This window comes from Oncorhynchus keta, unplaced genomic scaffold (assembly GCF_023373465.1).
Source record: "Oncorhynchus keta strain PuntledgeMale-10-30-2019 unplaced genomic scaffold, Oket_V2 Un_scaffold_621_pilon_pilon, whole genome shotgun sequence".
In the NCBI taxonomy this organism is placed as follows: Eukaryota; Metazoa; Chordata; class Actinopteri; order Salmoniformes; family Salmonidae; genus Oncorhynchus; species Oncorhynchus keta.
Window position 1 is genome coordinate 62,537 of NW_026290975.1, and position 72,089 is coordinate 134,625.

General features: G+C 44.4%; 3 protein-coding genes and 1 long non-coding RNA gene across 46 annotated transcripts; all 4 read right to left on the reverse strand.

Annotated features, from left to right (window-relative positions):
• Nucleotides 1–2,879: 2,879 nt before the first annotated feature.
• Nucleotides 2,880–19,669, reverse strand: LOC118381775 (uncharacterized). The gene is made up of 12 exons (XM_052517220.1): nt 19,493–19,669; nt 16,941–17,024; nt 7,063–7,345; nt 6,719–6,928; nt 6,534–6,659; nt 6,425–6,466; nt 6,024–6,107; nt 5,898–5,939; nt 5,646–5,729; nt 5,016–5,057; nt 4,890–4,973; nt 2,880–3,884 (listed from the first exon to the last, which is right to left on the reverse strand). The coding sequence occupies exons 1-12, from the start codon at nt 19,605–19,607 to the stop codon at nt 3,827–3,829; spliced, it is 1,254 nt and encodes a 417-aa protein (XP_052373180.1). The 5' UTR covers nt 19,608–19,669; the 3' UTR covers nt 2,880–3,826.
• Nucleotides 19,670–19,715: 46 nt separating this feature from the next.
• Nucleotides 19,716–32,704, reverse strand: LOC127929249 (thymic stromal cotransporter protein-like). Its single transcript, XM_052517212.1, has 3 exons — nt 32,578–32,704; nt 19,955–20,539; nt 19,716–19,730 (listed from the first exon to the last, which is right to left on the reverse strand). Exons 2-3 carry the CDS (start codon nt 20,447–20,449, stop codon nt 19,716–19,718), a joined length of 510 nt encoding a protein of 169 aa, XP_052373172.1. The 5' UTR covers nt 20,450–20,539; nt 32,578–32,704.
• A 1,639-nt stretch (nt 32,705–34,343) lies between these two features.
• Nucleotides 34,344–36,921, reverse strand: LOC127929250 (collagen alpha-2(IV) chain-like). Its single transcript, XM_052517213.1, has 3 exons — nt 36,871–36,921; nt 35,401–36,404; nt 34,344–34,350 (listed from the first exon to the last, which is right to left on the reverse strand). The coding sequence occupies exons 1-3, from the start codon at nt 36,919–36,921 to the stop codon at nt 34,344–34,346; spliced, it is 1,062 nt and encodes a 353-aa protein (XP_052373173.1).
• An 11,587-nt stretch (nt 36,922–48,508) lies between these two features.
• LOC127929246 (uncharacterized) lies at nt 48,509–57,520 on the reverse strand. 43 transcript variants are annotated; one of them, XR_008134115.1, is made up of 8 exons: nt 56,784–57,520; nt 56,656–56,753; nt 56,490–56,621; nt 55,820–56,359; nt 50,158–55,787; nt 49,468–50,086; nt 49,180–49,371; nt 48,509–48,964 (listed from the first exon to the last, which is right to left on the reverse strand). It is a non-coding gene; the product is annotated as an uncharacterized LOC127929246 (long non-coding RNA). The 43 variants fall into 43 exon arrangements; XR_008134147.1 differs by lacking the exon at nt 56,490–56,621 and having other exon boundaries at nt 55,820–55,987; nt 56,056–56,155; nt 56,784–57,519; XR_008134140.1 differs by lacking the exon at nt 56,490–56,621 and having other exon boundaries at nt 55,820–56,021; nt 56,056–56,155; nt 56,784–57,519.
• Between the last annotated feature and the right edge of the window lie 14,569 nt (nt 57,521–72,089).

Consider the following 72,089-nt stretch of genomic DNA (forward strand, 5'->3'; position numbering starts at 1 on the left):
CTCCTCTCTCTACTGTCCTCCTGTTGTTCTCTGTTGTTCTCTCTCTCTTCTGTCCTCCTCTCTCTCTACTGTCCTCCTGTTGTTCTCTCTCTCTCTCTACTGTCCTCCTGTTGTTCTCTCTCTCTCTCTACTGTCCTCCTGTTGTTCTCTCTCTCTCTCTACTGTCCTCCTGTTGTTCTCTCTCTCTCTACTGTCCTCCTGTTGTTCTCTCTCTCTACTGTCCTCCTGTTGTTCTCTCTCTCTCTCTACTGTCCTCCTGTTGTTCTCTCTCTCTCTACTGTCCTCCTGTTGTTCTCTCTCTCTCTACTGTCCTCCTGTTGTTCTCTCTCTCTCTACTGTCCTCCTGTTGTTCTCTCTCTCTCTACTGTCCTCCTGTTGTGTTCTCTCTCTACTGTCCTCCTGTTCTCTCTCTCTACTGTCCTCCTGTTGTTCTCTCTCTACTGTCCTCCTGTTGTTCTCTCTCTCTCTACTGTCCTCCTCTCTCTCTACTGTCCTCCTGTTGTTCTCTCTCTCTCCTACTGTCCTCCTGTTCTCTCTTGTCCTCCTTCTCTCTCTCTCTACTGTCCTCCTGTTGTTCTCTCTCTCTCTCTACTGTCCTCCTGTTGTTCTCTCTCTCTCTCTACTGTCCTCCTGTTGTTCTCTCTCTCTCTACTGTCCTCCTGTTGTTCTCTCTCTCTCTACTGTCCTCCTGTTGTTCTCTCTCTCTCTACTGTCCTCCTGTTGTTCTCTCTCTCTCTCTACTGTCCTCCTGTTGTTCTTCTCTCTCTCTCTACTGTCCTCCTGTTGTTCTCTCTCTCTCTACTGTCCTCTGTTGTCCTCCTCTACTGTCCTCCTGTTCTCTCTCTCTCTACTGTCCTCCTGTTGTCTCTCTCTCTCTCTACTGTCCTCCTGTTGTTTCTCTCTCTCTCTACTGTCCTCCTGTTGTCTACTGTCCTCCTCTCTCTACTGTCCTCCTGTTGTTCTCTCTCTCTACTGTCCTCCTGTTGTTCTCTTCTCTCTACTGTCCTCTCTCTCTACTGTCCTCCTGTTGTTCTCTCTCTCTCTCTCTCTCTCTACTGTCCTCCTGTTGTTCTCTCTCTCTCTCTACTGTCCTCCTGTTGTCCTCCTGTTCTCTCTCTCTACTGTCCTCCTGTTGTTACTGTCCTCTACTGTCCTGTTCTCTCTCTCTACTGTCCTCCTGTTGTTCTCTCTCTACTGTCCTCCTGTTGTCCTCCTGTTGTTTCTCTCTCTCTCTACTGTCCTCCTGTTGTCCTCCTGTTGTTCTCTCTCTCTCTACTGTCCTCCTGTTGTTCTACTGTCCTCTCTCTCTCTACTGTCCTCCTGTTGTTCTCTCTCTCTCTACTGTCCTCCTGTTGTCTCTCTCTCTACTGTCCTCCTGTCCTCCTGTTGTTGTTCTCTCTCTCTCTACTGTCCTCCTGTTGTTCTCTCTCTCTCTCTACTGTCCTCCTGTTGTTCCTTCTCTCTCTCTCTACTGTCCTCCTGTTGTTCTCTCTCTCTACTGTCCTCTCTCTCTCTCTACTGTCCTCCTGTTGTTCTCTCTCTCTCTACTGTCCTCCTGTTGTTCTCTCTCTCTCTACTGTCCTCCTGTCCTCCTGTTGTTCTCTCTCTCTCTACTTTCCTCCTGTTGTTCTCTCTCTCTCTCTACTGTCCTCCTGTTGTTCTCTCTCTCTCTCTACTGTCCTCCTGTACTGTCCTCTGTTCTCTCTCTCTCTCTACTGTCCTCCTGTTGTCTCTCTCTCTACTGTCTCCTACTGTCCTCCTGTTGTTGTTCTCTCTCTCTCTACTGTCCTCCTGTCCTGTTCTCTCTCTCTCTCTACTGTCCTCCTGTTGTTCTCTCTCTCTCTACTGTCCTCCTGTTGTTCTCTCTCTCTACTGTCCTCCTGTTGTCCTCTACTGTCCTGTTCTCTCTCTCTCTCTACTGTCCTCCTGTTGTTCTCTCTCTCTCTCTACTGTCCTCCTGTTGTTCTCTCTCTCTCTCTACTGTCCTCCTGTTGTTCTCTCTCTCTCTCTCTCTCTCTACTGTCCTCCTGTTGTCTCTCTCTCTCTCTCTACTGTCCTCCTGTTGTCTCTCTCTCTCTCTCTACTGTCCTCCTGTTGTTCTCTCTCTACTGTCCTCCTGTTACTGTCCTCTGTTTCTCTCTCTCTGTCCTCCTGTTGTTCTCTCTCTCCTGTCCTCCTGTTGTTCTCTCTCTCTCTCTACTGTCCTCCTGTTGTTCTCTCTCTCTCTCTACTGTCCTCCTGTTCTTCTCTCTCTCTACTGTCCTCCTGTTGTTCTCTCTCTCTCTCTACTGTCCTCCTGTTGTTCTCTCTCTCTCTCTACTGTCCTCCTGTTGTTCTCTCTCTCTCTCTACTGTCCTCCTGTTGTTCTCTCTCTCTCTCTCTACTGTCCTCCTGTTGTTCTCTCTCTCTCTCTACTGTCCTCCTGTTGTTCTCTCTCTCTACTGTCCTCCTGTTGTTCTCTCTCTCTCTCTACTGTCCTCCTGTTGTTCTCTCTCTCTACTGTCCTCCTGTTGTTCTCTCTCTCTCTCTCTACTGTCCTCCTGTTCTCTCTCTCTCTCTACTGTTCTCTCTCTCTCTACTGTCCTCCTGTTGTTCTCTCTCTCTCTCTCTCTCCTACTGTCCTCCTGTTGTTCTCTCTCTCTCTCTACTGTCCTCCTGTTGTTCTCTCTCTCTCTCTACTGTCCTCCTGTTGTTCTCTCTCTCTCTCTACTGTCCTCCTGTTGTTCTCTCTCTCTCTCTACTGTCCTCCTTTTCAGTGTGCATTGTTTACTATTGAATCATAATATGTACATGTTGTTGTTGGAACAACATATTTAAATAATAGATGTTGTGTTGATGCAACTATCTTTACCTCAAATGATTTTACATATCGGACCAAATAAAGACAAGTATTTAATCTGTTCACTCAAATGCTTTTGATCCACAATAAAGAACACAATAGTTCAAATGCAAAAAAAAATAATGCATTAAAAAGTGACAGTAAAGTATTTCAAGTTAATTCAGCTCTGTTTCACCGCAGTTCTTTCACAGTGACGGGAACATCGAACTGGCTTGGAGGTCCAGAATGTGAGGGCTCTAGAGAATGTCAGTGTTTTCAATAGTGCCCTGTATCAGCCCTGTATCAGCCCTGTATCAGCCCTGTATCAGCCCTGTATCAGCCCTGTATCAGCCCTGTATCAGCCCTGTATCAGCCCTGTTGGACATGTTGATTGTGCTCAGGCCTGGGATTCATTCCGAAAGACGCGTTGTGTAACTACCAACAATGCGTTTTTGCAGCGATTGCATTCATGGTAAGTGCTGCTGACGCCGGCTCCAGTGTCACAGAGACGACGAGGAAGGGCCTGTGATGGCGGTACCAAGGACATTAACGTGGCTCAATCTCAAAGCCGTCACAATCACATCGTCGCCGCCGTCAGTTCCCCAGGATCCTCTCGTAACCGTCAGTTCCCCAGGATCCTCTCGTAACCGTCAGTTCCCCAGGATCCTCTCGTAACCGTCAGTTCCCCAGGATCCTCTCGTAACCGTCAGTTCCCCAGGATCCTCTCGTAACCGTCAGTTCCCCAGGATCCTCTCGTAACCGTCAGTTCCCCAGGATCCTCTCGTCAGTTCCCCAGGATCCTCTCGTAACCGTCAGTTCCCCAGGATCCTCTCGTAACCGTCAGTTCCCCAGGATCCTCTCGTAACCGTCAGTTCCCCAGGATCCTCTCGTAACCGTCAGTTCCCCAGGATCCTCTCGTAACCGTCAGTTCCCCAGGATCCTCTCGTAACCGTCAGTTCTCCAGGATCCTCTCGTAACCGTCAGTTCCCCAGGATCCTCTCGTAACCGTCAGTTCTCCAGGATCCTCTCGTAACTGTCAGCCCGGCCAGATCTGCAGCCCACCATGCTGGAGGAGAGAGAAACATCGTACAAAGGAAATGTGGCGACGCTTTACATGACAGGGTCCTTATTTCTGTCATTATTCCTGTACCGTGTAACAAGTATTGGAAATGTTCTTTGTAACCCCGTGGGTCTGGCCGGGCTGATAAGTCGTGACATCATCAGTCCTAGCCACCATACCTGTCAGGTAAGTGCCGTGTTCAAAACAGCTGGGAACTGGGAACTCTTCAGTGAGTTCAAGGCAAGTGGAAACTCAGGGTAAAAAACGGTGGCTGGGACTGATGATGTCACATCTTACCTGACAGGTATGGTGGCTAGGACTGATGATGTCACATCTTACCTGACAGGTATGGTGGCTAGGACTGATGATGTCACATCTTACCTGACAGGTATGGTGGCTAGGACTGATGATGTCACATCTTACCTGACAGGTATGGTGGCCAGGACTGATGATGTCACATCTTACCTGACAGGTATGGTGGCTAGGACTGATGATGTCACATCTTACCTGACAGGTATGGTGGCTTGGACTGATGATGTCACATCTTACCTGACAGGTATGGTGGCTAGGACTGATGATGTCACATCTTACCTGACAGGTATGGTGGCTCGGACTGATGATGTCACATCTTACCTGACAGGTATGGTGGCTGGGACTGATGATGTCACATCTTACCTGACAGGTATGGTGGCTAGGACTGATGATGTCACATCTTACCTGACAGGTATGGTGGCTCGGACTGATGATGTCACATCTTACCTGACAGGTATGGTGGCTTGGACTGATGATGTCACATCTTACCTGACAGGTATGGTGGCTAGGACTGATGATGTCACATCTTACCTGACAGGTATGGTGGCTCGGACTGATGATGTCACATCTTACCTGACAGGTATGGTGGCTAGGACTGATGATGTCATAACGTACCTGACAGGTATGGTGGCTAGGGCTGATGATGTCACATCTTACCTAACAGGTATGGTGGCTAGGACTGATGATGTCACATCTTACCTGACAGGTATGGTGGCCAGGACTGATGATGTCATAACGTACCTGACAGGTATGGTGGCCAGGACTGATGATGTCATAACGTACCTGACAGGTATGGTGGCTAGGACTGATGATGTCATATCGTACCTGACAGGTATGGTGGCTAGGACTGATGATGTCATATCGTACCTGACAGGTATGGTGGCTAGGACTGATGATGTCATAACGTACCTGACAGGTATGGTGGCTAGGACTGATGATGTCATAACGTACCTGACAGGTATGGTGGCTAGGACTGATGATGTCATATCTTACCTGACAGGTATGGTGGCCAGGACTGATGATGTCATAACGTACCTGACAGGTATGGTGGCCAGGACTGATGATGTCATAACGTACCTGACAGGTATGGTGGCCAGGACTGATGATGTCATATCGTACCTGACAGGTATGGTGGCTAGGACTGATGATGTCATAACGTACCTGACAGGTATGGTGGCTGATGATGGCTGATGATGTCATGATCGTACCTGACAGGTATGGTGGGACTGATGATGTCATAACGTACCTGACAGGTATGGTGGCTAGGACTGATGATGTCATAACGTACCTGACAGGTATGGTGGCCAGGACTGATGATGTCATAACGTACCTGACAGGTATGGTGGCCAGGACTGATGATGTCATAACGTACCTGACAGGTATGGTGGCCAGGACTGATGATGTCATACGTACCTGACAGGTATGGTGGCCAGGACTGATGATGTCATAACGTACCTGACAGGTATGGTGGCCAGGACTGATGATGTCATAACGTACCTGACAGGTATGGTGGCTAGGACTGATGATGTCATATCGTACCTGACAGGTATGGTGGCTAGGACTGATGATGTCACATCTTACCTGACAGGTATGGTGGCTAGGACTGATGATGTCACATCTTACCTGACTGGTATGGTGGCTAGGACTGATGATGTCACATCTTACCTGACTGGTATGGTGGCCAGGACTGATGATGTCATATCGTACCTGACAGGTATGGTGGCCAGGACTGATGATGTCATATCATACCTGACAGGTATGGTGGCTAGGACTGATGATGTCATATCGTACCTGACAGGTATGGTGGCTAGGACTGATGATGTCATATCGTACCTGACAGGTATGGTGGCTAGGACTGATGATGTCATAACGTACCTGACAGGTATGGTGGCTAGGACTGATGATGTCATATCGTACCTGACAGGTATGGTGGATGTCAGGACTGATGATGTCATGATGTCGTACCTGACAGGTATGGTGGCCAGGACTGATGATGTCATATCGTACCTGACCAGGTATGGTGGCCAGGACTGATGATGTCATAACGTACCTGACAGGTATGGTGGCCAGGACTGATGATGTCATACCTGACAGGTATGGTGGCCAGGACTGATGATGTCATACAGGTATGGTGGCCAGGACTGATGATGTCATAACGTACCTGACAGGTATGGTGGCCAGGACTGATGATGTCACCTGACAGGTATGGTGGCTCAGGACTGATGATGTCATACCTGACAGGTATGGTGGCCAGGACTGATGATGTCATAACGTACCTGACAGGTATGGTGGCCAGGACTGATGATGGTACCCAGGACTAGGACTGATGATGTCATATCGTACCTGACAGGTATGGTGGCCAGGACTGATGATGTCATATCGTACCTGACAGGTATGGTGGCCAGGACTGATGATGTCATAACGTACCTGACAGGTATGGTGGCCAGGACTGATGATGTCATATCGTACCTGACAGGTATGGTGGTGGCAGAGATGATGTCTGATGATGTGATGATGTCATATCGTACCTGACAGGTATGGTGGCCAGGACTGATGATGTCATAACGTACCTGACAGGTATGGTGGCTAGGACTGATGATGTCATATCGTACCTGACAGGTATGGTGGCCAGGACTGATGATGTCATAACGTACCTGACAGGTATGGTGGCCAGGACTGATGATGTCATAACGTACCTGACAGGTATGGTGGCCAGGACTGATGATGTCATAACGTACCTGACAGGTATGGTGGCTAGGACTGATGATGTCATATGGTCTGATGACCTGACCCAGGTATGGTGGCCAGGACTGATGATGTCATAACGTACCTGACAGGTATGGTGGCCAGGACTGATGATGTCATATCGTACCTGACAGGTATGGTGGCTAGGACTGATGATGTCATATCGTACCTGACAGGTATGGTGGCCAGGACTGATGATGTCATAACGTACCTGACAGGTATGGTGGCTAGGACTGATGATGTCATAACGTACCTGACAGGTATGGTGGCCAGGACGGTGATGATGCTGGACAGGGTGAAGACGAACCCGGGGAACCAGTCCAGTGTAGCCTGGTACACCTTGGTGTAGATGGGAGTGTAGGCCAGGCTGGCGATCTTAAAGGACAGCTGCAGTGAGATGAGGGTGATCCCTGTGAAGCACAAATGCCTTTCAAAATGTGTTGCATTATGGGATACAAATAGTTTGACTGTTGCCTTCGTGTGATCTAAGGTCATGTCATGCATCACTGCTTCTGCGTTTTGCCGGCTGCACCATGCAGCAGTCGCCTGGCGAGGGGGAGGCGATATTATCAAACTATTTCTTTTTTTGCGGGCGGGTGGTTCAACAGCACGAACGTGACCAAGACAGGAACCAACTTTGCCGCAATTAGAGGCTCAGATGAAACCAAGATTGAAGTCTTTGGCCTGAAAGCCAAGCGTCACGTCTAGCGTCTGTTAACCTAATGTGTAGTCTGCTAACCTAATGTGTAGTCTGCTAACCTAATGTGTAGTCTGCTAACCTAATGTGTAGTCTGCCAACCTAATGTGTAGTCTAACCTAAACCTAATGTGTAGTCTGCAAACCTAATGTGTAGTCTGCAAACCTAATGTGTAGTCTGCAAACCTAATGTGTAGTCTGCAAACCTAATGTGTAGTCTGCAAACCAAACCTAATGTGTAGTCTGCAAACCTAATGTGTAGTCTGCAAACCATGTGTAGTCTGCAAACCTAATGTGTAGTCTGCAATGTGTAGTCTAATGTGTAGTCTGCTAACCTAATGTGTAGTCTGCCAACCTAATGTGTAGTCTGCCCACTCCAACCTAATGTGTAGTCTGCCTGCTCCAACCTAATGTGTAGTCTGCCCGCTCTAACCTAATGTGTAGTCTGCCCGCTCTAACCTAATGTGTAGTCTGCCCGCTCTAACCTAATGTGTAGTCTGCTAACCTAATGTGTAGTCTGCTAACCTAATGTGTAGTCTGCTAACCTAATGTGTAGTCTGCCCACTCCAACCTAATGTGTAGTCTGCCCACTCCAACCTAATGTGTAGTCTGCCCACCAAAAATACTTCTTTAGACATGTCCTGACTGTGTGAAATGTGTTGGCACTATCACAAAGACCTCAATATGACCTCCCTGGAGGTCTTTGGTATTTTATGATCAGAAGTGTTGTCTGTATTTTTGGTGGGGTTGATTTAGTTGATGACGTTACAAAGTCGTTTGGAAATATTTCACCCTATTTTATTCTGACAGGAAATCTATTCAAATGTCCTGGTTGATTGACAGGCTTCCCAGACTGCCTCCAATCGTATCAATGTTCCTTAAAGGGATCTGGTATTAGTGTACCAAGTTTGGTACTTGTATCAAAAAGTGCAACGATCTGGAAGGTATATTTGGTCCTGGTTGATTGACAGGCTTCCCAGACTGCCTCCAATCGTATCAATGTTCCTTAAAGGGATCTGGTATTAGTGTACCAAGTTTGGTACTTGTATCAAAAAGTGCAACGATCTGGAAGGTATATTTGGTTCTTACAAACTAGAATATAGAGGGTGCTACTGTTGGTCTGAGAAGGGAGCAGCTCGGTGCAGGGCTTATGTCAATGGGTAAAATAAATTTCCTATTTTCTCTCGTTTCCAAGTCTATTCAATTCTTAACAAACAGAAAGCCATTCTGTCTGTATAAATATCATGGAGAGGGTTATAATAACAGGCAGTCTCCATCTCAAATGGCACCCTATTCCCTATGGTGTAAACTTAACCCATATGGCTCTGGTCTAAAGTAGTGCACTATATAAGGAATAGTGTTCCATAGGGCTCTGGTCTAAAGTAGTGCACTACATAGGGAATAGGGTTCCATTTGGGATGGTGTGTTATAATTAAACCAGAACTGGATGAACAAGCTCGTCAGGTCAGTTGAGGACGTCTGACTAAAGATGGCGTCAGAGAGAAAGCACATCTCTTCATGTCGGTTCAATAGCTCCCCTTTTAAACCTCGTAACAGCAGAACAGGGAAGAGGACCTGTTCTGGTTCAACCTAACGGCAGCGTTGTTACGACCCCTCGTCAGAAAACAGGGCCCCAAACCTTAACCCCTACAGATATGAAAGGTTTAGTAGTGGACTATATTGGGACCTAATCTCGGTTAAACCAGAACTAAAATGTAGTGTGGTATACGTAGTGGTCCGACATGTACCCTAATCTACCCTACTGGTGACACTAATCTACCCTACTGGTTTCTCCATAACATGACACTAATCTACCCTACTGGTTTCACCCTAACATGACACTAATCTACCCTACTGGTTTAACCCTAACATGGCACTAATCTACCCTACTGGTTTCACCCTAACATGACACTAATCTACCCTACTGGTTTCACCCTAACATGACACTAATCCACCCTACTGGTTTCACCCTAACATGACACTAATCTACCCTACTGGTTTAACCCTAACATGACACTAATCTACCCTACTGGTTTCACCTAACATGACACTAATCTACCCTACTGGTGACACTAATCTACCCTACTGGTTTCACCCTAACATGACACTAATCTACCCTACTGGTTTCTTCCTAACATGACACTAATCTACCCTACTGGTGACACTAATCTACCCTACTGGTGACACTAATCTACCCTACTGGTGACACTAATCTACCCTACTGGTTTCACCCTAACATGACACTAATCTACCCTACTGGTTTCACCCTAACATGACACTAATCTACCCTACTGGTTTCTCCCTAACATGACACTAATCTACCCTACTGGTTTCACCCTAACATGACACTAATCTACCCTACTGGTTTCTTCCTAACATGACACTAATCTACCCTACTGGTTTCACCCTAACATGACACTAATCTACCCTACTGGTTTCTTCCTAACATGACACTAATCTACCCTACTGGTGACACTAATCTACCCTACTGGCTTCACCCTAACATGACACTAATCTACCCTACTGGTTTCTCCCTAACATGACACTAATCTACCCTACTGGTTTCACCCTAACATGACACTAATCTACCCTACTGGTTTCACCCTAACATGACACTAATCTACCCTACTGGTTTCACCCTAACATGACACTAATCTACCCTACTGGTTTCTCCCTAACATGACACTAATCTACCCTACTGGTTTCACCCTAACATGACACTAATCTACCCTACTGGTTTCACCCTAACATGACACTAATCTACCCTACTGGTTTCACCCTAACATGACACTAATCTACCCTACTGGTTTCTCCCTAACATGACACTAATCTACCCTACTGGTTTCACCCTAACATGACACTAATCTACCCTACTGGTTTCTCCCTAACATGACACTAATCTACCCTACTGGTTTCACCCTAACATGACACTAATCTACCCTACTGGTTTAACCCTAACATGACACTAATCTACCCTACTGGTTTCACCCTAACATGACACCAATCTACCCTACTGGTTTCACCCTAACATGACACTAATCTACCCTACTGGTTTCACCCTAACATGACACTAATCTACTCTACTGGTTTCTTCCTAACATGACACTAATCTACCCTACTGGTGACACTAATATACCCTACTGGTTTCTCCCTAACATGACACTAATCCACCCTACTGGCTTCACCCTAACATGACACTAATCTACTCTACTGGTTTCTTCCTAACATGACACTAATCTACCCTACTGGCTTCACCCTAACATGACACTAATATACCCTACTGGTTTCTCCCTAACATGACACTAATCTACCCTACTGGTTTCACCTAACATGACACTAATCTACCCTACTGGTTTCTCCCTAACATGTCACTAATATACCCTACTGGTTTCTCCCTAACATGACACTAATCTACCCTACTGGTGACACTAATCTACCCTACTGGTTTCTCCCTAACATGACACTAATCTACCCTACTGGTTTCTCCCTAACATGACACTAATCTACCCTACTGGTTTCTCCCTAACATGACACTAATCTACCCTACTGGTGACACTAATCCACCCTACTGGTTTCACCCTAACATGACACTAATCTACCCAACTGGTTTCTCCCTAACATGACACTAATCTACCCTACTGGTTTCTCCCTAACATGACACTAATCTACCCTACTGGTTTCTCCCTAACATGTCACTAATATACCCTACTGGTTTCTTCCTAACATGACACTAATCTACCCTACTGGTGACACTAATCTACCCTACTGGTTTCTCCCTAACATGACACTAATCTACCCTACTGGTTTCACCCTAACATGACACTAATCTACCCTACTGGTTTCACCCTAACATGACACTAATCTACCCTACTGGTTTCACCCTAACATGACACTAATCTACCCTACTGGTTTCACCCTAACATGACACTAATCTACCCTACTGGTTTCACCCTAACATGACACTAATCTACCCTACTGGTTTCTCCCTAACATGACACTAATCTACCCTACTGGTTTCACCCTAACATGACACTAATCTACCCTACTGGTTTCTTCCTAACATGACACTAATCTACCCTACTGGTTTCTCCCTAACATGACACTAATCTACCCTACTGGTTTCTCCCTAACATGACACTAATCTACCCTACTGGTGACACTAATCTACCCTACTGGCTTCACCCTAACATGACACTAATCTACCCTACTGGTTTCTCCCTAACATGACACTAATCTACCCTACTGGTTTCACCCTAACATGACACTAATCTACCCTACTGGTTTCACCCTAACATGACACTAATCTACCCTACTGGTTTCACCCTAACATGACACTAATCTACCCTACTGGTTTCTCCCTAACATGACACTAATCTACCCTACTGGTTTCACCCTAACATGACACTAATCTACCCTACTGGTTTCACCCTAACATGACACTAATCTACCCTACTGGTTTCTCCCTAACATGACACTAATCTACCCTACTGGTTTCTCCCTAACATGACACTAATCTACCCTACTGGTTTCACCTAACATGACACTAATCTACCCTACTGGTTTCTTCCTAACATGACACTAATCTACCCTACTGGTTTCACCCTAACATGACACTAATCTACCCTACTGGTTTCACCTAACATGACACTAATCTACCCTACTGGTTTCTCCCTAACATGACACTAATCTACCCTACTGGTTTCACCCTAACATGACACTAATCTACCCTACTGGTTTCACCCTAACATGACACTAATCTACCCTACTGGTTTCTTCCTAACATGACACTAATCTACCCTACTGGTGACACTAATCTACCCTACTGGTTTCACCCTAACATGACACTAATCCACCCTACTGGCTTCACCCTAACATGTCACTAATATACCCTACTGGTTCTCCCTAACATGACACTAATCCACCCTACTGGCTTCACCTAACATGACACTAATCTACCCTACTGGTTTCACCCTAACATGACACTAATCTACTCTACTGGTTTCTCCCTAACATGACACTAATCTACCCTACTGGTTTCTCCCTAACATGACACTAATCTACCCTACTGGTTTCACCCTAACATGACACTAATCTACCCTACTGGTTTCTCCCTAACATGTCACTAATATACCCTACTGGTTTCTCCCTAACATGACACTAATCTACCCTACTGGTGACACTAATCTACCCTACTGGTTTCTCCCTAACATGACACTAATCTACCCTACTGGTTTCTCCCTAACATGACACTAATCTACCCTACTGGTTTCTCCCTAACATGACACTAATCTACCCTACTGGTGACACTAATCCACCCTACTGGTTTCACCCTAACATGTAATCTACCCTACTGGTTTCTCCTAACATGACACTAATCTACCCTACTGGTTTCTCCCTAACATGACACTAATCTACCCTACTGGTTTCTCCCTAACATGTCACTAATATACCCTACTGGTTTCTTCCTAACATGACACTAATCTACCCTACTGGTGACACTAATCTACCCTACTGGTTTCTCCCTAACATGACACTAATCTACCCTACTGGTTTCTTCCTAACATGACACTAATCTACCCTACTGGTGACACTAATCTACCCTACTGGTTTCACCCTAACATGACACTAATCTACCCTACTGGTTTCTCCCTAACATGACACTAATCTACCCTACTGGTTTCTCCCTCTAACATGTCACTAATATACCCTACTGGTTTCTCCCTAACATGACACTAATCTACCCTACTGGTGACACTAATCTACCCTACTGGTTTCTCCCTAACATGACACTAATCTACCCTACTGGTTTCTCTAACATGTCACTAATATACCCTACTGGTTTCTCCTAACATGACACTAATCTACCCTACTGGTGACACTAATCCACCCTACTGGTTTCACCCTAACATGACACTAATCTACCCTACTGGTTTCTCCCTAACATGACACTAATCTACCCTACTGGTGACACTAATCTACCCTACTGTTTTCTCCCTAACATGACACTAATCTACCCTACTGGTGACACTAATCTACCCTACTGGTTTCTCCCTAACATGACACTAATCTACCCTACTGGTTTCTCCCTAACATGACACTAATCTACCCTACTGGATTAACCTAACATGACACTAATCTACCCTACTGGTGACACTAATCTACCCTACTGGTTTCTCCTAACATGACACTAATCTACCCTACTGGTTTAACCCTAACATGACACTAATCTACCCTACTGGTTTAACCCTAACATGACACTAATCTACCCTACTGGTTTCACCCTAACATGACACTAATCTACCCTACTGGTTTAACCCTAACATGACACTAATCTACCCTACTGGTTTAACCCTAACATGACACTAATCTACCCTACTGGTGACACTAATCCACCCTACTGGTGACACTAATCCACCCTACTGGTTTAACCCTAACATGACACTAATCTACCCTACTGGTGACACTAATCTACCCTACTGGTGACACTAATCCACCCTACTGGTTTCTCCCTAACATGACACTAATCCACCCTACCCTTCACCCTAACATGACACTAATCTACCCTACTGGTTTCTCCCTAACATGACACTAATCTACCCTACTGGCTTCACCCTAACATGACACTAATCTACTCTACTGGTTTCTTCCTAACATGACACTAATATACCCTACTGGTTTCTCCCTAACATGACACTAATCTACCCTACTGTTTTCTCCCTAACATGACACTAATCTACCCTACTGGTGACACTAATCTACCCTACTGTTTTCTCCCTAACATGACACTAATCTACCCTACTGGTGACACTAATCTACCCTACTGGTTTCTCCCCTAACATGACACTAATCTACCCTACTGGTTTCTCCCTAACATGACACTAATCTACCCTACTGGTGACACTAATCTACCCTACTGGTGACACTAATCTACCCTACTGGTGACACTAATCTACCCTACTGGTTTAACCCTAACATGACACTAATCTACCCTACTGGTTTCACCCTAACATGACACTAATCTACCCTACTGGTTTCTTCCTAACATGACACTAATCTACCCTACTGGTTTCTCCCTAACATGACACTAATCTACCCTACTGGTTTCTCCCTAACATGACACTAATCTACCCTACTGGTGACACTAATCCACCCTACTGGTTTCACCCTAACATGACACTAATCTACCCTACTGGTAACATGACACTAATCTACCCTACTGGTTTCTCCCTAACATGACACTAATCTACCCTACTGGTTTACCCTAACATGACACTAATCTACCCTACTGGTGACACTAATCTACCCTACTGGTGACACTAATCTACCCTACTGGTTTCTCCCTAACATGACACTAATCTACCCTACTGGTTTCTCCCTAACATGACACTAATCTACCCTACTGGTTTCTCCCTAACATGACACTAATCTACCCTACTGGTTTCACCCTAACATGACACTAATCTACCCTACTGGTTTCACCCTAACATGACACTAATCTACCCTACTGGTTTCACCCTAACATGACACTAATCTACCCTACTGGTTTCCCTAACATGACACTAATCTACCCTACTGGTTTCACCCTAACATGACACTAATCTACCCTACTGGTTTCTTCCTAACATGACACTAATCTACCCTACTGGTTTCACCCTAACATGACACTAATCTACCCTACTGGTTTCTTCCTAACATGACACTAATCTACCCTACTGGTTTCACCCTAACATGACACTAATCTACCCTACTGGTTTCTCCCTAACATGACACTAATCTACCCTACTGGTTTCTCCCTAACATGACACTAATCTACCCTACTGGTTTCACCCTAACATGACACTAATCTACCCTACTGGTTTCACCCTAACATGACACTAATCTACCCTACTGGTTTCTCCCTAACATGACACTAATCTACCCTACTGGTTTCTCCCTAACATGACACTAATCCACCCTACTGGTTTAACCCTAACATGACACTAATCTACCCTACTGGTTTAACCCTAACATGACACTAATCTACCCTACTGGTGACACTAATCCACCCTACTGGTGACACTAATCCACCCTACTGGTTTCACCCTAACATGACACTAATCTACCCTACTGGTTTAACCCTAACATGACACTAATCTACCCTACTGGTTTCTTCCTAACATGACACTAATCTACCCTACTGGTTTCTCCCTAACATGACACTAATCTACCCTACTGGTTTCTCCCTAACATGACACTAATCTACCCTACTGGTGACACTAATCTACCCTACTGGTTTCTCCCTAACATGACACTAATCTACCCTACTGGTTTAACCCTAACATGACACTAATCTACCCTACTGGTTTCACCCTAACATGACACTAATCTACCCTACTGGTTTAACCCTAACATGACACTAATCTACCCTACTGGTTTCACCCTAACATGACACTAATCTACCCTACTGGTTTCACCCTAACATGACACTAATCTACCCTACTGGTTTCTCCCTAACATGACACTAATCTACCCTACTGGTTTCTCCTAACATGACACTAATCTACCCTACTGGTTTCTTCCTAACATGACACTAATCCACCCTACTGGCTTCACCCTAACATGACACTAATCTACTCTACTGGTTTCTTCCTAACATGACACTAATCTACCCTACTGGCTTCACCCTAACATGACACTAATATACCCTACTGGTTTCTCCCTAACATGACACTAATCCACCCTACTGGCTTCACCCTAGCACCCTGTGTTGTAAGGGAATGCGTTGTCATTCATGACTTGCGTCACCCTACGTTGCAGGCTCTAGAAAGTGAGTATAAACAGTGGTTAGCCAACTGCGTTGTGTCACAGCAGATGTGAGTGAATGACACATCGGTGCGTACAGTATGTGATCAATGGAAAGGTCAGGAAGTCTCTTTTGTCTGTTTGTTAAACCTTTATTTAACTTGGAAAGCCAGTTAAAGAACAAATTGTTATTTACAATGACGACCAACCCCGGGACAAACCCGGACGACGCTGGGCCAAACCCGGACGACGCTGGGCCAAACCCGGACGACGCTGGGCCAATTGTACGCCGACCTATGTGATACAACCTTGGAATCGAACCGGGGTCTGTAGTGACGCCTCCTTGTCCTCTATGTCACGGGTCTAAATCTGGATTCTAAACACAAACGGGTCTAGATCCATGTAATCATATTCATTGTGATCTAAAAAGGTAAAACAGATCCTAAATCAGCACCGGTAACTTTGAGACGCTGGACACATACGCCCCGTAGTTATGGTTGAGAGACAGACATGAACCATAGGACTTACCGTACGATGAGCCGTTGACCTGTTTAGACAGCAGAGCTCGGATGGTTGGCATGGGAATCAGGGCGAACAGGGTCAGGGCTCGAGCTGAAACAGAAATGTGAGGATGAATACAAAAACAATTCAGGTGAAGCATTACAGACAAGATCAGGTGACCATTCCAGCAGAATATGTTTAGGGTCTATTGTGTCCTAGTCTATTCAGCCTCCTGGGTACCTCTCCCTGTAGTAACTATTGTGTTCAGCCTCCTGGGTACCTCTCCCTGTAGTAACTATTGTGTTCTAGTCTATTCAGCCTCCTGGGTACCTAACATGACACTGTAGTATGACTACCCTTGTGTTCTAGTCTAATTCAGCCTCCTAACATGACACTACCTCTCCCTGTAGTAACTATTGTGTTCTAGTCATTCATGCCTTGGGTCACCTCTCCCTCTAGTAACTATTGTAAACTAGTGGTTCAGCCTCCTGCGTTGTGTCCAGATGTGAGTGAATGACACATTGTGTCCTATGTGATCAGCCTCCTGGGTCTCTTTGTAGTAACTGTTTGTTAGTCTATTAAGCCTCCTGGGGTACCTCTCCCTGTAGTAACTATTGTGTTCAAGTCTGTTCAGCCTCCTGGGTGATTTTGTAAGAAAGAAGTGAGTCAACCACAATTTGTTGAAACCCGGGGTCTGATAGGGAGCACCACTTATCCTCTAGTGTTTCCAAATCTCCTGTTTAAACACTACGGGTCTAGATCCATGTAATCATATTCATTGTGATCTAAAGGTAACTATCCCTCCCTGTAACTACTCTCCCTGTAGTAACTACGCCTCCCTGTAGTAACGCTGGACTCGCCCCGTGTTATGGTTGAGAGACAGACATTAGGACTCCCTGTGTAACTACCCTCCTGTAGTAAGCAGAGCTCGGATGGTTGGCATGTGGTAAACAGGGTCAGGGCTCGAGCTGAAACAGAAATGTGAGGATGAATACAAAAACCTCAGGTGAACTACAGACAAGATCAGGTGACCATTCCAGTAAATATCCCTTAGGGTCTATTGTGTCCTAGTCTATTCAGCCTCCTACCTCTCCCTGTAGTAACTATTGTGTTCTAGTCTATTCAGCCTCCTGGGTACCTCTCCCTGTAGTAACTATTGTGTCCTAGTCTATTCAGCCTCCTGGGTACCTCTCCCTGTAGTAACTATTGTGTCCTAGTCTATTCAGCCTCCTGGGTACCTCTCCCTGTAGTAACTATTGTGTCCTAGTCTATTCAGCCTCCTGGGTACCTCTCCCTGTAGTAACTATTGTGTTCTAGTCTGTTCAGCCTTGGCTACCTGTTGAAACCCGATGGGGAGCACCACTCCTAGTGTTTCCACTACTCCTGTTTCCACTACCTCTCCTGTAGTAACTACCTCTCCCTGTAGTAACTACCTCTCCCTGTAGTAACTACCTCTCCCTGTAGTAACTACCTCTACCTGTAGTAACTACCTCTCCCTGTAGTAACTACCTCTCCCTGTAGTAACTACCTCTCCCTGTAGTAACTACCTCTCCCTGTAGTAACTACCTCTCCTACAGTAACTACCTCTCCTACAGTAACTACCTCTCCTGTAGTAACTACCTCTCCCTGTAGTAACTACCTCCCTCACACACACTACCCTACCTCCCCTCCACACATGTAACCCTCCCTCCCTCCCTCCCCCACACACACACACTACCCTACCTTCCCCCTTCCACACACACACACTACCCTCCCTCCCCTTCCACACACACACACACACACACACACACACACACACACACACACACACACACACACACACACACACACACACACACACACACACACACACACACACACACACCTCACCACACCTACCTTCCCCCTTCCACACACACACACTACCCTCCCTCCCCTTCCACACACACTACCCTCCCTCCCTCCCCTTCCACAACACTACCCTCCCTACTCCCCTCCACACCATTGATCTACACAACCTGTAAACCCTGTCAGAAAGGAGAAGCTGAAACATAGAGGAGGATGTCTGATTTAGTATATTTAAAGAGACAGCGTCACCTTGTTTAACAGGTCTCATCTTCACACCATGCTACAATGTGGTGGAACTCCATTTAGTTTTTAGTCTCCTTCCTCATTCCAACTCAATGACAGAGTTACTGCAGGCGGAGATCTGCCTGCCTGCCTGCCTGCCTGCCTGCCTGCCTGCCTGCCTGCCTGCCTGCCTGCCTGCCTGCCTGCAGGCATTTGTCCAAGCAGTTAGATTTTCTTGGTCAAAGTACAGTTCTCATAAATCTATCATAAATGATTGCCTACTGTACTAAATGTAATTGGCTACTGTACTAAATGTAATTGGCTACTGTACTAAATGTAATTGGCTACTGTACTAAATGTAATTGGCTACTGTAAATACATGTACTTGGCTACTGTAAATACATGTAATTGGCTACTGTACTAAATGTAATTGGCTACTGTACTAAATGTAATTTGCTACTGTAAATACATGTAATTACACTCTGATATACACTGTAATAATAATATAATAATAAAACATATTATCTTACCCAGATAGAACATGTATGTTGCCGTGACGAAGGCCATGAAGTAGATCCCGGCAGCGAAGGACACCATGCCGATGATGATGAGGGTGACGTCACTCACCCATCTGGACATTACCATGACGCCCAGGAAGCTCGTCAGGAAGACCACGAACCCGGCGGCGTTCCCGTAACCAACCTGTTGATGTGTTATGGTTTAACCAGAGCCCGATATTGCCAGAGTTAATTCTCACAAGTCACAACTCTGAAATAAGGTTTTTGTCCTAGATCTTTGTTTTGTGCTATCATTCCAACTCTTTGTCAAACATGTGTAGCATGACAGGACAATGAGTGGCATGATGGCACAAACAGACCGGTAAAACCAGGCTACAAAATGCACATCTTGTTTGATTTAATCAGGACTAATCATGTAATATATAGAGATATATATATTTTTTTTACCCCCAAATAAAATATATTTGAACTTGCCTGTGTAGCACTCCAGTTCAGGGGCTCCTTCATCTCAAAGGTCACCAGTATCTCCATCCCACCTCCGACGGCCACGTCATATAAAATACCGCTCGCGAAGAGAAGCAGAATGTTCAGTATATTCCTGGAATTTCGCTCAGTGAAGAAGCCATTGTTCTCGTTGCGCTCGTGCGCGCTTGTCGAGAAACTTGGCATTAGAAAGAAGAAGGTTGTGTAGATAAGACACAAAAAGTAGAGGAAAACACTCAGGCTCACTAACAGAGTCCCCTGTTTAAAATCCACACTGTACAACTGGAAGAGGTGCCCGGACACTAGACTACCGATGAGACCGGCTACTCCGTAGACCAGTTCGATATGCATCATGTGGAGAGAGCGGTCCTCCTCGGTGGAGGTGAGCGACACCAGGGCCATGACCCCGGCCCAGTAGGAGCAGAACCCGCCGCTGAGTCCGTGGACCACCACCCCGCCGAACATAGCCTGTATCGGGAGATCCATCACTATGACCAGGAGCAGGACCACTCTGGAGACCAGGTAACCCACCAGAGGGATCACGATGGGGATCTTCCGGTACCCCAGGTCACCTACCTTGGATGGATGAATGAATTGTATTAGACATATTTAATGAAACACACAAAGTTGCCATTTAAGTACGACAATAGGCTATAAAAAAACGATCCAGGAATAAAACAATGTATCGATTTACCTTGGCTAAAAGAATAGCGGGTAGGATCGGTACGAATTTAGCCAGCATATTATATATCATGTAGAAGTTGGACATAGCTTTCTGCCGGCTGTCTTCGGTGGGGGTTGGAGAGAGCGCGTCGGTCATGTTGGCGCATCTCTCCTTCACCACCATCTGCAAACCGGTGTCGAAAAACGCGCTGGCTATTTGGGCACATAAAACCACCGGCTCGATGCGTTTACGCATTTTCCCAAATGACAACATGATTAGTCCCGATAGAAACCGACAAGGCAGACTATAAAAATAAATGGACAGAGTACACTCCCAACGCCTAAACTCACCAAGGACTGTCACCTGTCCATGTCTGGGTGACTGTAGACATTTGCGCTTTACTGATCACGACATACCCTATCCAATACCCATTCATGTCTAGTTCCGTGTTTCAAACCGAACCATGAGCTCACAGAGTAGATTATCTACGTACATGATGACAAAAGACTGGGTGGGACTGGGAGTGGTACGACAGCTTCTTAGGGAAGTTGTCTCAGAACAAATATGAAAACAAGCCTAACTTGCACAGTGTTCATTTTGGCATTCGTTTTATTGATTTAGTCTGGTCTTGGTCATTTTGACAAAAATATAATTAAATCACATGTTTTGTAATTTGAATTAATGACTAGTGGAGGAAAAAGTACCAGACTTGAGTAAAAGTATATATACCTTTAATAGAAAGTTACTGAAGTAAAAGTGAAAGTCACCCAGTAAAATACCACTTGAGTAAAAGTATTTGGTTTTAAATATCCTTAAGTATCAAAAGTAAAAGTTTGAATAGTTTCATATTCCTTATACCATGCAAACAACATTTGGAACATTTGTAACATTTATTCATGTTCTGTTATAATCTCACCCAACACAGCCAACACTCCAACACTGGCCAACCCCAACACTCCAACACCTGGTTCCAACACTCAGGTTTCTTCATAGGTTTACAGATAGCCAGGGACACACTCCAACACTCCAACACTCAGGCATCATTTACAGATAGCCAGGGACACACTCCAACACTCCAACACTCAGGCATCATTTACAGATAGCCAGGGACACTGTACAACACTCCAACACTCAGGCATCATTTACAGATAGCCAGGGACACACTCCAACACTCCAACACTCAGGCATCATTTACAGATAGCCAGGGAACATCCAACACTCAGGCATCATTTACAGATAGCCAGGGACACACTCCAACACTCCAACACTCAGGCATCATTTACAGATAGCCAACACACTCCAACACTCAGGCATCATTTACAGATAGCCAGGGACACACTCCAACACTCAGGCATCATTTACAGATAGCCAGGGACACACTCCAACACTCCAACACTCCAACACTCCAACACTCCAACACTCCAACACTCAGACATCATTTACAGATAGCCAGGGACACACTCCAACACTCCAACACTCCAACACTCCAACACTCCAACACTCAGGCATCATTTACAGATAGCCAGGGACACACTCCAACACTCCAACACTCAGGCATCATTTACAGATAGCCAGGGACACACTCCAACACTCCAACACTCAGGCATCATTTACAGATAGCCAGGGACACACTCAACACTCCAACACTCAGGCATCATTTACAGATAGCCAGGGACACACTCCAACACTCCAACACTCAGGCATCATTTACAGATAGCCAGGGACACACTCCAACACTCAGGCATCATTTACAGATAGCCAGGGACACACAACACTCCAACACTCAGGCATCATTTACAGATAGCCAGGGACACACTCCAACACTCAGGCATCATTTACAGATAGCCAGGGACACACTCCAACACTCAGGCATCATTTACAGATAGCCAGGGACACACTCCAACACTCCAACACTCCAACACTCCAACACTCCAACACTCCAACACTCAGACATCATTTACAGATAGCCAGGGACACACTCCAACACTCCAACACTCCAACACTCCAACACTCCAACACTCCAACACTCCAACACTCCAACACTCCAACACTCAGACATCATTTACAGATAGCCAGGGACACACTCCAACACTCCAACACTCAGGCATCATTTACAGATAGCCAGGGACACACTCCAACACTCAGGCATCATTTACAGATAGCCAGGGACACACTCCAACACTCAGGCATCATTTACAGATAGCCAGGGGCAACACTCCAACACTCAGACATCATTTACAGATAGCCAGGGACACACTCCAACACTCAGGCATCATTTACAGATAGCCAGGGTCACACTCCAACACTTAGGCATCATTTACAGATAGCCAGGGACACACTCCAACACTCAGACATCATTTACAGATAGCCAGGGACACACTCCAACACTCAGGCATCATTTACAGATAGCCAGGGACACACTCCAACACTCCAACACTCAGGCATCATTTACAGATAGCCAGGGACACACTCCAACACTCAGGCATCATTTACAGATAGCCAGGGTCACACTCCAACACTCAGGCATCATTTACAGATAGCCAGGGACACACTCCAACACTCAGGCATCATTTACAGATAGCCAGGGACACACTCCAACACTCAGACATCATTTACAGATAGCCAGGGACACACTCCAACACTCAGGCATCATTTACAGATAGCCAGGGTCACACTCCAACACTCAGACATCATTTACAGATAGCCAGGGACACACTCCAACACTCAGGCATCATTTACAGATAGCCAGGGACACACTCCAACACTCAGGCATCATTTACAGATAGCCAGGGACACACTCCAACACTCCAACACTCAGGCATCATTTACAGATAGCCAGGGACACACTCCAACACTCCAACACTCAGGCATCATTTACAGATAGCCAGGGTCACACTCCAACACTCAGGCATCATTTACAGATAGCCAGGGACACACTCCAACACTCAGGCATCATTTACAGATAGCCAGGGACACACTCCAACACTCAGGCATCATTTACAGATAGCCAGGGACACACTCCAACACTCAGACATCATTTACAGATAGCCAGGGTCACACTCCAACACTCAGACATCATTTACAGATAGCCAGGGACACACTCCAACACTCAGGCATCATTTACAGATAGCCAGGGACACACTCCAACACTCAGGCATCATTTACAGATAGCCAGGGACACACTCCAACACTCAGACATCATTTACAGATAGCCAGGAGCACACTCCAACACTCAGGCATCATTTACAGATAGCCAGGGACACACTCCAACACTCAGGCATCATTTACAGATAGCCAGGGACACACTCCAACACTCAGGCATCATTTACAGATAGCCAGGGACACACTCCAACACTCAGGCATCATTTACAGATAGCCAGGGTCACACTCCAACACTCAGGCATCATTTACAGATAGCCAGGGACACACTCCAACACTCAGACATCATTTACAGATAGCCAGGGACACACTCCAACACTCAGGCATCATTTACAGATAGCCAGGGACACACTCCAACACTCAGGCATCATTTACAGATAGCCAGGGTCACACTCCAACACTCAGGCATCATTTACAGATAGCCAGGGACACACTCCAACACTCAGACATCATTTACAGATAGCCAGGGACACACTCCAACACTCAGGCATCATTTACAGATAGCCAGGGTCACACTCCAACACTCAGGCATCATTTACAGATAGCCAGGGACACACTCCAACACTCAGACATCATTTACAGATAGCCAGGGACACACTCCAACACTCAGACATCATTTACAGATAGCCAGGGACACACTCCAACACTCAGACATCATTTACAGATAGCCAGGGACACACTCCAACACTCAGGCATCATTTACAGATAGCCAGGGACACACTCCAACACTCAGACATCATTTACAGATAGCCAGGGACACACTCCAACACTCAGACATCATTTACAGATAGCCAGGGACACACTCCAACACTCAGACATCATTTACAGATAGCCAGGGACACACTCCAACACTCAGACATCATTTACAGATAGCCAGGGACACACTCCAACACTCAGGCATCATTTACAGATAGCCAGGGACACACTCCAACACTCAGACATCATTTACAGATAGCCAGGGTCACAATCCAACACTCAGACATCATTTACAGATAGCCAGGGACACACTCCAACACTCAGACATCATTTACAGATAGCCAGGGACACACTCCAACACTCAGGCATCATTTACAGATAGCCAGGGTCAAACTCCAACACTCAGGCATCATTTACAGATAGCCAGGGACACACTCCAACACTCAGACATCATTTACAGATAGCCAGGGACACACTTCAACACTCAGGCATCATTTACAGATAGCCAGGGTCACACTCCAACACTCAGACATCATTTACAGATAGCCATGGACACACTCCAACACTCAGGCATCATTTACAGATAGCCAGGGTCACAATCCAACACTCAGACATCATTTACAGATAGCCAGGGACACACTCCAACACTCAGACATCATTTACAGATAGCCAGGGACACACTCCAACACTCAGGCATCATTTACAGATAGCCAGGGACACACTCCAACACTCAGGCATCATTTACAGATAGCCAGGGACACACTCCAACACTCAGGCATCATTTACAGATAGCCAGGGACACACTCCAACACTCAGGCATCATTTACAGATAGCCAGGGACACACTCCAACACTCGGGCATCATTTACAGATAGCCAGGGACACACTCCAACACTCAGGCATCATTTACAGATAGCCAGGGACACACTCCAACACTCAGGCATCATTTACAGATAGCCAGGGACACACTCCAACACTCAGGCATCATTTACAGATAGCCAGGGACACACTCCAACACTCAGGCATCATTTACAGATAGCCAGGGTCACACTCCAACACTCAGACATCATTTACAGATAGCCAGGGTCACACTCCAACACTCAGGCATCATTTACAGATAGCCAGGGACACACTCCAACACTCAGGCATCATTTACAAACGTAGCATTTGTGTTTAGTTAGTCCTCCAGATCAGAGGCAGTAAGGATGACCAGGGATGTTCTCTGTTTAGTGATGACCAGGGATGTTCTCTGTTTAGTGAGTCCTCCAGATCAGAGGCAGTAGGGATGACCAGGGATGTTCTCAGTTTAGTGAGTCCTCCAGATCAGAGGCAGTAGGGATGACCAGGGATGTTCTCTGTTTAGTGAGTCCTCCAGATCAGAGGCAGTAGAGATGACCAGGGATGTTCTCTGTTTAGTGAGTCCTCCAGACCAGAGGCAGTAGGGATGACCAGGGATGTTCTCTGTTTAGTGAGTCCTCCAGATCAGAGGCAGTAGAGATGACCAGGGATGTTCTCTTGATAAGTGTGTGAATCGGACCATGTTCCTGTCCTGCTAACCATTCAAAATATAACGAGTACTCTTGGGTGTAAAAAGTACATAAAAGTACATAATTTTCTTAGGCAATGTAGTAAATGTAAAATTTGTCAAAAAATATAAATAGTAAAGTGAAGTACAGAAAAACTACTTAAGTAGTACTTTAAAGTGTTTGTACTTAAGTAGTACTTTAAAGTGTTTGTACTTAAGTAGTACTTTAAAGTGTTTGTACTTAAGTAGTACTTTAAAGTGTTTGTACTTAAGTACTTTACACCACTGATAATGATTGTCTTGTTATTGTCAAAATGTCGAAAACAGGTTTGGGTTGGTGGCGCAGTGGTTGAGGGCGCTGTACTGCAGCGCCAGCTGTGCCACCAGGGACCCTGGGTTCGCGACCGGGAGGTCCGTGGGGCGACGCACAATTGGCCTAGCGTCGTCCGGGTTAGGGAGGGGTTGGTCGTCCGGGTTAGGGAGGGGTTGGCCGGTAGGGATGGGTTGGCCGGTAGGGATGGGTTGGCCGGTAGGGATGGGTTGGCCGGTAGGGATGTCCTTGTCTCATCGCGCACCAGAGACTCCCATGGCGGGCCGGGTGCAGTGCGCGCTAACCAAGGTTGCACGGTGTTTCCTCCGACACATTGGTGCGGCTGGCTTCCGGGTTGGATGCGCGCTGTGTTAAGAAGCAGTGCAGCTTGGTTGTGCTGTGTATCGGAGGACGCATGACTTTCGACCTTCGTCTCTCCCGAGCCCGTACGGGAGTTGTAGCGATGAGACAAGATAGTAGCTACTAAAACAATTGGACACCATGAAATTGGAGAGAAAACGAGATAAAAAAATCCCCCCCAAAAAGTCCAACTGTGGGTCAACTGAATGCCCTTTAATTTGAGTCCCAGTAACATTTGTCTCATTAACCTATAGTACATTACCGTTCAAATGTTTGGGGTCACTTACAAATGTCCTCCATCAGAAATACAGTGTAGACATTGTTCATGTTGTAAATGACTATTGTAGTAGCTGGAAAGGCGATAACCTATGGGACACCAGAGATAGATTATTTAGTTAGGGACAGAAGCTGTATCTGAGAGAACAGTTCTGAGCAGGCGATAACCAATGGGACACCAGAAAGATAGAAATAAACTGTTGTCTGTCCTTACCTGTTTGGTGTGAGTGAAATGGGCAATGGGTGGGGAGATAAACAAATCGAGAATTGGTTATTTTGTTTGAGGACTGAGAGCCGCTTATAAGTGGATTTTTGATAAGGAGGAGGACGAGGAATGGTGGAATATTAAAGGCATTAAATTGGAATAGAAGAAAAAATAAGGGGGAAAAAAATGATTTTTGGAAGTGAGGACGGCAGGAAGGAGTTCTGTCATTGTATAATTTATTTAACCAGGAAGGCCAGATCACCTTTATTTAACCAGGTAGGACAGATCACCTTTATTTAACCAGGTAGGCCAGATCACCTTTATTTAACCAGGTAGGCCAGATCACATTTATTTAACCAGGTAGGCCAGATCACCTTTATTTAACCAGGTAGGCCAGTTCACCTTTATTTAACCAGGTAGGCCAGATCACCTTTATTTAACCAGGTAGGCCAGATCGCCTTTATTTAACCAGGTAGGCCAGATCGCCTTTATTTAACCAGGTAGGCCAGATCGCCTTTATTTAACCAGGTAGGCCAGATCGCCTTTATTTAACCAGGTAGGCCAGATCACCTTTATTTAACCAGGTAGGCCAGATCACCTTTATTTAACCAGGTAGGCCAGATCACCTTTATTTAACCAGGTAGGCCAGATCACCTTTATTTAACCAGGTAGGCCAGATCACCTTTATTTAACCAGGTAGGCCAGATCACCTTTATTTAACCAGGTAGGCCAGATCACCTTTATTTAACCAGGTGGGCCAGATCACCTTTATTTAACCAGGTAGGCCAGATCACCTTTATTTAACCAGGTAGGCCAGATCACCTTTATTTAACCAGGTAGGCCAGATCACCTTTATTTAACCAGGTGGGCCAGTTCACCTTTATTTAACCAGGTAGGCCAGATCACCTTTATTTAACCAGGTAGGCCAGATCACCTTTATTTAACCAGGTAGGCCAGTTGAGAACAAGTTCTCATTTATTTAACTGCAGACCTTGACAAAGATATATACCTTTATTTAACCTATAATCACCTATATATTACCAGGTAGGCCAGATCCCTGAGGAACTAGTAGCCAGATCAACATATTATTTACACCCTGAGGAACTAGTAGTACCCTCAACATATTACAGGTAGGCCAGATCACCCTGATTTAACCTAGTAGTACTTTATTTAACCTCAACATATTACCCTACACCTTGAGGAACCAGTAGTACCCTCAACATATTAACCCTACACCCTGAGGAACCAGTAGGCCTCAACATATTATCCCTACACCCTGAGGAACTAGTAGTAGGCCAGATCAACATATTAACCAGGTAGGCCTATCACCCTGAGGAACTAGTAGGCCAGATCAACATATTACCCTACACCCTGAGGAACTAGTAGTACCTCAACATATTACCCCTACACCCTAAGGAACCAGTAGGCCAGATCAACATATTACCCTACACCCTGAGGAACTAGTAGGCCTCAACATATTACCAGGTAGGCCACACCCTGAGGAACTAGTAGTACCCTCAACATATTACTTTATTCCTACACCCTGAGGAACTAGTAGCCAGACCCTCAACATATTAGGCCAGACCCTGAGGAACCAGTAGGCCAACATATTACCCTAGGCCAGACACCCTGAGGAACCAGTAGGCCAGATCAACATATTAACCACAGGCCAGAGGAACTAGTAGTACCCTCAACATATTAGGCCTACACCCTGAGGAACTAGTAGTACCCTCAACATATTACCCTACACCCTAAGGAACTAGTAGGCCTCAACATATTACCCTACACCCTGAGGAACTAGTAGTACCCTCAACATAATACCCTACACCCTGAGGAACTAGTAGTACCTCAACATATTACCCTACACCCTGAGGAACTAGTAGTACCTCAACATAATACCCTACACCCTGAGGAACTAGTAGTACCCTCAACATATTACCCTACACCCTAAGGAACTAGTAGTACCTCAACATATTACCCTACACCCCGAGGAACTAGTAGTACCCTCAACATATTACCCTACACCCGAGGAACTAGTAGTACCCTCAACATATTACCCTACACCCTGAGGAACTAGTAGTACCCTCAACATATTACCCTACACCCTAAGGAACTAGTAGTACCCTCAACATATTACCCTACACCCTGAGGAACTAGTAGTACCCTCAACATAATACCCTACACCCTGAGGAACTAGTAGTACCCTCAACATATTACCCTACACCCTGAGGAACTAGTAGTACCCTCAACATATTACCCTACACCCTGAGGAACTAGTAGTACCCTCAACATATTACCCTACACCCTGAGGAACTAGTAGTACCCTCAACATATTACCCTACACCCTGAGGAACTAGTAGTACCCTCAACATATTACCCTACACCCTAAGGGACTAGTAGTACCCTCAACATATTACCCTACACCCTGAGGAACTAGTAGTACCCTCAACATATTACCCTACACCCTGAGGAACTAGTAGTACCCTCAACATATTACCCTACACCCTAAGGAACTAGTAGTACCCTCAACATATTACCCTACACCCTAAGGAACTAGTAGTACCCTCAACATATTACCCTACACCCTGAGGAACTAGTAGTACCCTCAACATATTACCCTACACCCCGAGGAACTAGTAGTACCCTCAACATATTACCCTACACCCTGAGGAACTAGTAGTACCCTCAACATATTACCCTACACGCTGAGGAACTAGTAGTACCCTCAACATATTACCCTACACCCTGAGGAACTAGTAGTACCCTCAACATATTACCCTACACCCTGAGGAACTAGTAGTACATCTTTAATTGATATACGACCTATAATGACTTGTAGAAGGATAGTTAAGGAGCCTTTTAAGGTGAATTGGTGGAGAGGAGGTTGTGTTTTATGGACAGATGAGAAGACGGTGGAGGAAATAGAGATACAACGAATATAAGATCCTCTATTGATATTTATTGCAAGTTAGATAACAGGTAGGATAGGCTAACATAGGGCACCTACACCGTTATCATCACATGGCTGACTGTCAAATTAAACCAAACCGACGCCTGTAAAGTTTTTTTTAAATTATTGGGTAATGGCCCAATAGTGGAATAAAAAGATATGAGTAGGACAGAAGATATTTGAATAAAAGGTTGAACATATGTGTTAGGGACACTTTCCTACCATAGGACAGTATAAGAAATGTACAACCCTTAGTATACCAGCAAAATGATTACAAGGAAGTTGTGTTCTGTAGAGATTTTCATAGAAAATGACTTTGTAATGGTTTTACCAGGGGCACTGGTGAATATAATATTACTGGTACTCTATACCTTTAAGATATAATATTACTGGTACTCTATACCTTTAAGATATACTATTACTGGTACTCTATACCTTTAAGATATAATATTACTGGTACTCTTTACCTTTACGATATAATATTACTGGTACTCTATACCTTTAAGATATAATATTACTGGTACTCTATACCTTTAAGATATAATATTACTGGTACTCTATACCTTTAAGATATACTATTACTGGTACTCTATACCTTTAAGATATAATATTACTGGTACTCTATACCTTTAAGATATACTATTACTGGTACTCTATACCTTTAAGATATAATATTACTGGTACTCTATACCTTTAAGATATAATATTACTGGTACTCTATACCTTTAAGATATAATATTACTGGTACTCTATACCTTTAAGATATAATATTACTGGTACTCTATACCTTTAAGATATAATATTACTGGTACTCTATACCTTTAAGATATAATATTACTGGTACTCTATACCTTTAAGATATAATATTACTGGTACTCTATACCTTTAAGATATAATATTACTGGTACTCTATACCTTTAAGATATAATATTACTGGTACTCTATACCTTTAAGATATAATATTACTGGTACTCTATACCTTTAAGATATAATATTACTGGTACTCTATACCTTTAAGATATAATATTACTGGTACTCTATACCTTTAAGATATAATATTACTGGTACTCTATCCCTTTAAGATATAATATTACTGGTACTCTATACCTTTAAGATATACTATTACTGGTACTCTATCCCTTTAAGATATAATATTACTGGTACTCTATACCTTTAAGATATAATATTACTGGTACTCTATACCTTTAAGATATAATATTAGGAATTGAAGTCTATCATGCGGTTTCCTCTGTGAGGCCCGTGTGTGAAATATCTTTAGTAGAAGTTTAGTAGAACCATTTACTATAACCTGGATTAAGTGAGAGTAGAAATATAATTACAGTATCACCCACTGTTGTTGTCACTGAAAGGAGATGTAGAAATATGCCAATATAAATTATTCTCTATATTACACCCACTTTAGGATGACCCTGTAGAATTTGGGAAACACATTACACGCAGAAACAGTGATAGGAATGATGATGCTGAATGACAGATCTCCATGAACAAGGCTACCGTGACCAAACTAAAGCAGGAGAGAACAATAACAGAGGCAGGACAGAGGCAGGACAGAGGCAGGACAGATCTCCATGAACAAGGCTACCGTGACCAAACTAAAGCAGGAGAGAACAATAACAGAGGCAGGACAGAGGCAGGACAGAGGCAGGACAGATCTCCATGAACAAGGCTACCGTGACCAAACTAAAGCAGGAGAGAACAATAACAGAGGCAGGACAGAGGCAGGACAGAGGCAGGACAGATCTCCATGAACAAGGCTACCGTGACCAAACTAAAGCAGGAGAGAACAATAACAGAGGCAGGACAGAGGCAGGACAGAGGCAGGACAGAGGCAGGACAGATCTTCATGAACAAGGCAGAACAAACTAAAGCAGGGAGAGAACAAGGACAGAGGCAGAACAGAGGCAGAACAGAGGCAGGACAGGGGCAGGACAGAGGCAGGACAGATCTCCATGAACAAGGCTACCGTGACCAAACTAAAGCAGGAGAGAACAATAACAGAGGCAGGACAGAGGCAGGACAGAGGCAGGACAGAGGCAGAACAGAGGCAGGACAGAGGCAGGACAGGGCAGGACAGAGGCAGGACAGGAATACTCCCCACCGCCCCGCTGACTCAACCCAGAGGACCCCAGAGGTGACTATATACACAGATCTACCCTCTCACACCACAATTATATTCAAGGGGACTCTGATGAAGGAGGTGGATGACACAACAGCAGCAGCAAGTGGCATGAGAACAATATAATTGGATGAAAAAAAAAAGAGAGGCACAGTTCCTGGAGGGAGTTTCCCCTCGATATCCCAAACTAACTACTAAAGAAGCAACACAAAGAAAGTACAATGTGTCATCATCCTGACCTATTCAGAGAGCAAGAAATCGGAGGACTAGACACTGCACTGAAGAAGGCCCCGGCTCGCACAGATCGAGACAGGAAGTGGTGATTTTACTCACAAAATGATGGCTGCTCAAAGTTGTTTTCGACAGGCTCACCACAACCACAGTCTGCCGCTCCCCCCAAACAGTCACATCAGTCACACCTGTGAAACCTGGTGCTTGCAGGGTATGTGCTTTTCACCACTCAGCATTTAAGGTGACCCACAGACATGGACAGGAAGAGGAGGTGGCACTTCGTGACTGGAACAACACTCAACGCTGGTCCTGTGGGCAGTTGGGGCACGTGAGTTCACAGTGTGGGGGAAATGAAAGAGGAAGTGGTTTCAATAGGGGCAGAGGAAGAGGAAGCTTTGCTAATGCACATCTCGGTGTGTACTACCCACCATGGCAAACAATATGCTCCTCAGCCACAGTACCACTCACCCAGAGCTGAAAATGCTCCCCAACCACAGTACCACTCACCCAGAGCTGAACATGCTCCTCAACCACAGTACCACTCACCCAGAGCTGAACATGCTCCTCAACCACAGTACCACTCACCCAGAGCTGAAAATGCTCCTCAACCACAGTACCACTCACCCAGAGCTGAAAATGCTCCTCAACCACAGTACCACTCACCCAGAGCTGAAAATGCTCCTCAACCACAGTACCACTCACCCAGAGCTGAAAATGCTCCTCAACCACAGTACCACTCACCCAGAGCTGAAAATGCTCCTCAGCTACAGTACCACTCACCCAGAGCTGAAAATGCTCCTCAGCTACAGTACCACTCACCCAGAGCTGAAAATGCTCCTCAACCACAGTACCACTCACCCAGAGCTGAAAATGCTCCTCAACCACAGTACCACTCACCCAGAGCTGAAAATGCTCCTCAACCACAGTACCACTCACCCAGAGCTGAAAATGCTCCTCAGCCACAGTACCACTCACCCAGAGCTGAAAATGCTCCTCAACCACAGTACCACTCACCCAGAGCTGAAAATGCTCCTCAGCTACAGTACCACTCACCCAGAGCTGAAAATGCTCCTCAACCACAGTACCACTCACCCAGAGCTGAAAATGCTCCTCAACCACAGTACCACTCACCCAGAGCTGAAAATGCTCCTCAGCTACAGTACCACTCACCCAGAGCTGAAAATGCTCCTCAACCACAGTACCACTCACCCAGAGCTGAAAATGATCGTCAACCACAGTGCCACTCACCCAGAGCTGAAAATGCTCCTCAACCACAGTACCACTCACCCAGAGCTGAAAATGCTCCTCAGCTACAGCTCACCCAGAAAATGCTCCTCAACCACAGTACCACTCACCCAGAGCTGAAAATGCTCCTCAGCTACAGTACCACTCACCCAGAGCTGAAAATGCTCCTCAACCACAGTACCACTCACCCAGAGCTGAAAATGCTCGTCAACCACAGTACCACTCACCCAGAGCTGAAAATGCTCCTCAACCACAGTACCACTCACCCAGAGCTGAAAATGCTCCTCAACCACAGTACCACTCACCCAGAGCTGAAAATGCTCCTCAACCACAGTACCACTCACCCAGAGCTGAAAATGCTCCTCAACCACAGTACCACTCACCCAGAGCTGAAAATGCTCCTCAACCACAGTACCACTCACCCAGAGCTGAAAATGCTCCTCAACCACAGTACCACTCACCCAGAGCTGAAAATGCTCCTCAACCACAGTACCACTCACCCAGAGCTGAAAATGCTCCTCAACCACAGTACCACTCACCCGGAGCTGAAAATGCTTATCAGCGCAACAGGCAGATTGATTAGCTCTTGAATACAGCTAGTGAATTGGGGGAAGGGAAGGACCTTACTGTCTACTCAGACTCAGCATGGTGTGGGGTTTGGAGAGCAAGAGGGTTTATTAATAGGTCTGTCTTATGGCTACATCTTCTGTCTGGCATGCCCTGTTTACCATCAACCATGATCTCTACTATTTGCCGATTGGCTCATGGAGTGAGCCATTCATCAAAGGGGGGATATGGAGGAGGTGAAGATTTCGGCCCAATGGTTTTGCCAAAATTTGAATCAGCACGTAAAACAGTTCATTTATCATTGCGCGACATGTTTGTTATATAACATAGACAAGGGAACTGTCTATAACTGTAACCAGGGAAGTTCCCCACTCCACTGTAACCAGGGAAGTTCCCCACTCCACTGTAAGCAGGAAAGTTCCCCACTCCACTGTAACCAGGGAAGTTCCCCACTCCACTGTAACCAGGGAAGTTCCCCACTCCACTGTAACCAGGGAAGTTCCCCACTCCACTGTAAGCAGGGAAGTTCCCCACTGTAACCAGGGAAGTTCCCCACTCCACTGTAAGCAGGAAAGTTCCCCACTCCACTGTAACCAGGGAAGTTCCCCACTCCACTGTAAGCAGGAAAGTTCCCCACTCCACTGTAACCAGGGAAGTTCCCCACTCCACTGTAACCAGGGAAGTTCCCCACTCCACTGTAAGCAGGAAAGTTCCCCACTCCACTGTAACCAGGGAAGTTCCCCACTCCACTGTAACCAGGGAAGTTCCCCACTGTAACCAGGGAAGTTCCCCACTCCACTGTAACCAAGGAAGTTTCCCACTCCACTGTAACCAGGGAAGTTCCCCACTGTAACCAGGGAAGTTCCCCACTCCACTGTAACCAAGGAAGTTTCCCACTCCACTGTAACCAGGGAAGTTCCCCACTCCACTGTAACCAGGGAAGTTCCCCACTCCACTGTAACCAGGAAAGTTCCCCACTCCACTGTAACCAGGGAAGTTCCCCACTCCACTGTAACCAGGAAAGTTCCCCACTCCACTGTAACCAGGGAAGTTCCCCACTCCACTGTAAGCAGGAAAGTTCCCCACTCCACTGTAACCAGGGAAGTTCCCCACTGTAACCAGGGAAGTTCCCCACTGTAACCAGGGAAGTTCCCCACTCCACTGTAACCAGGGAAGTTCCCCACTCCACTGTAACCAGGGAAGTTCCCCACTCCACTGTAACCAAGGAAGTTTCCCACTCCACTGTAACCAGGGAAGTTCCCCACTCCACTGTAACCAGGGAAGTTCCCCACTCCACTGTAACCAGGGAAGTTCCCCACTCCACTGTAACCAGGGAAGTTCCCCACTCCACTGTAACCAGGGAAGTTTCCCACTCCACTGTAACCAGTGAAGTTCCCCACTCCACTGTAACCAGGGAAGTTCCCCACTCCACTGTAACCAGGGAAGTTCCCCACTCCACTGTAACCAGGGAAGTTCCCCACTCCACTGTAACCAGGGAAGTTCCCCACTGTAACCAGGGAAGTTCCCCAGGAAGTTAACCAGGGAAGTTCCCCACTCCACTGTAACCAGGGAAGTTCCCACTGTAACCAGGGAAGTTCCCCACTGTAACCAGGGAAGTTCCCCACTCCACTGTAACCAGGGAAGTTCCCCACTCCACTGTAACCAGGGAAGTTCCCCACTCCACTGTAACCAGGGAAGTTCTCCACTCCACTGTAACCAGGGAAGTTCCCCACTCCACTGTAACCAGGGAAGTTCCCCACTCCACTGTAACCAGGGAAGTTCCCCACTCCACTGTAACCAGGGAAGTTCCCCACTCCACTGTAACCAGGGAAGTTCCCCACTCCACTGTAACCAGGGAAGTTCCCCACTCCACTGTAAGCAGGGAAGTTCCCCACTCCACTGTAACCAGGGAAGTTCCTCACTCCACTGTAACCAGGGAAGTTCCCCACTCCACTGTAACCAGGGAAGTTCCCCACTCCACTGTAACCAGGGAAGTTCTCCACTCCAAAAGGACCCTTGACCTTGTTATGGATTTCATAGGGAGAGCGAAAAGAAAGATACTGCCTGGTGATAATTGACAAGTTCACCAGGTGGGTGGAAGCATTTCCTACCACCAACTGCGATACGCGAAACAGTTGAAAAATTGCTAGTCATGGAAATCATACCCAGGTTCGGAGTGACTGAGGTTTTATCTGTAGACAATGGGACCCATCTCATAGGAGATGTGGTTGCCCAAGTAGCCAAAATGATGGGTGTTGGCTAGAAGTTTGTGTCCATCTATCAACCGTGGAGTGACAGGATAACTGAGAGGGCTAATTAAATGATCAAAGGGGGGCTTGCAAAAGCCTGTTATTCCACAAAAATGAGCTGGGTGGAATGCTGCCCCTTGTCCTCATGACAATGTGCAGCAGCCTTAACAAAGGTATTGGGTGTACACCTTATGAAATGTTAACAAGACGACCCATGAACACTAGGTGTTCGACCTATGACTGACCGACAGATGGACACACTGTGTCTCAGTCTTGTCTATCTTGAGTACATGAAGGAACTAACCTCTGTTGTAAATTTTCTCCACTCTCACACTAGGAAAGCAGCAGAACCAATGCCAGGTGAGGATCCAGATGCTCTGGCCATCTGCGTAGGAGACTGAGTGAAAAAGACAAGTCCATAAAAGAAAATGGAACCAGCCAAGATGAATGGGACCCTTCCAGGTGACCATGGCAACACCGATGGCAATCTGGGTCCAATCCCATCCAACTACTTCATCCCCATACTGTTTTTATTTATTTTGCTCCTTTGCGCCCCAGTATCTCTACTTGCACATTCATCTTCTGCACATCTATCACTCCAGTGTTTAATTGTTATATTGTAATTACTTTGCCACTATGGCCTATTTATTGCCCTTATCTCACCTCATTTGCACACACTGTATAAATACTTTTTCTACTGTATTATTGACTGTATGTTTAGTTTGTTCCATGTGTAACTCTGTGTTGTTTGTGTCGAACTGCTATGCTTTATCTTGGCCAGGTCGCAGTTGCAAACGAGAACTTGTTCTCAACTAGCCTACCTGGTTAAATAAAGTTGAAATCAAATTTAAAAACATGTTTTTTTGTTAATATTTCAAAAAATATTTATTGGCCAGTCTGAGATATGGCTTTTTGTTTGCAACTCTGTATTTATGGCCAATTGCATTGCTTCTTTAATCAGCACTACAGTTTTCAGCTGTGCTAACATAATTGCAAAAGGGTTTTCTAATGATCAATTAGCCTTTTTAAAATGATAAACTTGGATTAGCTAACACAACGTAACGTTGGAACACAGGAGTGATGGTTGCTGATAATGGGCCTCTGTACACCCTATGTAGATGTTCCATTAAAAATCAGCCGTTTCCAGCTACAATAGTCATTTACAACATTAGTTTAGTTTTTTTAGTTTAGTTTATTAATTAGACCATTTTAAAAAACAAGCACACTTAAAACTTGAAAAAGCCATACAGCACATGAATAAAATTATAGAGAATAACACACAATACAGTCTGGGACTTATTTCCATTGTTAAATCATGGAGGATAACACACTATACAGTCTGGGACTTATTTCCACTGTTAAATCATAGAGGATAACACACAATACAGTCTGGGACTTATTTCCATTGTTAAATCATGGAGGATAACACACAATAAAGTCTGGGACTTATTTCCATTGTTAAATCATAGAGGATAACACACTATACAGTCTGGGACTTATTTCCATTGTTAAATCATGGAGGAAAACACACAATACAGTCTGGGACTTATTTCCATTGTTAAATCATAGAGGATAACAGACAATACAGTCTGGGACTTATTTCCACTGTTAAATCATGGAGGATAACACACAATACAGTCTGGGACTTATTTCCATTGTTAAATCATAGAGGATAACACACAATACAGTCAGGGACTTATTTCCATTGTTAAATCATGGAGGATAACACACAATACAGTCTGGGACTTATTTCCACTGTTAAATCATGGAGAACAACACACAATACAGTCTGGGACTTATTTCCATTGTTAAATCATAGAGGATAACACACAATACAGTCTGGGACTTATTTCCATTGTTAAATCATGGAGGATAACACACTATACAGTCTGGGACTTATTTCCATTGTTAAATCATGGAGGATAACACACAATACAGTCTGGGACTTATTTCCACTGTTAAATCATGGAGGATAACACACAATACAGTCTGGGACTTATTTCCATTGTTAAATCATAGAGGATAACACACAATACAGTCAGGGACTTATTTCCATTGTTAAATCATGGAGGAAAACACACAATACAGTCTGGGACTTATTTCCACTGTTAAATCATGGAGGATAACAGACAATACAGTCTGGGACTTATTTCCACTGTTAAATCATGGAGGATAACACACAATACAGTCTGGGACTTATTTCCACTGTTAAATCATAGAGGATAACACACAATACAGTCTGGGACTTATTTCCATTGTTAAATCATAGAGGATAACACACAATACAGTCTGGGACTTATTTCCACTGTTAAATCATAGAGGATAACACACAATACAGTCTGGGACTTATTTCCACTGTTAAATCATAGAGGATAACACACAATACAGTCTGGGACTTATTTCCACTGTTAAATCATGGAGGATAACACACAATACAGTCTGGGACTTATTTCCATTGTTAAATCATAGAGGATAACACACAATACAGTCAGGGACTTATTTCCATTGTTAAATCATGGAGGATAACACACAATACAGTCTGGGACTTATTTCCACTGTTAAATCATGGAGGACAACACACAATACAGTCTGGGACTTATTTCCATTGTGGTCCTCTTGAGACAAGATGGAACACAGTATGGAAGTGAAATACAGTGCCTTGCGAAAGTATTTGTCCCCCTTGAAATTTGCGACCTTTTGCCACATTTCAGGCTTCAAACATAAAGATATAAAACTGTATTTTTTTGTGAAGAATCAACAACAAGTGGGACACAATCATGAAGTGGAACGACATTTATTGGATATTTCAATTTTTTTTAACAAATCAAAAACTGAAATTGGGCGTGCAAAATTATTCAGCCCCCTTAAGTTAATACTTTGTAGCGCTACCTTTTGCTGCGATTACAGCTGTAAGTCGCTTGGGGTATGTCTCTATCAGTTTTGCACATCGAGAGACTGACATTTTTTCCCATTCCTCCTTGCAAAACAGCTCGAGCTCAGTGAGGTTGGATGGAGAGCATTTGTGAACAGCAGTTTTCAGTTCTTTCCACAGATTCTCGATTGGATTCAGGTCTGGACTTTGACTTGGCCATTCTAACACCTGGATATGTTTATTTTTGAACCATTCCATTGTAGATTTTGCTTTATGTTTTGGATCATTGTCTTGTTGGAAGACAAATCTCCGTCCCAGTCTCAGATCTTTTGCAGACTCCATCAGGTTTTCTTCCAGAATGGTCCTGTATTTGGCTCCATCCATCTTCCCATCAATTTGAACCATCTTCCCTGTCCCTGCTGAAGAAAAGCAGGCCCAAACCATGATGCTGCCACCACCATGTTTGACAGTGGGGATGATGTGTTCAGGGTGATGAGCTGTGTTGCTTTTACGCCAAAGATAACGTTTTGCATTGTTGCCAAAAAGTTCAATTTTGGTTTCATCTGACCAGAGCACCTTCTTCCACATGTTTGGTGTGTCTCCCAGGTGGCTTGTGGCAAACTTTAAACAACACTTTTTATGGATATCTTTAAGAAATGTCTTTCTTCTTGCCACCCTTCCATAAAGGCCAGATTTGTGCAATATACGACTGATTGTTGTCCTATGGACAGAGTCTCCCACCTCAGCTGTAGATCTCTGCAGTTCATCCAGAGTGATCATGGGCCTCTTGGCTGCATCTCTGATCAGTCTTCTCCTTGTATGAGCTGAAAGTTTAGAGGGACGGCCAGGTCTTGGTAGATTTGCAGTGGTCTGATACTCCTTCCATTTCAATATTATCGCTTGCACAGTGCTCCTTGGGATGTTTAAAACTTGGGAAATCTTTTTGTATCCAAATCCGGCTTTAAACTTCTTCACAACAGTATCTCGGACCTGCCTGGTGTGTTCCTTGTTCTTCATGATGCTCTCTGCGCTTTTAACGGACCTCTGAGACTATCACAGTGCAGGTGCATTTATACGGAGACTTGATTACACACAGGTGGATTGTAATTTGTCATCATTAGTCATTTAGGTCAACATTGGATCATTCAGAGATCCTCACTGAACTTCTGGAGAGAGTTTGCTGCACTGAAAGTAAAGGGGCTGAATAATTTTGCACTCCCAATTTTTCAGTTTTTGATTTGTTAAAAAAGTTTGAAATATCCAATAGGGGTATTTACAATAGGGCCGAATACTTTCGCAAGGCACTGTAATCCATCAACAACAGAGAAGAAGAACATCTATGTCATCAAAAACAGAGAAGAAGAACATCTATCTCATCAACAACAGAGAAGAAGAACATCTATCTCATCAAAAACAGAGAAGAAGAACATCTATCTCATCAAAAACAGAGAAGAAGAACATCTATCTCATCAAAAACAGAGAAGAAGAACATCTATCTCATCAACAACAGAGAAGAAGAACATCTATCTCATCAAAAACAGAGAAGAAGAACATCTATCTCGTCAAAAACAGAGACGAAGAACATCTATCTCGTCAAAAACAGAGACAAAGAACATCTATCTCTTCAAAAACAGAGAAGAAGAACATCTATCTCGTCAAAAACAGAGAAGAAGAACATCTATCTCGTCAAAAACAGAGACGAAGAACATCTATCTCGTCAACAACAGAGAAGAAGAACATCTATCTCATCAAAAACAGAGAAGAAGAACATCTATCTCATCAACAACAGAGAAGAAGAACATCTATGTCATCAAAAACAGAGAAGAAGAACATCTATGTCATCAAAAACAGAGAAGAAGAACATCTATCTCATCAAAAACAGAGAAGAAGAACATCTATCTCATCAACAACAGAGAAGAAGAACATCTATGTCATCAAAAACAGAGAAGAAGAACATCTATGTCATCAAAAACAGAGAAGAAGAACATCTATCTCATCAAAAACAGAGAAGAAGAACATCTATCTCATCAAAAAGACAGAAGAAGAACATCTATCTCATCAAAAGACAGAAGAAGAACATCTATGTCATCAAAAACAGAGAAGAAGAACATCTATCTCATCAAAAACAGAGAAGAAGAACATCTATGTCATCAAAAACAGAGAAGAAGAACATCTATCTCATCAAAAACAGAGAAGAAGAACATCTATCTCATCAAAAAGACAGAAGAAGAACATCTATGTCATCAAAAACAGAGAAGAAGAACATCTATCTCATCAAAAACAGAGAAGAAGAACATCTATCTCATCAAAAAGACAGAAGAAGAACATCTATCTCATCAAAAAGACAGAAGAAGAACATCTATGTAATCAAAAACAGAGAAGAAGAACATCTATCTCATCAAAAACAGAGAAGAAGAACATCTATCTCATCAAAAACAGAGAAGAAGAACATCTATGTCATCAAAAACAGAGAAGAAGAACATCTATCTCATCAAAAACAGAGAAGAAGAACATCTATCTCATCAACAACAGAGAAGAAGAACATCTATCTCATCAACAATAGAGAAGAAGAACATCTATCTCATCAAAAAGACAGAAGAAGAACATCTATGTCATCAAAAACAGAGAAGAAGAACATCTATCTCATCAAAAACAGAGAAGAAGAACATCTATCTCATCAACAACAGAGAAGAAGAACATCTATCTCATCAACAATAGAGAAGAAGAACATCTATCTCATCAAAAACATAGAAGAAGAACATCTATCTCATCAAAAAACAGAGAAGAAGAACATCTATCTCATCAAAAAACAGAGAAGAAGAACATCTATCTCATCAACAATAGAGAAGAAGAACATCTATCTCATCAAAAACATAGAAGAAGAACATCTATCTCATCAACAACAGAGAAGAAGAACATCTATGTCATCAAAAACATAGAAGAAGAACATCTATCTCATCAAAAACAGAGAAGAAGAACATCTATCTCATCAACAACAGAGAAGAAGAACATCTATGTCATCAAAAACATAGAAGAAGAACATCTATCTCATCAAAAACAGAGAAGAAGAACATCTATCTCATCAACAACAGAGAAGAAGAACATCTATGTCATCAAAAACATAGAAGAAGAACATCTATCTCATCAAAAAACAGAGAAGAAGAACATCGATCTCATCAAAAAGACAGAAGAAGAACATCTATGTCATCAAAAACAGAGAAGAAGAACATCTATCTCATCAAAAAGACAGAAGAAGAACATCTATGTCATCAAAAACATAGAAGAAGAACATCTATCTCATCAAAAAGACAGAAGAAGAACATCTATGTCATCAAAAACAGAGAAGAAGAACATCTATCTCATCAAAAGACAGAAGAAGAACATCTATGTCATCAAAAACATAGAAGAAGAACATCTATCTCATCAAAAAACAGAGAAGAAGAACATCTATCTCATCAAAAAGACAGAAGAAGAACATCTATGTCATCAAAAACATAGAAGAAGAACATCCATCTCATCAAAAACAGAGAAGAAGAACATCTATCTCATCAACAACAGAGAAGAAGAACATCTACCTCATCAAAAACAGAGAAGAAGAACATCTATCTCATCAAAAACAGAGAAGAAGAACATCTACCTCATCAAAAACAGAGAAGAAGAACATCTACCTCATCAAAAACAGAGAAGAAGAACATCTATCTCATCATTCCAGCTACATCATAGGGGTTATTCATAAGGGCACAGAGGACATCAAACATATTTTTACTTTATTTTTAAAGCAGAGGCAACTATAGGCAGAGGCAACTATAGGCAGAGGCAACTCAACTCATTCCATTCTGAGGCTCCCGTATACAAGAAAGTCCTTATCCAGCAGCTTGGACTTTCGAGCCAAAAACGTAGTCCTGGCATTAACCTTCCCTAGCACCTCATTGGCCAAGCTTCCATCAAGGATACATCCCAAGTAGCTAACAGAGGTTTTAGTAGTCAGCACCTCAACCTCTCTCAACTCCACTCTGCTTTCAGAGGACCTTTTAACAATGTCTACACCGTGTTTCTGATCCATTTCATGTTATTTTAATGGACAAAAAAAAAGAAGTGATTTTCTTTCAAAAACAAGGACGTTTCTAAGTGACCTTAAACGTTTGAACGGTAGTTTATATAGAGGAGGAAGACACAAAGCAATTAGTGGGCCCAGGTGTGTACTAATTGGCTGTACACTGAGTCCCCTGAGGAGGGTGCTGTCGTGTCGTCGTCCTCCGGATGGTCACTGAACTCTCCCAATATGATGGTAATAATAATGATTTATTAAACTTCTATAGCACTTTTCATAACAGAAGGGAATCTCAAAGCTAAACAATGTTTTAGCTACTGGTAATGTTAGCAGAGTCCGGTTCAGTCTCCAACGTATAGATAGATAGAAAGGCCATCAACATGTCAGAGAAGTAGGTTTGTTCAACATAGCATATTTCTATCTGAACGTTCCAACACATTGCGTCTTGCTGAACGTGCCCCAAGTTGTTAGCTAGCTACATGACTGAACAAGGTGTAACTTAAACAAATCTTTAACGGTCCGTCCTGCAACTAGCCTAGTTTTAGAACGGCCCTCGATATCCTTTATAAATGTAAAATGTTGCCTGCCAAATGCTGTTGTAGGCCTAGAAGAAAGAAACCAAAAAGTAGTGCTAGTATTATGGATCATATTGGAAGTTAGCCTGAAGCTAGTCTGAAGTTAGCCTGAAGTTAGCCTGAAGTTAGCCTGAAGTTAGCCTGAAGCTAGCCTGAAGCTAGCCTGAAGCTAGCCTGAAGCTAGCCCGAAGCTAGCCCGAAGTTAGCCTGAGAATCAAGCCGTTGTCTCTGACGCTACAGGCCTGTATATGACATGAAGTGGGAGGGGTTATTAAAATGCTGCTATTTGTTTTTTAATTTCAACTTGTGTTTCTTAACCAGGCAAAGGGTAGCCACTAGAAGGCTGATGGTGACTGGTTAGCTAAGGCGAAGCAAGAGAGTCGCCTGCTCAATGCGTATAATTGGAGCAACCTGTCTGCCCACACTCATCGCTTTCTCCCCCGCAGCTCACCAACTAGGGTGAGGTGTCTTTCCTTTCATACGGATTCAACGGTCTCCTAGATCTCTCTTTAGGAAGTGCTGCTTTGTGAGTCTCCGACCGAGACACGTTATTCCAGGTTCTGAGTGGATCTTCTTCCTCCCACTAGAGCAGGAGGGTAATTCCTCGAGAGGTCACCTGTGTAGATAGGAGGATGTGGTGTAAATACACAAAAAAACTCTGTACCATCCAATATCTACATCCATTGCTTTTCAAGTGTGTCAAATCGTTACATTTTCTAGGCTGTTTTCCCTCCCAGGTGTGATGCTTCCCACTGCTGAACGTATCTGTGCTGCTAAATATTCATTGTGCTTATCGCTGAAAAGCTCTTAAATCTCTCTCTCTCTCTCTCTCTCTCAAAACAACTCTTATCTAACTCTTATCTCACTGCATTGCATCCTTACCACTGCTGAACTTATCTGTGCTGCTAAATATTCATTGTGCTTATCGCTGAAAAGCTCTTAAATCTCTCTCTCTCTCTCTCTCTCTCTCAAAACAACTCTTATCTAACTCTTATCTCACCGCATTGTGGGAACTAGAAGCACAAGCATTTCGCTACACTCGCATTAACATCTGCTAACCATGTGTATGTGACAAATACAATTAGATTCGATTTGATTTGATATCCAGTCCATTTAGTAGTTTGATTTTTAGTCGCAGAGGAAATGTTTGTCTCTTTCTTGTTTTAGTCAACTGAAATTAAAAATCATTTTTTTGGTTTAGTTATAGATTTGTCTGGGTCTATTTAGTCAGTTGTAGTCTCTACTGAAAAGTAGTTGTTTGATGAATACTTTAGTCACTATTTGTGTTAACGAAATGAACACTGCTACTTCACGAGTCAAACGTCCACATTAGTGAATAGACTATACAATCTTTTTGGGTTCAATCATATTTATACACCTATTGTGTAGGAACATTAGTTAGCCCCCCTGATATAAACTATTGTGTCATTGTGTCCTGTCTGGGTTGGCCCCCCCCTGATATAAACTATTGTGTCATTGTGTCCTGTTTGGGTTGCCCCCCTGATATAAACTATTGTGTCATTGTGTCCTGTCTGGTCGGCGACCCCCCTGATATAAACTATTGTGTCATTGTGTCCTGTCTGGGTTGGCCCCCTGATATAAACTATTGTGTCATTGTGTCCTGTCTGGGTTGCCCCCCTGATATAAACTATTGTGTCATTGTGTCCTGTCTGGGTTGGCGCCCCCCCTGATATAAACTATTGTGTCATTGTGACCTGTCTGGGTTGGCGCCCCCTCTGATATAAACTGTTGTGTCATTGTGTCCTGTCTGTTGGCGCCCCCTGATATAAACTATTGTGTCATTGTGTCCTGTCTGTTGCCCCCCCTGATATAAACTATTGTGTCATTGTGACCTGTCTGGGTTGGCGCCCCTCTGATATAAACTGTTGTGTCATTGTGTCCTGTCTGGGTTGGCGCCCCCTGATATAAACTATTGTGTCATTGTGTCCTGTCTGGGGCGCCCCCTGATATAAACTATTGTGTCATTGTGTCCTGTCTGGGTTGGCGCCCCTGATATAAGCTATTGTGTCATTGTGTCCTGTCTGGGTTAGCCCCCCTGATATAAGCTATTGTGTCATTGTGTCCTGTCTGGGTTGCCCCCCTGATATAAACTATTGTGCCATTGTGTCCTGTCTGGGTTGGCGCTCCCCCTGATATAAACTATTGTGTCATTGTGTCCTGTCTGGGTTGGCCCCCTGATATAAACTATTGTGTCATTGTGTCCTGTCTGGGTTGCCCCCCTGATATAAACTATTGTGTCATTGTGACCTGTCTGGGTTGGCGCCCCCTCTGATATAAACTGTTGTGTCATTGTGTCCTGTCTGGGTTGGCGCCCCCCTGATATAAACTATTGTGTCATTGTGTCCTGTCTGGGTTGGCGCCCCCTGATATAAACTATTGTGTCATTGTGTCCTGTCTGGGTTGGCGCCCCCCTGATATAAGCTATTGTGTCATTGTGTCCTGTCTGGGTTAGCCCCCCTGATATAAGCTATTGTGTCATTGTGTCCTGTCTGGGTTGCCCCCCTGATATAAACTATTGTGCCATTGTGTCCTGTCTGGGTTGGCGCTCCCCCCTGATATAAACTATTGTGTCACTGTGTCCTGTCTGGGTTGGCTCCCCCCTTGCTGTGATGGAGATCTTTGTGGGCTATACTCCGCCTTGTCTCAGGATGGTAAGTTGGTGGTTGAAGATATCCCTCTAGTGGTGTGAGGGGCTGTGCTTTGGCAAAGTGGGTGGGGTTATATCCTTCCTGTTTGGCCCTGTCCGGGGGTGTCCTCGGATGGGGCCACAGTGTCTCCTGACCCCTCCTGTCTCAGCCTCCAGTATTTATGCTGCAGTAGTTTATGTGTCGGGGGGCTAGGGTCAGTTTGTTATATCTGGAGTATTTCTCCTGTCTTATCTGGTGTCCTGTGTGAATCTAAGTGTGCGTTCTCTAATTCTCTCTTTCTCTCTTACTTTCTCTTTCTCGGAGGACCTGAGCCGTAGGACCATGCCTCAGGACTACCTGGCATGATGACTCCTTGCTGTCCCCAGTCCACCTGGCCGTGCTGCTGCTCCAGTTTCAACTGTTCTGCCTGTGGCTATGGAACCCTGACCTGTTCACCGGACGTGCTACCTGTCCCAGAACTATTATTTGACCATGCTGGTCATTTATGAACATTTGAACATCTTGGCCATGTTCTATTATAATCTCCACCCGGCACAGCCAGAAGAGGACTGGTTCCTCTCTAGGTTTCTTCCTAGGTTTTGGCCTTTCTAGGGAGTTTTTCCTAGCCAACGTGCTTCAACACCTGCATTGCTTGCTGTTTGGGGTTTTAGGCTGGGTTTCTGTACAGCACTTTGAGATATCAGCTGGTGCGTGCGTGCGTGCGTGCGTGCGTGCGTGCGTGCGTGCGTGCGTGCGTGCGTGCGTGCGTGCGTGCGTGCGAAAAACGATGACAATATTTGAATAGGTATAATAAATCAATAGTCACAAAATGACAGATTTTATTTTTAATGAGAAAATAATTATATAGCTGTATAACTGTGAGCCTTACAAGTAGCCTACTATATAAACCAATAGAAGCAGAATATAAACATAGAACTGGTTAACATATTAACAGAGCTTTACATATGAAGATGATTTCTTTACTACACCAGTGATTCTGTCACCAGGCCTACTCCATGGAGCAGCCCACAGGCAGCCTTCTATCCACAGGGCTCTCCACTCTGGATGGAGCCCACAGGGCTCTCCACTCTGGATGGAGCCCACAGGGCTCTCCACTCTGGATGGAGCCCACAGGGCTCTCCACTCTGGATGGAGCCCACAGGGCTCTCCACTCTGGATGGAGCCCACAGGGCTCTCCACTCTGGGTGGTGGTTCACAGGGCTCTCCACTCTGGATGGAGCCCACAGGGCTCTCCACTCTGGATGGAGCCCACAGGGCTCTCCACTCTGGATGGAGCCCACAGGGCTCTCCACTCTGGATGGAGCCCACAGGGCTCTTCACTCTGGATGGAGCCCACAGGGCTCTCCACTCTGGATGGAGCCCACAGGGCTCTTCACTCTGGGTGGTGGTTCACAGGGCTCTCCACTCTGGATGGAGCCCACAGGGCTCTCCACTCTGGATGGAGCCCACAGGGCTCTTCACTCTGGGTGGTGGTTCACAGGGCTCTCCACTCTGGGTGGTGGTTCACAGGGCTCTCCACTCTGGATGGAGCCCACAGGGCTCTTCACTCTGGGTGGTGGTTCACAGGGCTCTCCACTCTGGATGGAGCCCACAGGGCTCTCCACTCTGGATGGAGCCCACAGGGCTCTCCACTCTGGATGGAGCCCACAGGGCTCTCCACTCTGGATGGAGCCCACAGGGCTCTCCACTCTGGATGGAGCCCACAGGGCTCTCCACTCTGGATGGCAAAGCCTTTCTTGTTACAATGATAAATCAAGTCATCATAAAAAAAAACACCATGAATTCAGAAATAAACAACAAAAGCGTGTCACCTCACACATAAAATCATATTTATTTTTTGTGTGTGTATATATTAGTTAAAATTCCAAAAGCAAACAATAATATCGTAGGCCTATATTCAGCAACTCACATTTCTACTCCATGGGAGACATGTCTGGAGTGATACTCTATGTTCAAACCCCTTGGCAGATCTAATGCTGTATGTGCACAACGGCTGTCAGCTAGCTCTGGTCCAGGGCGTTTAGTGCAGCTTGTTAATGCTGAGGCTGCAGTAACGCCCTGGACCAGAGCTAGTTGTAATGAAGGGTACTCTACGGCGTCATGCACGTGGGCTATAGTATTGAAGGCCGATGTCACTCTGCAACGCACAACAAATACAGCAAATCGGCTGTAGTGTGTTTACATTATTACCTTATAGTGTGTTTACATTATTACTGTATAGTGTGTTTAATTATTACTGTATAGTGTGTTTACATTATTACCTTATAGTGTGTTTACATTATTACCTTATAGTGTGTTTACATTATTACTGTATAGTGTGTTTACATTATTACTGTATAGTGTGTTTACATTATTACCTTATAGTGTGTTTAATTATTACTGTATAGTGTGTTTACATTATTACTGTATAGTGTGTTTACATTATTACCTTATAGTGTGTTTACATGATTACCTTATAGTGTGTTTACATTATTACTGTATAGTGTGTTTACATTATTACCTTATAGTGTGTTTACATTATTACCTTATAGTGTGTTTACATTATTACTGTATAGTGTGTTTACATTATTACCTTATAGTGTGTTTACACTATTACTGTATAGTGTGTTTACATTATTACTGTATAGTGTGTTTACATTATTACTGTATAGTGTGTTTACATTATTACCTTATAGTGTGTTTACATTATTACTGTATAGTGTGTTTACATTATTACTGTATAGTGTGTTTACATGATTACCTTATAGTGTGTTTACATTATTACTGTATAGTGTGTTTACATTATTACTGTATAGTGTGTTTACATTATTACTGTATAGTGTGTTTACATTATTACTGTATAGTGTGTTTACATTATTACTGTATAGTGTGTTTACATTATTACTGTATAGTGTGTTTACATTATTACTGTATAGTGTGTTTACATTATTACCTTATAGTGTGTTTACATTATTACTGTATAGTGTGTTTACATTATTACTGTATAGTGTGTTTACATTATTACAGTATAGTGTGTTTACATTATTACCTTATAGTGTGTTTACATTATTACCTTATAGTGTGTTTACATTATTACTGTATAGTGTGTTTACATTATTACTGTAGAGTGTGTTTAATTATTACTGTAGAGTGTGTTTACAGTATTACCGTATAGTGTGTTTAATTATTACTGTACAGTGTGTTTACATTATTACTGTACAGTGTGTTTAATTATTACCGTATAGTGTGTTTAATTATTACTGTATAGTGTGTTTACATTATTACTGTACAGTGTGTTTACATTATTACCGTATAGTGTGTTTAATTATTACTGTAGAGTGTGTTTACATTATTACTGTATAGTGTGTTTACATTATTACTGTATAGTGTGTTTACATTATTACCTTATAGTGTGTTTACATTATTACTGTATAGTGTGTTTACATTATTACTGTATAGTGTGTTTAATTATTACTGTATAGTGTGTTTACATTATTACTGTATAGTGTGTTTACATTATTACCTTATAGTGTGTTTACATTATTACTGTATAGTGTGTTTACATTATTACTGTAGAGTGTGTTTAATTATTACTGTAGAGTGTGTTTACAGTATTACCGTATAGTGTGTTTAATTATTACTGTACAGTGTGTTTACATTATTACTGTAGAGTGTGTTTACATTATTACTGTACAGTGTGTTTACATTATTACCGTATAGTGTGTTTAATTATTACTGTACAGTGTGTTTACATTATTACTGTACAGTGTGTTTAATTATTACCGTATAGTGTGTTTAATTATTACTGTACAGTGTGTTTACATTATTACTGTATAGTGTGTTTACATTATTACCGTATAGTGTGTTTAATTATTACTGTACAGTGTGTTTACATTATTACTGTACAGTGTGTTTAATTATTACCGTATAGTGTGTTTAATTATTACTGTACAGTGTGTTTACATTATTACTGTATAGTGTGTTTACATTATTACTGTATAGTGTGTTTACATTATTACCGTACAGTGTGTTTACATTATTACTGTATAGTGTGTTTACATCTATTGTGCTGCTACTTCCTCATTTGTTTTCTGACCCTGAAATGGTTTTAATATTCACACATGACAAACTGCATTATCCACCAAATATACAGTACGATTACTAATTTAGTTATTCAAGAAACGTCTACTTTCTTTTCAAGTTCTGAGACCAAATTCAACTTGATGAATGTCTTCTTTTAAAATACAGGATTTGTGCTGTTTTGGTATCATATGCTATAAGAGACGTTGTACATTATAAATACATAGCAATAGCACACAGTTTCCATCTTCATTATATGTTTTGACTAATGCTAATCAAATAGCAGACAGTTGTGTAAAGAACACGCCCTGTTGTTACCCTAACATGTTACCCTAACCCTCTTGTTACATTACCCTCGTGTTACACTAATAGTAACCTCTTGTTACCCTAACATGACCCCTTTGCTACATTACCCTTTGATACAGTATCCTCTTGTTACCCTAACATGACCCCTTTGCTACATTACCTCTTTTTCTGTCAACACTACCCTCTTGTTACATTAACATTAACCTCTCGTTACCCTAACATTACCCCTTTGCTACATTATCATCTTGTTCTGTCAACACTACCCTCTTGTTACATTAACATTAACCTCTCGTTACCCTAACATTACCCCTTTGCTACAATACCCTATTCTTAAATTACCATCTTGTTACCGAAACATTACCCTTTTGTTACATCGACATCTTCTAACTCTGCCATTACCCTCATGTTACCTTAACATTGCACTCTTGTTACCATGACAGTACCTTTTTGTTACATTAGCATCTTGTTACATTACCACCTTGTTACCCTGACATTACTCTATTCTTACATTGCCCTCTTGTTGCCCTAACACTTCCCTTTGTTACATTATCTTTTTATTACACAACAGTGCCCTCTTGTTACCCTAACATTACCATATTGTTACCATACCATTGCCCTTTTGATACATTACCCTCTTGTTACATTACCCCGTGTTACCCTAACATTGCCCTCTTGATACATTACCCTCTTGTTACATTACCCTAGTGTTACCCTAACATTGCCCTCTTGATACATTACCCTCTTGTTACATTACCCTAGTGTTACCCCTACATTGTCCTCTTGATACAGTACCCTCTCATTACATTACCCTGGTGTTACCCTAACATTACCCTCTTGTTACATTACCCCAGTGTTACCCTTACATTGCCCTCTTGTTCCCTGACATTACTCTTTTGTTACATTACCCTCTTGTTACACTATTATGAATCTCTTGTTACACTATTATGAACCTCTTGTTACACTAACATTACCCTCTTGATACCCCGACATTACCCTTTTGTTACATTACCCTCTTGTTACAACAACATTAACTTTGCATATTTACTAGTTGCAAATTCAGTATCCCGAAGAACACACACACACACACACACACACACACACACACACACACACACACACACACACACACACACACACACACACACACACACACACACACACACACACACACACACACACACCTAATAATACATAAAATGGTTAGATGACCATCTCTCTCTCCCTCTCTTCGCTGTGGTCAGCATCTCTCTCTCCCTCTCTTCACTGTGGTGAGCATCTCTCTCTCTCGCTCAGCATCTCTCTCTCCCGCTCTCCTCTGTGATGAGCATCTCTCTCTCCCTCTCTTCACTGTGTTGAGCATCTCTCTCTCCCTCTCTTCACTGTGGTGAGCATCTCTCTCTCCCTCTCTTCGCTGTGGTCAGCATCTCTCTCTCCCTCTCTTCACTGTGGTGAGCATCTCTCTCTCCCTCTCTTCGCTGTGGTCAGCATCTCTCTCTCCCTCTCTTCACTGTGGTGAGCATCTCTCTCTCCCTCTCTTCACTGTGGTGAGCATCTCTCTCTCCCTCTCTTCACTGTGATGAGCATCTCTCTCTCCCTCTCTTCGCTGTGGTGAGCATCTCTCTCTCCCTCTCTTCACTGTGATGAGCATCTCTCTCTCCCTCTCTTCGCTGTGGTGAGCATCTCTCTCTCCCTCTCTTCACTGTGATGAGCATCTCTCTCTCCCTCTCTTCACTGTGGTGAGCATCTCTCTCTCCCTCTCTTCACTGTGGTGAGCATCTCTCTCTCCCTCTCTTCACTGTGGTGAGCATCTCTCTCTCCCTCTCTTCACTGTGGTGAGCATCTCTCTATCCCTCTCTTCACTGTGGTGAGCATCTCTCTCTCCCTCTCTTCGCTGTGGTGAGCATCTCTCTCTCCCTCTCTTCCCTGTGGTGAGCATCTCTCTCTCCCTCTCTTCGCTGTGGTGAGCATCTCTCTCTCCCTCTCTTCGCTGTGGTGAGCATCTCTCTCTCCCTCTCTTCGCTGTGGTGAGCATCTCTCTCTCCCTCTCTTCACTGTGGTCAGCATCTCTCTCTCCCTCTCTTCGCTGTGGTGAGCATCTCTCTCTCCCTCTCTTCACTGTGGTCAGCATCTCTCTCTCCCTCTCTTCGCTGTGGTGAGCATCTCTCTCTCCCTCTCTTCGCTGTGGTGAGCATCTCTCTCTCCCTCTCTTCACTGTGGTGAGCATCTCTCTCTCCCTCTCTTCACTGTGGTGAGCATCTCTCTCTCCCTCTCTTCACTGTGGTGAGCATCTCTCTCTCCCTCTCTTCGCTGTGGTGAGCATCTCTCTCTCCCTCTCTTCACTGTGGTGAGCATCTCTCTCTCCCTCTCTTCGCTGTGGTGAGCATCTCTCTCTCCCTCTCTTCACTGTGGTGAGCATCTCTCTCTCCCTCTCTTCACTGTGGTGAGCATCTCTCTCTCCCTCTCTTCGCTGTGGTGAGCATCTCTCTCTCCCTCTCTTCACTGTGGTGAGCATCTCTCTCTCCCTCTCTTCGCTGTGGTGAGCATCTCTCTCTCCCTCTCTTCGCTGTGGTGAGCATCTCTCTCTCCCTCTCTTCGCTGTGGTGAGCATCTCTCTCTCCCTCTCTTCGCTGTGGTGAGCATCTCTCTCTCCCTCTCTTCGCTGTTGTGAGCATCTCTCTCTCCCTCTCTTCACTGTGGTGAGCATCTCTCTCTTCACTGTGGTGAGCATCTCTCTCTCCCTCTCTTCACTGTGGTGAGCATCTCTCTCTCCCTCTCTTCACTGTGGTGAGCATCTCTCTCTCCCTCTCTTCACTGTGGTGAGCATCTCTCTCTCCCTCTCTTCACTGTGGTGAGCATCTCTCTCTCCCTCTCTTCGCTGTTGTAAGCATCTCTCTCTCCCTCTCTTCGCTGTGGTGAGCATCTCTCTCTCCCTCTCTTCACTGTGGTGAGCATCTCTCTCTCCCTCTCTTCACTGTGGTGAGCATCTCTCTCTCCCTCTCTTCACTGTGGTGAGCATCTCTCTCTCCCTCTCTTCACTGTGGTGAGCATCTCTCTCTCCCTCTCTTCACTGTGGTGAGCATCTCTCTCTCCCTCTCTTCACTGTGGTGAGCATCTCTCTCTCCCTCTCTTCACTGTGGTGAGCATCTCTCTCTCCCTCTCTTCGCTGTGGTGAGCATCTCTCTCTCCCTCTCTTCGCTGTGATGAGCATCTCTCTCTCCCTCTCTTCACTGTGGTGAGCATCTCTCTCTCCCTCTCTTCACTGTGGTGAGCATCTCTCTCTCCCTCTCTTCACTGTGGTGAGCATCTCTCTCTCCCTCTCTTCGCTGTGGTGAGCATCTCTCTCTCCCTCTCTTCACTGTGGTCAGCATCTCTCTCTCCCTCTCTTCGCTGTGGTCAGCATCTCTCTCTCCCTCTCTTCACTGTGGTGAGCATCTCTCTCTCCCTCTCTTCACTGTGGTGAGCATCTCTCTCTCCCTCTCTTCACTGTGGTGAGCATCTCTCTCTCCCTCTCTTCGCTGTGGTGAGCATCTCTCTCTCCCTCTCTTCACTGTGGTGAGCATCTCTCTCTCCCTCTCTTCACTGTGGTGAGCATCTCTCTCTCCCTCTCTTCACTGTGGTGAGCATCTCTCTCTCCCTCTCTTCACTGTGGTGAGCATCTCTCTCTCCCTCTCTTCACTGTGGTGAGCATCTCTCTCTCCCTCTCTCCTCTGTGGTGAGCATCTCTCTCTCCCTCTCTTCACTGTGGTGAGCATCTCTCTCTTCGCTGTGGTGAGCATCTCTCTCTTCGCTGTGGTGAGCATCTCTCTCTCCCTCTTCGCTGTGGTGAGCATCTCTCTCTTCGCTGTGGTGAGCATCTCTCTCTTCACTGTGGTGAGCATCTCTCTCTCCACTGTGGTGAGCATCTCTCTCTCCCTCTTCACTGTGGTGAGCATCTCTCTCTCCCTCTTCACTGTGGTGAGCATCTCTCTCTTCACTGTGGTGAGCATCTCTCTCTTCGCTGTGGTGAGCATCTCTCTCTTCACTGTGGTGAGCATCTCTCTCTCCACTGTGGTGAGCATCTCTCTCTCCTCTGTGGTGAGCATCTCTCTCTCCCTCTCTCGTACACTGTATTGAAACACAGGCCCCTGGAAAACAATTTTCCTTTAGTGTATTTTCCACAGCACAAATAAAAAGACTCTCAAAAATAGTAAAAATAGTCTCCTACACACATCAAAGCAACCAGACGATAAAACACATTTCTCCTTTTGGGAGTTAACTCTTTTCAGATACAAAAACCTCTTTGTGTTTCTGTTCATAATTTCAAACTACCAACACTGTCTTTAAGTAATACCTGCCCTCTGCCTATCATCAGCCAATCACTGATCAGCATTATTATGTTCAACTTCCCGGGTCACAGGTCAATCTATGTTCATCTTCCTGGACAATGTTAGGAAGTTTAGGATAATCTCTTAATGATCTCTTTCCCCTTCTCATCCTCTCTCAAGATAAATAGAATACAGTCTGAATGTCAACAAATCAACACTGTTGCCCAGGTAACACTGTTGCCCAGGTAACACTGTTGCCCAGGTAACACTGTTGCCCAGGTAACACTGTTGTCCCACACACACAGGTTGCATCCTGAATGGGACCCTATTGCTTAAATAGTGCACAACTTTTCACTGTGTAGGGAATAGGGTGCCATTTGGGACACGACCATAGTATAATCAGAGAAACACACCTCTCTGTGTCATCAGTCTAAAGCAGAAACACACCTCTGTGTCATCAGTCTAAAGCAGAAACACACCTCTCTGTGTCATCAGTCTAAAGCAGAAACACACCTCTCTGTGTCATCAGTCTAAAGCAGAAACACACCTCTCTGTGTCACCAGTCTAAAGCAGAAACACACCTCTCTGTGTCATCAGTCTAAAGCAGAAACACACCTCTCTGTGTCATCAGTCTAAAGCAGAAACACACCTCTCTGTGTCACCAGTCTAAAGCAGAAACACACCTCTCTGTGTCATCAGTCTAAAGCAGAAACACACCTCTCTGTGTCATCAGTCTAAAGCAGAAACACACCTCTCTGTGTCATCAGTCTAAAGCAGAAACACCTCTCTGTGTCATCAGTCTAAAGCAGAAACACACCTCTCTGTGTCATCAGTCTAAAGCAGAAACACACCTCTCTGTGTCACCAGTCTAAAGCAGAAACACACCTCTCTGTGTCATCAGTCTAAAGCAGAAACACACCTCTCTGTGTCATCAGTCTAAAGCAGAAACACACCTCTCTGTGTCATCAGTCTAAAGCAGAAACACACCTCTGTGTCATCAGTCTAAAGCAGAACCACCTCTCTGTGTCATCAGTCTAAAGCAGAAGCACACCTCTCTGTGTCATCAGTCTAAAGCAGAACCACCTCTCTGTGTCATCAGTCTAAAGCAGAAGCACACCTCTCTGTGTCATCAGTCTAAAGCAGAAACACACCTCTCTGTGTCATCAGTCTAAAGCAGAAACACCTCTCTGTGTCACCAGTCTAAAGCAGAAACACACCTCTCTGTGTCATCAGTCTAAAGCAGAAACACCTCTCTGTGTCATCAGTCTAAAGCAGAAACACACCTCTCTGTGTCATCAGTCTAAAGCAGAAACACCTCTCTGTGTCATCAGTCTAAAGCAGAAACACACCTCTCTGTGTCATCAGTCTAAAGCAGAAACACCTCTCTGTCATCAGTCTAAAGCAGAAACACACCTCTCTGTGTCATCAGTCTAAAGCAGAAACACACATCTCTGTGTCATCAGTCTAAAGCAGAAACACACCTCTCTGTGTCATCAGTCTAAAGCAGAAACACCTCTCTGTGTCACAGCTGCGGTACAGCGCGAACCCAGAGTCTCTGGTGGCACAGCTGCGGTACAGCGCCACCCAGGAGGGCCCCATTAAATACTAATTGATATATTATATGCATCATGTAAAAAAAAAAAAACACTATAAGAAACCATAAACAAGGTTCTTGAGGGTGGCTTAAAGCTCAAATGGCACCCTATTCCCCTATATAGTGCACTACTTTTAACCAGAGGATATGACCATGTTCAGGCGTAGTGCACTATACAGGGAATAGGGCGCCATTTGAGTCGCTGTCTGTGGTGTTTTTTTTCAGGGGAACTAACAGACTCGGAGCATACCCAGAATGCTCTTTTGAGGTCAGAGGGCACGGCTCACAACCTACTTCCCCGGACAGTTCTCGGGTTCTGGTTTGTGTGTTAGTAGAGTCCTCGTTCAGGAAAACAGGCTCCTTTTGGCGTAGTAGTAAAAAGGTGTTGTTGTTGTTGTTGTTCTCAGCTGGTCCATTGTTTTGCCATCTCTGGTTTAAGTGTCAAATGAATCGTTAACTGCTCTTGTTGTTGTTGTTTAGTCCTTTGAGAGAAGGTAATACTCCTGTCTTGTTCTGAGTGACATCACTACAAAGGAGCTGGACATACAGCTGGATGTACAGCTGGCCATACAGCTGGCCATACAGCTGGCCGTACAGCTGGCCGTACAGCTGGCCATACAGCTGGCCATACAGCTGGACATCAGCTGGACATACAGCTGGCCATACAGCTGGCCATACAGCTGGACGTACAGCTGGCCATACAGCTGGCCGTACAGCTGGACGTACAGCTGGCCGTACAGCTGGCCGTACAGCTGGCCATACAGCTGGCCATACAGCTGGACATACAGCTGGCCATACAGCTGGCCATCCAGCTGGCCATACAGCTGGCCATACAGCTGGCCATACAGCTGGACATACAGCTGGCCATACAGCTGGCCATCCAGCTGGCCATACAGCTGGCCATACAGCTGGCCATCCAGCTGGCCATACAGCTGGACATACAGCTGGCCATACAGCTGGCCATACAGCTGGACATACAGCTGGACATACAGCTGGACATACAGCTGGACATACAGCTGGCCATACAGCTGGACATACAGCTGGACATACAGCTGGACATACAGCTGGCCATACAGCTGGACATACAGCTGGCCATACAGCTGGCCATACAGCTGGCCATCCAGCTGGCCATACAGCTGGACATACAGCTGGCCATCCAGCTGGACATACAGCTGGACATACAGCTGGCCATACAGCTGGCCATCCAGCTGGACATACAGCTGGCCATCCAGCTGGCCATACAGCTGGCCATACAGCTGGCCATCCAGCTGGACATACAGCTGGCCATACAGCTGGCCATCCAGCTGGCCATACAGCTGGCCATCCAGCTGGACATCCAGCTGGCCATACAGCTGGCCATACAGCTGGCCATACAGCTGGCCATCCAGCTGGACATACAGCTGGCCATACAGCTGGCCATCCAGCTGGCCATCCAGCTGGACATACAGCTGGCCATACAGCTGGCCATACAGCTGGACATACAGCTGGCCATACAGCTGGCCATACAGCTGGCCATACAGCTGGCCATACAGCTGGCCATCCAGCTGGACATACAGCTGGCCATACAGCTGGCCATCCAGCTGGCCATACAGCTGGCCATCCAGCTGGACATACAGCTGGCCATACAGCTGGCCATACAGCTGGCCATCCAGCTGGACATACAGCTGGACATACAGCTGGCCATACAGCTGGACATACAGCTGGCCATCCAGCTGGACATACAGCTGGCCATACAGCTGGACATACAGCTGGCCATCCAGCTGGACATACAGCTGGCCATACAGCTGGCCATCCAGTGCCTTCGGGAAGTATTCAGACCCCTTGACGTTTTTCCACATTTGGTCACGTTACAGCCTTATATTTTTTTATTTATTATATCAATAAAAATCCTCAGCAATCTACACGCAATACCCCATAATGACATCACAATACCCCATAATGACATCACAATACCCCATAATGACATCACAATACCCCATAATGACATCACAATACCCCATAATGACATCACAATACCCCATAATGACATCACAATACCCCATAATGACAAAGCAAAAACAGGTTTTTAGAAATGTTTACTCATGTATTCAAAATAAATAAACAGAAATATTATTTTACATACAGTTGAAGTCGGAAGTTAACATACACTTAGGTTGGAGTCATTAAAACTTGTTTTTCAACCACTCCACAAATTTCTTGTTAACACACTATAGTTTTGGCAAGTCGGTTAGGACATCTACTTTGTGTATGACACAAGTCATTTTTCCAACAATTGTTTATGACAGATTATTTCACTTATAATTCACTGTATCACAATTCCAGTGGGTCAGAAGTTTACATACATTAACTTGACTGTGCCTTTAAACAGCTTGGAAAATTCCAGAAAATGATGTCATAGCTTTAGAAGCTTCTGATAGGCTGATTGACATCATTTGAGACAATTGGAGGTTTACCTGTGGATGTATTTCAGGGCCTACCTTCAAACTCTGTGCCTCTTTGCTTGATATCATGGGAAAATCAAAACAAATCAGCCAAGACCTCAGAAAGAAAATTGTAGACCTCCACAATTCTTGTTCATCCTTGGGAGCAATTTCCAAACGCCTGAAGGTACCACGTTCATCTATACAAACAATAGTACGCAAGTATAGACACCATGGGACCACGCAGCCGTAATACCGCTCAGGAAGGAGACGCGTTCTGTCTCCTAGAGATGATCGTACTTTGGTGTGGAAAGTGTAAATCAATCCCAGAACAACAGCAAAGGACCTTGTGAAGATGCTGGAGGAAACAGGTACCGAAGTATCTATATCCACAGTAAAACGAGTCCTATATCGACATAACCTGAAAGGCTGCTCAGCAAGGATGAAGCCACTGCTCCAAAACCGCCATAAAAACAGCCAGACTACAGTTTGCAACTGCACATGGGGACAAAGATCGTACTTCTTGGAGAAATGTCATTTTGGTCTGATGTAACAAAAATAGAACTGCTTTAGACTGATGAGGGAAATTACCTGGATATATTGAAGCAACATCTCAAGACATCAGTCAGGAAGTTAAAGCTTGGTCGCAAATGGTAATCCAAATGAACAATAACCCCAAGCATACTTCCAAAGTTGTTGCAAAATGGCTAAAGGACAACAAGGTCAAGGTATTGGAGTGGCCATCACAAAGCCCTGACCTCAATCCTATAGACGATTTGTGCACAAAGAATATGCGAGCAAGGAGGCCAACAAACCTGACTCAGTTACACCAGCTCTGTCAAGAGGAATGGGCCAAAATTCACCCAACTTATTGTGGGAAGCTTGTGGAAGGCTAATCGAAACGCTTGACCCAAGTTAAACAATTTACAGGCAATGCTACCAAATACTAATTGAGTGTATGTAAACTTCTCACCCACTGGGAATGTGAAGAAAGAAATAAAAGCTGAAATAAATCATTATCTCTACTATTATTCTGACATTTCACATTCTTAAAATAAAGTGGTGATCCTAACTGACCTAAGACAGGGAATTGTTACTTGGATTAAATGTCAGGAATTGTGAAAAACTGTGTTTAAATGTAATTGGATAAGGTGTATGTAAACTTCTGACTTCAACTGTACATGTTGAAGCAAAACAGAAATATCTTATTTACATATTCAGACCCTTTGCTATGAGACTTGAAATTGAGCTCAGCGACATCCTGTTTCCATTGATCATCCTTGAGATGTTTCTACAACTTGGAGTCCATCTGTGGTAAATTTAATAGATTGGACATGATTTGGGAAGGCACACACTTGTCTATATACAGTCCCACAGTTGACAGTGCATGTCAGAGCAAAAAACCAAGCCATGAGGTCGAAGGAATTGTCCGTAGAGCTCCGAGACAGGATTGTGTCGAGGCACAGATCTGGGGAAGGGTACCAAAACATTTCTGCAGCATTGAAGGTCCCCAAGAACTCAGTGGCCACCATCATTCTTCAATGGAAGAAGTTTGGAACCACCAAGACTCTTCCTCGAGCTGGCCGCCCGGCCAAACTGAGCAATCGGGGGAGAAGGTCCTTGGTCAGGGAGGTGACCATGAACCTGATGATCACTCTGACAGAGTTCCAGAGTTCCTCTGTAGAGATGGGAGAACCTTCCAGAAGGACAATCATCTCTGCAGCACTCCACCAATCAGGTCTTTATGGTAGAGTGGCCAGACGGAAGCCACTCCTCAGTAAAAGGCACATGACAGCCCGCTTGGAGTTTGCCAAAATGCACCTTAAGACTCTCATACCATGAGAAACACGATTCTCTGGTCTGATGAAACCAAGATTGAACTCTTTGGCCTGAAAGACAAGCGTTGTGTCTGGAGGAAACCTGGTACCATCTCTACGGTGAAGCATGGTGGTGGTAGCATCATGCTGTGGGGATGTTTTCAGCGGCAGGGACTGGGAGACTAGTCCGGATAGAGGGAAAGATGAACGGACCAAAGTATAGAGATCCTCGATGAAAACCTGCTCCAGAGCGCAGGTGGGAATGGGAGAAACTCCCCAAGTACAGGTGTGTCAAGCTTGTAGCTTCATACCCAAGAAGACTAGAGGCTGTAATCGCTGCCAAAGGTGCTTCAACAAAGTACTGAGTAAAGGGTCTGAATACTTATGTAAATGTGTTATTTCAAATAGCAAAAATTTCAAACCCTGTTTTTGCTTTGTTGTTATGGGATATTGTGTGTAGATTGAGGAAACATTTAAAAAGACATCTATTTTAGAATATGGCTGTAATGTAACAAAATGTGGAAAAAGTCAAGGGGTCTGAATACTTTCTGAATGCACGGTTAAAGATCTGCCAATTGGTAATGAAAAATATGCCCCCCTTTTAAGATGTAAAAACTTGATTTAAAAAGCATTATATTTTCATGCAAACTATAATTTTGACTGCAATAGACTGTGGTGTTTTGAAATGTGTGGTTCCTTGACCCAATCTAACTGTAGGACAATGGGACTTCTCCCAAAAAAGTGTAACAACTCTCACCAATCTCTCCCTCTGCTACCAAGGTCAAGAGTCAAAACAGAAGAAGAAGAACATTTCTTTCCCGAGACAGATTTTTCCATCACATCCACATCAATCTTATATCATCATGTCACAAGTAAAGACCTCTTACATCAGAGAAGAGCTCAAATTGAACAAGATGCCGATATAGGTACAACAGAAATGATCAGTGGGTTACAATTATTATTATTATTATTATTATTTTTTAAATATCTGACATTCAAATACTTAATAATACAGACTGTTTTGAAACCAGTTGGATGATGATATTGTCCTGTACAGTCCAAAAAACACAAACTCACAGACATGTATATCGTCTCACATTCATATCATTTGAATGATGTCATCACGGGTGGCCATTTTGACTGTCTCCACAATAGAGTTCTATGTCTACACCACTTACGTTGCGTTACAATGCAATGCATCCCATATGGTACCCTATTCCCTTATATAGTGCACGACTTTACACCAGGGCCCATAGGCTCTATGTAGGGTATAGGGTGCCATTTGGGACATAGCGTTTAGAGTTTGTTTGAAATGACAACGATAATAGGCACATCTGTGACTACAAGCATGTTTATGTTCAACTCATTCATCTCCTCGTTTGATTGCCATTCACTCATCAACTCCCTGATAATCACATCCATCTATGAACACCTGAACTCTTCCTTTATTGACCAAACTGACCAAATAAGTGATTATTAATCATTGACAAATGACCTGCAGATAGCTTTCCCTTCCTTCCTTCCTTCCTTCCTTCCTTCCTTCCTTCCTTCCTTCCTTCCTTCCTTCCTTCCTTCCTTCCTTCCTTCCTTCCTTCCTTCCTTCCTTCCTTCCTTCCTTCCTTCCTTCCTTCCTTCCTTCCTTCCTACCTCCCTTCCTTCCTTCCTCCCTCCCTCCCTCCCTTCCTTCCGAGTGACCAATGCTTTCAATCTAAACACGCTATTCAGTTTAAATGAGCTCATTTAGTTAAATGAACTCATATCTGCTGTTTAGATAACTCATATACTGTATCTGTGTGTTTCAAGTTCCATCATCAAATGTTAGAAATGGAAGAAGAGAGGACTTCTTTTTATTACTTTATAAATACGGAACTCATTTAAAGCAGATCTAGAGCGATAATATATATTTAAACACCTGTCTTACTGAGGAATACTGGTAATATAGAAGATTACATATAGTCACGAGGTTGACGATGACCACCATTTCCCTATATAGTGCACTACTTTAAACAGGGCCCATATTGCATGGTAGGAAAAAGGTGCCATGTGGGACGAAGTCTGGTTTCCAGGGGTTCCACAGAGTCTGGCATCCTTCCTCACACCACTGAGATAATAGAATAAGATCACTTGACAAGCTTACACACTCTGGGGGGGGGGGGGTTCCAAAAGGGTTCATTGGCTGTCTCCTGTGGAAGAACCCCTGGAACAACTCTTTTGGGTTCCATGTAGAACTCTTTTGGGTTCCATGTAGAACCCTTTTGGGTTCCATGTAGAAATCTTTTGGGTTCCATGTAGAATTCTTTTGGGTTCCATGTAGAACCCTTTTTGGGTTCCATGTAGAGCCCTCTGTGAAAAGGGTTCTACATGGAACTGAAAAAGGTTCTACCTGAAACCAAAAGGGTTCTTCAAAGGGTTCTTCCCACAGGGACAGCTGAAGTACCATTTTAGGTTCTACATAGCATCTTTTTTTTTCTGAGTGTATGTCTCTGTGTTGAACCAATACTCAACCAGCCGTATCCCATGGGTCTCTCTGTGTTCCAGTGTGGGGCTCGATGTTACTTCCTGGCTGGTCCATCCAGTAGGTCACGTGACAGGTCATGTGATCAAAATACTTAGTAAAATAAATACTTGTGGTTGTCTTGCTGTCTCCTCCTCTCTCCATCCCTTCATCTCTCTATCCCTCTATCCATCTATCCCTACATTCCTGATAGTCACAGAACACAAGGGAGGACTATCTACTCCTCCTCCTCCTCCTCTTCTTCCTCCTCTTCTTCTTCCTCTTCTTCCTCTCCATCCTCATTAGCGTAAAGCCCCGCCTCCCACCTCAGCGCCATGTTGCTTTTCCTGCGTGTGACGCGGGTGGCCTCCAGCACCTGGTAACCCAGAAAACAGAACAACAAGTCAGTCAACAGGTAGAACAAACACAACCTTCAGTTCTACTAACACTGTAGAGAACCTTCAGGTCTACTAACACTGTAGAGAACCTTCAGGTCTACTAACACTGTAGAGAACCTTCAGGTCTACTAACACTGTAGAGAACCTTCAGGTCTACTAACACTGTAGAGAACCTTCAGGTCTACTAACACTGTAGAGAACCTTCAGTTCTACTAACACTGTAGAGAACCTTCAGGTCTACTAACACTGTAGAGAACCTTCAGGTCTACTAACACTGTAGAGAACCTTCAGGTCTACTAACACTGTAGAGAACCTTCAGGTCTACTAACACTGTAGAGAACCTTCAGTTCTACTAACACTGTAGAGAACCTTCAGTTCTACTAACACTGTAGAGAACCTTCAGGTCTACTAACACTGTAGAGAACCTTCAGGTCTACTAACACTGTAGAGAACCTTCAGGTCTACTAACACTGTAGAGAACCTTCAGGTCTACTAACACTACAGAGAACCTTCAGGTCTCTACTAGAGAACCTTCAGGTCTACTAACACTGTAGAGAACCTTCAGGTCTACTAACACTGTAGAGAACCTTCAGGTCTACTAACACTGTAGAGAACCTTCTGGTCTACTAACACTATAGAGAACCTTCAGGTCTACTAACACTGTAGAGAACCTTCAGGTCTACTAACACTGTAGAGAACCTTCAGGTCTACTAACACTGTAGAGAACCTTCAGGTCTACTAACACTGTAGAGAACCTTCTGGTCTACTAACACTATAGAGAACCTTCTGGTCTACTAACACTGTAGAGAACCTTCTGGTCTACTAACACTATAGAGAACCTTCTGGTCTACTAACACTGCAGAGAACCTTCAGGTCTACTAACACTGTAGAGAACCTTCAGGTCTACTAACACTGTAGAGAACCTTCAGGTCTACTAACACTGTAGAGAACCTTCAGGTCTACTAACACTGTAGAGAACCTTCTGGTCTACTAACACTACAGAGAACCTTCTGGTCTACTAACACTGTAGAGAACCTTCAGGTCTACTAACACTGTAGAGAACCTTCTGGTCTACTAACACTGTAGAGAACCTTCAGGTCTACTAACACTGTAGAGAACCTTCAGGTCTACTAACACTGTAGAGAACCTTCTGGTCTACTAACACTATAGAGAACCTTCAGGTCTACTAACACTGTAGAGAACCTTCAGGTCTACTAACACTGTAGAGAACCTTCAGGTCTACTAACACTGTAGAGAACCTTCAGGTCTACTAACACTGTAGAGAACCTTCAGGTCTACTAACACTGTAGAGAACCTTCAGGTCTACTAACACTGTAGAGAACCTTCAGGTCTACTAACACTGTAGAGAACCTTCAGGTCTACTAACACTATAGAGAACCTTCAGGTCTACTCTAGAGAACCTTCAGGTCTACTAACACTAACCTTCTGGTCACTAACATAGAGAACCTTCTGGTCTACTAACACTACAGAGAACCTTCAGGTCTACTAACACTACAGAGAACCTTCAGGTCTACTACTAACACTATAGAGAACCTTCTGGTCTACTAACACTGTAGAGAACCTTCTGGTCTACTAACACTATAGAGAACCTTCAGGTCTACTAACACTGTAGAGAACCTTCAGGTCTACTAACACTGTAGAGAACCTTCAGGTCTACTAACACTGTAGAGAACCTTCAGGTCTACTAACACTGTAGAGAACCTTCTGGTCTACTAACACTATAGAGAACCTTCAGGTCTACTAACACTGTAGAGAACCTTCAGGTCTACTAACACTGTAGAGAACCTTCAGGTCTACTAACACTGTAGAGAACCTTCAGGTCTACTAACACTACAGAGAACCTTCAGGTCTACTAACACTATAGAGAACCTTCAGGTCTACTAACACTACAGAGAACCTTCTGGTCTACTAACACTGCAGAGAACAGGTCTTAACACAGAGAACCTTCAGGTCTACTAACACTGTAGAGAACCTTCAGGTCTACTAACACTATAGAGAACCTTCAGGTCTACTAACACTATAGAGAACCTTCAGGTCTACTAACACTATAGAGAACCTTCTGGTCTACTAACACTGCAGAGGAACCTTAGAGAACCAGGTCTACTAACACTACAGAGAACCTTCAGGTCTACTAACACTGTAGAGAACCTTCAGGTCTACTAACACTATAGAGAACCTTCAGGTCTACTAACACTGTAGAGAACCTTCAGGTCTACTAACACTGTAGAGAACCTTCAGGTCTACTAACACTGTAGAGAACCTTCAGGTCTACTAACACTGTAGAGAACCTTCAGGTCTACTAACACTACAGAGAACCTTCAGGTCTACTAACACTGTAGAGAACCTTCTGGTCTACTAACACTACAGAGAACCTTCAGGTCTACTAACACTACAGAGAACCTTCAGGTCTACTAACACTGTAGAGAACCTTCAGGTCTACTAACACTGTAGAGAACCTTCAGGTCTACTAACACTACAGAGAACCTTCAGGTCTACTAACACTATAGAGAACCTTCAGGTCTACTAACACTATAGAGAACCTTCTGGTCTACTAACACTACAGAGAACCTTCAGGTCTACTAACACTACAGAGAACCTTCAGGTCTACTAACACTACAGAGAACCTTCTGGTCTACTAACACTACAGAGAACCTTCAGGTCTACTAACACTACAGAGAACCTTCAGGTCTACTAACACTACAGAGAACATTCTGGTCTACTAACACTGTAGAGAACCTTCTGGTCTACTAACACTACAGAGAACCTTCAGGTCTACTAACACTACAGATAACCTTCTGGTCTACTAACACTGTAGAGAACCTTCAGGTCTACTAACACTGTAGAGAACCTTCAGGTCTACTAACACTGTAGAGAACCTTCAGGTCTACTAACACTACAGAGAACCTTCTGGTCTACTAACACTGTAGAGAACCTTCAGGTCTACTAACACTGTAGATGATTCTTCAGGTCTACTAACACTACAGAGAACCTTCAGGTCTACTAACACTGCACAAGAAAGAACCTTCAGGTCTACTAACACTGAATAGAAGTTTCAGGTCTACTAACACTCCAGAGAACCTTCAGGTCTACTAACACTCACAGAACCTTCACAGTCTACTAACACTGTAGAGAACCTTCAGGTCTACTAACACTATAGAGAACCTTCTGGTCTACTAACACTGTAGAGAACCTTCAGGTCTACTAACACTGTAAGAACCTTCAGGTCTACTAACACTATAGAGAACCTTCAGGTCTACTAACACTACAGAGAACCTTCTGGTCCTGATTCCTCATAAGGACCAGGAGATGCATTCTCCGAAAGGGGATACAAGGATCAGTGTTTTAATTAGGTGTTATCCTCTGGGCATCCATTGCACATCTTTGCTGTATAGTTTTTTTTTACCCAATGAAATGAGATTAAAAGTTGTATTCAATTGAATAGAAGTTTCTGTTGTCGTTGCTGGATTCCATTGGTATGACGGTATATTGTTTTACCTATCTTTACTCACAGCCGCCATATAACCACAGTAAACCCTGTATAAAACCCCCACACTGAACTATACACAGGCTGACATGCATGCACACCACCACCACAACAACAGGTTACCCGGGCATCAAGACACACTGCAGGAGGGTAGGGAAAGGAAACATGGCTGATCCTAAAACCCCTCACAGAGGTGCAGAGATGTCCTGATTCCTCATATTGTAGTAATGTCCTGATTCCTCATAATGTAGTAATGTCCTGATTCCTCATATTGTAGTGATGTCCTGATTCATCATAATGTAGTAATGTCCTGATTCATCATAATGTAGTAATGTCCTGATTCATCATAATGTACTAATGTCCAGATGCATCATAATGTAGTAATGTCCTGATTCCTCATAATGTAGCCATGTCCTGATTCCTCATAATGTAGTAATGTCCTGATTCCTCATAATGTAGTAATGTCCTGATTCATCATAATGTAGTAATGTCCTGATTCCTCATAATGTAGTAATGTCCTGATTCATCATAATGTAGTAATGTCCTGATTCCTCATAATGTAGTAATGTCCTGATTCATCATAATGTAGTAATGTCCTGATTCCTCATAATGTAGTAATGTCCTGATTCCTCATAATGTAGCCATGTCCTGATTCATCATAATGTAGCCATGTCCTGATTCATCATAATGTAGTAATGTCCTGATTCCTCATATTGTAGTAATGTCCTGATTCCTCATATTGTAGTAATGTCCTGATTCATCATAATGTAGTCATGTCCTGATTCCTCACATTGTAGTAATGTCCTGATTCCTCATAATGTAGTAATGTCCTGATTCATCATAATGTAGTAATGTCCTGATTCCTCATATTGTAGTAATGTCCTGATTCATCATAATGTAGCCATGTCCAGATTCATCATAATGTAGTAATGTCCTGATTCCTCATAATGTAGTAATGTCCTGATTCATCATAATGTAGTAATGTCCTGATTCATCATAATGTAGTCATGTCCTGATTCATCATAATGTAGTAATGTCCTGATTCCTCATAATGTAGTAATGTCCTGATTCATCATAATGTAGTAATGTCCTGATTCATCATAATGTAGTAATGTCCTGATTCATCATAATGTAGTAATGTCCTGATTCATCATAATGTAGTAATGTCCTGATTCATCATAATGTAGTAATGTCCTGATTCATCATAATGTAGTAATGTCCTGATTCATCATAATGTAGTAATGTCCTGATTCCTCATAATGTAGTAATGTCCTGATTCCTCATAATGTAGTAATGTCCTGATTCATCATAATGTAGTAATGTCCTGATTCATCATAATGTAGTAATGTCCAGATTCATCATAATGTAGTAATGTCCAGATTCATCATAATGTAGTAATGTCCTGATTCATCATAATGTAGTAATGTCCTGATTCATCATAATGTAGTAATGTCCAGATTCATCATAATGTAGTAATGTCCTGATTCATCATAATGTAGTAATGTCCTGATTCATCATAATGTAGTAATGTCCTGATTCATCATAATGTAGTAATGTCCAGATGCATCATAATGTAGTAATGTCCTGATTCCTCATAATGTAGTAATGTCCTGATTCATCATAATGTAGTAATGTCCTGATTCATCATAATGTAGTAATGTCCTGATTCATCATAATGTACTAATGTCCAGATGCATCATAATGTAGTAATGTCCTGATTCCTCATAATGTAGTAATGTCCTGATTCATCATAATGTAGTAATGTCCTGATTCATCATAATGTAGTAATGTCCTGATTCATCATAATGTAGTCATGTCCTGATTCATCATAATGTAGCCATGTCCTGATTCATCATAATGTAGTAATGTCCTGATTCATCATAATGTAGTAATGTCCAGGTTCCAGGTCTCCGGTAGCCTCTGGAACTGCCGATCTGCGGCCAACAAGGCAGAGTTCATCTCAGCCTATGCCTCCCTCCAGTCCCTCGACTTCTTGGCACTGACGGAAACATGGATCACCACAGATAACACTGCCACTCCTACTGCTCTCTCTTCGTCCGCCCACGTGTTCTCGCACACCCCGAGAGCTTCTGGTCAGCGGGGTGGTGGCACTGGGATCCTCATCTCTCCCAAGTGGTCATTCTCTCTTTCTCCCCTTACCCATCTGTCTATCGCCTCCTTTGAATTCCATGCTGTCACAGTTACCAGCCCTTTCAAGCTTAACATCCTTATCATTTATCGCCCTCCAGGTTCCCTCGGAGAGTTCATCAATGAGCTTGATGCCTTGATAAGCTCCTTTCCTGAGGACGGCTCACCTCTCACAGTTCTGGGCGACTTTAACCTCCCCACGTCTACCTTTGACTCATTCCTCTCTGCCTCCTTCTTTCCACTCCTCTCCTCTTTTGACCTCACCCTCTCACCTTCCCCCTACTCACAAGGCAGGCAATACGCTCGACCTCATCTTTACTAGATGCTGTTCTTCCACTAACCTCATTGCAACACCCCTCCAAGTCTCCGACCACTACCATGTATCCTTTTCCCTCTCGCTCTCATCCAACACTTCCCACACTGCCCCTACTCAGATGGTATCGCGCCGTCCCAACCTTCGCTCTCTCTCCCCCGCTACTCTCTCCTCTTCCATCCTATCATCTCTCCCTTGCTCCCTGCTCAAACCTTCTCCAACCTATCTCCTGATTCTGCCTCCTCAACCCTCCTCTCCTCCCTTTCTGCATCCTTTGACTCTCTATGCCCCCTATCCTCCAGGCCGGCTCGGTCCTCCCCTCCCGCTCCGTGGCTCGACGACTCATTGCGAGATCACAGAACAGGGCTCCGGGCAGCCGAGCAGAAATGGAGGAAAACTCGCCTCCCTGCGGACCTGGCATCCTTTCGCTCCCTCCTCTCTACATTTTCCTCTTCTGTCTCTGCTGCTAAAGCCACTTTCTACCACTCTAAATTCCAAGCTTCTGCCTCTAACCCTAGGAAGCTCTTTGCCACCTTCTCCTCCCTCCTGAATCCTCCTCCCCCTCCCCCCTCCTCCCTCTCTGCAGATGACTTTGTCAACCATTTTGAAAAGAAGGTCGACGACATCCGATCCTCGTTTGCTAAGTCAAACGACACCGCTGGTTCTGCTCACACTGCCCTACCCTGTGCTCTGACCTCTTTCTCCCCTCTCTCTCCAGATGAAATCTTGCGTCTTGTGACGGCCGGCCTGCCCGCTTGACCCTATCCCCTCCTCTCTTCTCCAGACCATTTCCGGAGACCTTCTCCCTTACCTCACCTCGCTCATCAACTCATCCCTGACCGCTGGCTATGTCCCTTCCGTCTTCAAGAGAGCGAGAGTTGCACCCCTTCTGAAAAAACCTACACTCGATCCCTCCGATGTCAACAACTACAGACCAGTATCCCTTCTTTCTTTTCTCTCCAAAACTCTTGAACGTGCCGTCCTTGGCCAGCTCTCCCGCTATCTCTCTCAGAATGACCTTCTTGATCCAAATCAGTCAGGTTTCAAGACTAGTCATTCAACTGAGACTGCTCTTCTCTGTATCACGGAGGCGCTCCGCACCGCTAAAGCTAACTCTCTCTCCTCTGCTCTCATCCTTCTAGACCTATCGGCTGCCTTCGATACTATGAACCATCAGATCCTCCTCTCCACCCTCTCCGAGTTGGGCATCTCCGGCGCGGCCCACGCTTGGATTGCGTCCTACCTGACAGGTCGCTCCTACCAGGTGGCGTGGCGAGAATCTGTCTCCTCACCACGCGCTCTCACCACTGGTGTCCCCCAGGGCTCTGTTCTAGGCCCTCTCCTATTCTCGCTATACACCAAGTCACTTGGCTCAGTCATAACCTCACATGGTCTCTCCTATCATTGCTATGCAGACGACACACAATTAATATCTTCTCCTTTCCCCCTTCTGATGACCAGGTGGCGAATCGCATCTCTGCATGTCTGGCAGACATATCAGTGTGGATGACGGATCACCACCTCAAGCTGAACCTCGGCAAGACGGAGCTGCTCTTCCTCCCGGGAAGGACTGCCCGTTCCATGATCTCGCCATCACGGTTGACAACTCCATTGTGTCCTCCTCCCAGAGCGCTAAGAACCTTGGCGTGATCCTGGACAACACCCTGTCGTTCTCAACTAACATCAAGGCGGTGGCCCGTTCCTGTAGGTTCATGCTCTACAACATCCGCAGAGTACGACCCTGCCTCACACAGGAAGCGGCGCAGGTCCTAATCCAGGCACTTGTCATCTCCCGTCTGGATTACTGCAACTCGCTGTTGGCTGGGCTCCTGCCTGTGCCATTAAACCCCTACAACTCATCCAGAACGCCGCAGCCCGTCTGGTGTTCAACCTTCCCAAGTTCTCTCACGTCACCCCGCTCCTCCGCTCTCTCCACTGGCTTCCAGTTGAAGCTCGCATCCGCTACAAGACCATGGTGCTTGCCTACGGAGCTGTGAGGGGAACGGCACCTCAGTACCTCCAGGCTCT

Coding starts and splice junctions, on each gene's coding strand:
- LOC118381775 (XM_052517220.1), bottom strand. CDS start 19,607: ATGGTAATGTCCAGATGGGTGAGTGACGTCACCCTCATCATCATCGGC. Junction 4,974..5,015: donor CTAGCCACCATACCTGTCAG/GTACGATATGAC, acceptor CATACCTGTCAG/GTACGTTATGACATCATCAG. Junction 3,885..4,889: donor CTGGCCACCATACCTGTCAG/GTAAGATGTGAC, acceptor TCTCTCCTCCAG/CATGGTGGGCTGCAGATCTG.
- LOC127929249 (XM_052517212.1), bottom strand. CDS start 20,449: ATGGATCTCCCGATACAGGCTATGTTCGGCGGGGTGGTGGTCCACGGA.
- LOC127929250 (XM_052517213.1), bottom strand. CDS start 36,921: ATGGCCAGAGCATCTGGATCCTCACCTGGCATTGGTTCTGCTGCTTTC. Junction 36,405..36,870: donor TTGGTTCTGCTGCTTTCCTA/GTGTGAGAGTGG, acceptor CGCGTATCGCAG/TTGGTGGTAGGAAATGCTTC.